Here is a 72,089-nt window from a genome sequence, read left to right as displayed (position 1 = left end):
TTATGGTGGTAATCTGGTATTTGGAACTCTGCCTAAAAAAGGCACTATAGGGGTGGAAAGAGCCTTAGCCAGTACCCAGAAACCCAGGGGTGACAGATGCAGGCCATCTCTGGAAAAGCACTGAGGCCTGTACAATCATGCAATCATGTCATCCCATGCAGACAGATACTGGATCCCCTTAGAATGACACCAGAAACTTAGCCAATTGTTGAAGTCAATAATTTGTTGTTTGTACTCCCGTATCATTCTGGGTGACAGTAAGATACTGCTCAGGGCTAATGTCATACCTGCCTGGGCCACATAATCCGATAGCTCCACCATGTCTCTTTTGATGTAGTCCAGGGAGGTGCATCTCAGTTCATTCACACCCACATGGACAACGACAGAGTCATACTTGTACTTGTTATGGAGGGACCTGAGTGCATGTGTTATGGTTCAGATTCTGGCACCTGATAGTTGCTTGTTACCTTCTCCTTATTCAACCTAGTGACCTGGACATCTGTGTGCCTCACTATTGAGTCACCTATGATTAGTGTATTGGGTGCGTCTGTATTGCATAATCAAACTTTTAGAAGTTTGAACGTCATATGGGCAACACCATATGATCTAACTTTTAAAAGTTCCAAAATGTAATGAAAAAAAAATAAACCAAAGAAAAAAACCTACCTGAACAATTTAAGCAGGGGGGCAAGCCCCTCTATACCCTCCACAAGGGGGGCTGTGCTCCCCACCCCTCCCCACTCTTTAAATATAACAACTCCAAAATCACAGTACAGGGCAGAAAAGGGAAATCTTCCCATTCCACACCATACGGAGATCTCCGTTGAAATGTTTGAACTTTTAAAAGTTCAATCATATGGTGTTGACCATATGATGTTCAAACTTTTAAGAGTAGACAACGTGATATAGATCTTATTGAGCAAGGTGTTTAGCCTTAGGGGCTTAGGTTGAGGGGAACACTATGGAGGTGAGCTATGTGTCCTGTGATTTGTGCTGTGTTGTGGTGGTCAAATGCATTTCTATCTTGCAGGTCTCTGCTGTTTGGGTAAATTTCTATTGAGTGCCTCCACAAAGGTGTGTGTGTGGTTTGTGTTTTTATGTGAGAGCTGTGATAGTAGGTGTTCTTGAGGGCTATGTGTTCCATGTGGTGTGGTGCAGGTGTTGTTAAATGTATCACTGTCACAAACATTTGTTATTAATCGTGGATTCGGTGTGATTAGTGCAATTAGTCTTTATACATCCGTGTTGGAAACTTTGGACTAAATGTCAAGTGGATACAGTATTTTTAGATCTAGCTCAGGCATTTGACTCTGTTCCACAGTTGACACTTTTCATTATGAATTCATGGACTGTTAATGCCTACATAATTAAATGGGTGTGATTATGGTTAGAATATTGGCAAAACTCTCTTCATATTGATTAAAACTATTCTGTTTCATTTCTAATTAAACAGATGCAACCTAGGGATTATTTTTAGGCCCTTTTGTTATTTATTATTTTTATGAAAGCACCCTGAGTGATAGGATTGTGTGGATGGATAAGTTTGCTGAAGTTACCAAGGCAACTGCTCTGCTTATGTTGGTGCATGACCAATTATTATTATAACAATATATTGATGAAATCTATATATAAACTGCTAAAACAGCATTTCTTTCAATATTGTTCAGAATCTCTAATCTGAGATACTTGCATGCTATAAATAATGAGTTTCTGCCAGTTTGTACTCAGAAGAAACTGTTTATAGACATTTACATTTTAGCATTAATATTAACAGTATAGTCATTCTCTATTATTGCAATTACTTTGAGGTCAATCAGACCTAGGTGTATTGATGTTCTAATGTCATTGTTCAAAACACTGAAAGGTCATCTGATGGAGTATTGTTCTTATTTTCTTTGTATTTCATTTCTTACTTAAGTCAATTTAAATATGTTCTGTGATATTTACTCTAAATTCATAACTTAAGGCACACAGAATAATAGTGAGTTTAGACAGCATTTGTCAGGGCAGAAAATGGTAGAAATAAAAAATAAGCTGAACATTGAGATATAAGGTAAATAGTGGAACAGGTTAATAGCTTTAGGTATTTGGAAGGGATGGTTGAGGAGAAGGGAAATCTGACTGAAAAGGACAAGGGTAAAATTAGAGGGGTTGCAGACAACTGGCATAGTGTATCAGTGATACTGTGTAAAAGAAGAATGCCAAAGAAGCTGAGAAGTAAAGAGTACAAAGCAGTGGTATGGCAGTAGTTCTATACTACCTCTCACTTCCAAACATATAGCTGTAACATTGTTAGTAGCCATTCCGCAGTATTAGGCTTTCAATTCTTTAAAAACTTGTCACACTACAGCTCTTCATGTCAGGCCTTCATCACTCGCACATTCATGCACTCATATGGAACAAAGGCAAAAAAGAATCACACATAGCCTAAGTCAAACTTGTTTTTTCATCTACTACTACTTAATCCTTGTGTGAAGAAAATGAAACACTGTCATCTCTCTTAGCATGTCTGGCAGGAGATTTCACTGTTTAAACAGAATGTTTAAAGAATCTGTCAGTGGTTTGATACCTTTCTAATTGCACATGTTTGTGATGGACATTCTAAAGTACTATGCAGAATCAGCTGAACAGTAGGTGATGTCATTAGAATTTTCCTGGTTGCTAGGTGATTATTTGAACAACTGATTGACAGAAAAAAGAACATTTTCAAATAACTGACTATTATTTAAAAATAAAAAAAGACTGTTAAGACTGTTAAGCTGTAGAGATAGTCAAGAAATGAACAGTTTGTGAAAAGCAGCTGTTAGTAAAGAGTTGCAGTCAGTGGACACCCATGAAAGAGAACTCACCAAAAACGGAAAGCCTGCCTTTGCCTTGCTGTTATGTCTTAGATTAGGTCTGGGACAGTATTCTCTTGTTAGATTAGGAAAGCTTAGTTATTAAGATAGAGTTTTTCGAGAATGATGGACTTCTATCCTACAGTTTAATTTTATATTTCTGGTGATTGAATTCTGTTGTTTATTGAAAGCTATTGATTTAATAATTTTACTTATTATTTAATGTTTTTCATTACTTTACATTGTGGCTGGAAATTAATGTGCTCTTTAGAGATTAGAGAGTGCTTATACCTGGTTGATACTTTCCAGGTCACCTCAAAGGCCTGGTCACTTCTGGCCATAGCTATTATTTATTTTGATGTTTAATTTTCATAATGGGACACCCCTTTAGAAGGACATGAAGACAATCTGATTGGTGGCAGCATTACTATATTATTATGTGAAATGGACACAGCTGGACATCTGTGTCAAGTTTTCCCAGAAATGTTTGGATGTGAAAGATTTAAATTTACTTTGAGTGTGAGTATATCAGAGGTTTTAAACTGGGACACATTGCTCTGAAGTGTGTAATAAGGAGTTACATTAATGTTGGACAGAAGTATACAGTCTAGTCCCAGATTATTGAAGGTGTTTCTGTTGTACTCTTAGGGGAAAATTGTGAAATATTACTGCTGTTTAAGTGACAGTCTTACATTGGAGTCAGCAGTGAGGATTAAAGCTCCTTAGTTACTGACCCAGGATAATAAGGGACGTCACATTTTTTGTTGACAGTTCGGGTGGGTATTGGCCAGATATCACATTTAATTGGAGGCAGTCTGGGAGGATATAGCTGGATGTCACACCTTGAAAGGTCATTTTACACATATTGTTCCATCACATCTGTGTTACCTTACCCTATTTTAGTTATAATTTTTCCACTGCTTTTAAAAAATTGTTCACCTTAGTGCTCATAGTATGTGTAGTAAGGACATAAAGAGCCATTCTTTAATCTAGCTTTATCACATTTACGTCTTGTATATCTCTGAAAACAGGTTAAAATTACAAAAAAAAGAACAGTGCTGATAACATTCCTGCTTACTTTCATTTTAAGCAAGGCAGATGCCTCAAGAAAACTGTGGCTGTGCCATTCTTACAAAGAACTACCCAAACCATTTATTGTGTTATAAACAATATCCCCTTGAACGAAGGGATAGCATTATTTTCAATGTCCATACAGGCCCCTTCAAATGTTATTATACAATCATGCACACATATATCTACCCCTCTCTCTCTCTCTCTATATATATATATATATATATATATATATATATATATATATATATATATATATTTCAATATCAGTATACCACAAATTCTCTGTGAAGATATCCTAGCCTAGCCCAGGTTGTTGAAGGAATCAGTGCAGAGGTAATTTATATCTTTCTTCATACAACTGTATGGTGTTATATAACTAATTATCATACCAACATACTAAAGAACACCAATAAGAACATCATTATAGAGTGAGACTTTTCATACATCCCCATCCCAAAAAAAAAAAAAATATGTAGGGCCACCTACCTCAAGATGTGCTTTGTTAGTGGTACTCATAACATCTTTACTATATATTCTCATCTAATGTTATCTGAGCTCTCAGGTATATCATAGCCAAAGGTTACAAAAAAAATAATCATTAAGTGAATCAATTATATTATGCACATATTTAATTAGTAAATCCTTAGCACTACTTCTGCACCCGAAGTTATCTTAACTTACTTTAGCAAAATTGGAAATGGTATCTGGGGTAGCTAAGTCCCCAAAGTCATGGGCGGTTAATCATTTCCCATAATCTTGGATAATACTCTCTTAAAAGCTTAGTCATTTTTTTCAGGAACAAAATCTGTGCAGCCTAAAAAAATACATTCCTGTTACATACATCAGCAATACTGAACTATAAAAAGCATCTGCTAAAAATACCAAACTCTTTACAGCCCAACAATATACTTTGATTCTAGAACCTTCCTAGCAGGGAATAAGCAATTAACCTTCTCCAAGAAGTAAACAATTACTCCCACTCCATGAGGTGAGCACCACCATCACTAAAAAAATTCCTAATAATTTTGAACCCACAGCTCCTTCCAAAACTACAGTCCTACAAGCTATCACAAAGACTTGCCAGTACGTTTGTATAAAACAAAAGTTAATCTACATAATATTAGTCTTACACTGACATTAAAATATCTTACAGTGGTAAAGGAGATGGGTTCTGAATGGTTTGTTCTCATGCCATTTGATTTTATAAGGCTTATATCCCACTCATTAGCAATGCTTCTAAAACTTCTAATAAATAAACCCCCAGAGAAGGAATAATACCCCATTTATGAAAATAATCTATACTTGTACTTCTGTATAAATCATACCTCTCAGCTGTACAGATTTTTGCAGAATGTCCAGATTTTTGCTTTATATTTCTGGTCTGTTTCTCATAAAATTGCAGTTTTCTGGCAAATCATTAAGGGTTAGAGTCATAAAATAATGGCAGACATTTGAAATTCAAACGTTATACCCTTCAGAAATGTGTGCTAATGCAAAGCCTGTTGTTCTATCAAATTTCTAAACTTGTAAGAGCAATATTTAAAAAGTATCCCTATTTTTTGGCCTTTGTACCTCCATTATATATAGTTTTGTCCAGATCTCTTGGTCTAAGAGGTTGAGAGGTAAGGTATAAATATATGCAGTCATTTAAAATTTCTAACTGCAGCTGCATAACTATTCTTAACACTCTGAATAAGATTTTTAAACTTGTGCATCTAGGACTCTCACAGTTTAGTGAATCTGACTACAAAAATGTCAAATGCAGCTTTTGAACAGGATTCTCTATAATACAATACCAATGTAATTCACACAATTCATTATGAAGACCTTGGCAATGATAAATTCATACCAACCATGTTCTTTGAGGTTTCCAAGCCCTTAAACACAATAGTCACAATTGCTTAATTAAACCTCTTAGTGCCCTGGACTTCTGTTCATACTTAAGTTTACAATTGTTAACAGATAAAGGAATCCTCCATTATTCTGTCTGGGATCAACTCCTGTTCAGTCTAGATTACATTTTATTCTCCTAAAATAGAGCTTCTGATTTGTTAATCCTCTGAACTGTTCATGTCATAAAATGAATGTTTGGACTAGTCCATCTATTGGCAAACAGTAACTAGATAGATAGATAGATAGATAGATAGATAGATAGATAGATAGATAGATAGATAGATAAGAACTATTGCATGGTTAAATGTCCTACTAATAAATGCAAATTATTATGCATAGCCCAGGCCAAGCTCTGGAAGGGGTTTTCAAAGTTCAGATATTGTTTAGTAGTTCCCATCTGATTCCTAAATCCTAATAAATTTAAATGAGTCTTATTCTGTAGCAACCACTTCTCTTACAACTCAGCTATCATAGTCAGTATAAGCTGTGGGTTTCCCTACAAAAATGTCAGTTTCATTAAATAAATGTGAGTAACATTGCACTACTGCCTACCTCTTGCACATTAAGCTGAATATTAAAAATCGTAACCAGATACTAGAATTCCTATTTCATTAAAAACTAATAAATAAATAAAACTCCCAGGCTTCTACAGAAAAATGTCATCACCGTGTTAGTATTTCCTAAGCATGTATATCTGATGGACACAGTCAAAGGTACCTGCTTTATGACAAAAAAGAGAGATAATGTCGCATAAGTGTTTGCCTCTCTCATCAACTTTTCACCACAGTTACCTCAGGAAGAAAAACTTTTAGTCATTCTAAAATAAATCGGACTCCTTTTGCACCACTTAATCAACCACACCCTCAAAAATTCCTAGCCTTTTCCCTTTCTTAAGATGGAAATGCATATTGTAAGATGTATTTTCTATTAAGGGAAATCTATTAAGAAAATTAACAGTCACAGCCACCACGAGATACTCTTTTCCCAAACTCCTTGAAGAAGTCGGTACAATCTTACTAAGGACATTCAAACAAAGAATTTGTTTTTCCAATTTCAAGAATAAAGTGCAAAGTTCTTTATTCAGTGAACACCAAATATATTTGTTTATGGGCTCTTCCTAAACAAAAACACTGTAATTGTAGTGCTGCACCAAAACTACTATAGCTTCAAATTTCTAATATTTGTCTTGCATCCATGTTTGGGCATAGTTGTTCCCTTACTGTGTCCCAGCGTTGCAGCTGGTGTGATATCACTGTTTAAAAATGTCACTGAAGAAACTGCAGTGTTACAATACTTGCCTTTCCTGAGCTGCGTTTTGTCCATAATGTAGTTTAATTTGACATTGATGTCAAAAGCTGTTTGTATTCCTTGGTTACATATACTGCAATTGCTGAAATTTGAGTGTTGGCAGGTTTTTAAACTTAAAAGGAATTGTATCTCATGGAATTTGTTGCACTCATTTTGCTTTCTAATTATAATGCTTGCATAAGGAATTTTTCTAACTATACATGCCATGGTTTGCTCTATCACAGCCATCCATCCATCCATCCATCCATCCACAACCCATTTTTTCCCATTTTTACATGTGGGGTCTGGATTCTATAATTGCATGTAGTGAATCCTTTGTCACTTCAAGAAGTATTAATAACTTTTATTTACTGAAAATGTGTCCGAACACAGTTAGACAACACAGTGAACAAAACATAAATTAAAAAATGAATAAATGAGAACACAATAAATAAATATTTCTGAGAAAAAGTATGAACAACATATACCAGATACAGCTAAAAAAGTAACCTTTATTGAATTTCTCTCCCTTACATTACAGTTATGAGAAACACAAATATATTTTGCATACATTTACTAAATTCACACATAAACAATGACATGTATGTGCAATAATAGAAAAGAAAGCAAATGAGCATAAAAATTGTTCTTTACTTTCAGGCATCATGCATGTTTTCTATATTTAAAAAGTATTACTCACGTCTACATTATGTTTTTTAAGTCCTACCTTCCCTTAACTTCCACTCATGCTCCTGAACACTATTCTGCATGTAAACAAAAAGAAAAGGATGCCAGAAGGCAACATGTTCCAGACAGTAACAGCAATGATAGATTAGAAATAGATTTAATGTTATTCTACTCGTAGTGTGGGTTTAAAGAAAATATTTTATGCTATTGAAAACGTAACCCACGCTGATGGGGGGGGGGGCACTGGGAAACAAAACTCGTGTCTATGAAATATTACTAGCAGATTAAACTGAATGCCATTCAGTCCCCAGTTCTCAGTGACAAGATTTAAGTTGTATTTTATGATTAGGGCTAAGAAATTTAATATGTTATTTTTGCTTGCTAATTTATTTAACCATTTTGGCCTTTTTTTTTTTTTTTTTTTACTTTTAGATGGAAAACATCTGTTTCTTAAACTGTTATTGCTGTGGAATAGTTATTTATGTCCTTAATGCCTTTGAAATTGTGTATTTTGATTATCCATGTGACTTGCTAATTTTCTCATGAGAATTTCAGTTGACATCATATAATTTAGATGTCTTTCTTGTTTTCCTTATTCTGATGGAATTTACATTTCATATAGGAGAACAAAAGCAATAAATATTTATTAACGATTATTGCCTGGAAAGTTTTGTAACCGGCATGCTTTTCTTTTTGTTTCACATTTTTATGCTAGTTATTTTTTTCCAATTATTCTGCATGTACTATTCACACAAATTTTGTTTATTTCTATGTAATTTGCTCTTCCCCCTTACTTTTTAAAGATCTCACCTTAGGTTTTTTATCTCCTTTACAATATCTAGTTCTTTAATTGTGGTTGCTTTAGATTTTGATTTCCATTTTCTAGTAATTGTTTTATAAGCAGCCATCTGCATAAAACTTAGTAAGGCATTACTGTCTCTAGGAAATTCATTTTGTATATCCTAACATAAAAATAATATTTTCCTTAAATACAGACAAGTGCTCCCTCTACATTTCTGACAAAGTATTCTGAAATGATATTTTTGAAATCAGCCAACTTGTTGCATTTGCAAAAAAGTTATCATTTACTTTTTTCTTTCCAATCACACCTCCTGCATTTTCTATCTACCCAAAAGAAAAAAAAAGATTCTCTGTCTTCGTGGGGTATATAATTATAAAAGCAAACGCTTCCATGCAAAAATTCTAAACTTTCTGGTTGTTGATGCATTCTTGGAAATCATACGAAAGTCATCACACTGTCCCTTTGTATATTGTCTTTCAATTCTCTCTTCTCAATCTTTTCTAACCTCTTCTGATTTATTAATATAGTTATCATGCATTACTTTATAAGTACAAATATGTATCCCTTTGTAGCATCTGCTTCTGTTCTAAACTCAACTAAAAACTCAGCTAGATGGTGTTTTATTTAGCACTCCCTATCCCTGTTTTTTTCCTATACTCTGTTATCAGTCCCTCATAGTGAAGACAATCTCTAACCGCAGTCCAGACTTCTGTTTTGCCTAATCCTACTCTCTTACCTTTCTCTTCCCAGTTATGTGCTCCCAGTTCATTGGTTCCTTTGCTAATTTTCTCCAATAAATTCCAGCTGCCTCTTGAGTATTTTCTATGCCCTACTTGAAGTGATCCTTTTTGGAAAAAATGTCCTTTGTCAATTCTTATTTTGGCTTAGTTCTTAGAATATTTAGAACCAATTTACAAATGTAATACACAATAAGTTTGCTGTAAGTCTCCTTTAAGGTCCTGCATCCAAAATCCTGCTATCTCCTTATTTCCTCTAACTTTTCCCCATTTCATCATAATTCCTTTCCACATTTATTTGTAACCATCTGCAAGACACAACAATATTTTAAGACATACCCATACCCCAAGTTTTGAATTCAGACTAAATTGTCTTTAACTTACACAAGTTCAGTGCTTCCCTGTGTGCATAGAAATCATATATTTTAAATGAAACTAATTTCTATATGTTAGATCTTTTACAGGTGAATGTATAATTATCCTACATGCTATTATCAAAAATGAAGTGCACCATTATAAACAGGCAGGAATGTGGGTTCCACACATGAGGATCCCAGTATGCTGCATGCTGATCCAAGTGTGACTGGATATATAGGACAAACTAGGCCAGATACCAAAGACTCTCAACAATATGATACACTTGTTAACAATTTGTCATTAATCAAACTTAACCATATACTCATTTCTCTGCATTTTTTTCTGCCTTGCATACTGTCATTTTAAATATGTATTCCACTTTTGTCTCTCATGGCCTATACACTATGTTTTTGCCACACACTGCATGGTACATTCATGGATTCCACTTAATATTTGCAAAAAAAAAATAGAAAAAAAATTAGGGAGAAACATAATGAACATGCATGTTACTGTATGGTGGAACTGGTACATGTTAAGTGAAATTTGTGCAAGTGCTATTTATAATCTTTAATTTTTCCTTATTAGGTGATGGAATATACTTTGCAAGTGAATTAGAATGTTAAAAGTTAAGCACAATAACATGAGTAGTTACAGGAAAGGTGGGAAACAAGAACAAACATGGGCTTTTAAACCTGAAAGTTGAAAGATTTGGAAAAACTGCCCAAATGGCCAATAAAGTACAATTTATGGGCCAAAAACCACTCCCGTTGTGGTAAACAGGCTACCTAGTGCTTACCACTCCCACTGATAAGCTAGAAGGCTTCCCTCTAACACAGAAAGGCTTGGGGGGCTCAGAAGCTTACAAACAGTCCTGGATACAGTAAATCTGTATCTGGACTAGACTAGTTACAGGAAAGGCAGGAAACATGAGCAAACATAGGCTTTTAAACCAGAAAGTTGAAAGAGATGTAAAAACTGCCCACACGGCCAATAAACTAACATTTCTGGGCCCAAAACCACTCCTCTTGTGGTAGGTAGGCTACCTAGTGCTTACCACTCCCAGTGATAAGTTAGAAGGCTTCCCTCCAGCACAGAAAGGCTTGGGGGGCTGAGAAGCTTACAAACAGTCCAGGATACAGCAAATCTGTATCTGGACTAGTCTAGTTACAGAAAAGGCAGGAAACAAGCTTAGATTTTTTTTTTTTTTTTTACAGAACAGCAGCTAAATCAGCACTAAAAACTATTCAAGTGCAGTGCAAGCTAGCACACTTGAGTGTGTAGCAATACTAAAGCAAATACAGTTTAAATAAATGCAATTTATTCAAACTATATTCTGAACTGAATTCAATTATTGTTTTATTCAACTCTGAACAGTTAAAAAGTGCCAAGAAGCACACTCAGTCAGAACACACAAGGAGATTCTAGCAAAGTTATTTTTTTTTCGCCTTTCCTGTAACTAGTCTAGTCCAGATACAGATGTGCTGTATCCAGGACTGCATGTCATGTAATAACAGCCATGGCAGGACTTTCCATCTGGCAGCATGAACACTGGCTCTAGATGATGGTCACCATTGATGTGACATCATCAACCTATATGCAAAAATTCAGGAAAAAGGGGTTGTGGATGATTTGGTGGATGGTAGAGGAGAAAAGTTTCACAAGGAACATTTGAGTTGAAAAAGAATATAGCAATGGCTGCAAGAGTAGTCTAATAACAAAAAAGATATACGAAGTTCAGCAGGGGAGGTGCTGACATAAAAGGGTGACCAACAAAGGGAGAAAGAGACAGACAGAGGACAACTGGTGAGAGTGACAATTGGACTACAAACTGGGGAGAGGAGTGAACTATAAGGAAAGGGAACACCATGATGAAGAATAGAGTGGGGTAAAAGCTGAATGCCAAGCTGCATAGTGCTGCACCCACCCTGAAATCAGTCAGCTAAATATGTTTCCTTGTGGCTTGACCCAGCCACTCTTGGCCTGATGTTTAGGGCAAGTCCAATGTTTGATTCTGTAAACTGCATGAGGACACATGCCAGCCTGCCAGTGTGGGTGCTCTGCTGCCAGTCCACCACAGTCATCACCAGGGCTTCAACTTCATGCCACTTATTCCAGTGGGATCCCCCCCCCCAGTGATGTTTACTGATGAGAGACAAAACAGTTACTGATAGCTACTGTACAACAGGCTCCCTATTCCTAATCGCTTCTCCCATTGTTGGAGAAGGACAGGGTGGAGCCTCTTTAGGTAGCTGTAATAATGCCAGCTCTGCTCACAAGACTCTGTGATACCCTTGATATCAATCACCACCACAGCAAAGCAGTGCCAAGCATCTACCTTTTATTGCAGGTCCTCATCAATGTTGCCTAGCAGGCACTCCTGATGGTGCCTGTGCCTCCCTCCTCCACCATGTTGGAGGCCTTTCAAATTCAGCCCATCCAAAAGTCAAGACCATGTCACGGGTTGATAAAAAAAAGAAAATGGCCGCAGGCTAGCATCAATACATATTGCAGAAATCAAGTGACATGAATCATCTAGAAACAGGGAAGTACAAAACAGATCAATGCCACAGCAGAGTCATGCAACAACAGATATGGACAAAGGGAAGACCAGGCATACTAACCACAATGTATTGAGTCTGTTCATTCCACTTTAATGTATATTAGCTTGTCAGCACAGTAACAATCACTGCATCACAATGATGTGGCACCCCTAGGGTTATGAAGCAGATTACTAGGAGCTTGCAGTCTTGTCAGGTTCAAAGACCTGCCCACACATCACTTTGCAGTCTGCATTGTGTGTCCACTGGGAGGCATGAGCCTCATAATGTAGCCTACTGCTGGTACATTTTCTAACAATTGTAGCATTTGGAGACATTCAATTTAAATTGTCTAATTAATATAATCACTGTGCTACATTTCCCAAAATAGCACAGCATAAGCATCTGCTGCCAGCATCATGTTCATCACACTAAGTTTTGTGCATTATACTGAGTAGAACCCTAATGAAAATAACAAGACTGGTCCACAGAACAAGGTAGTGTCATATATCTGCTGTGGTAAAAGTACACTAGACAGCAGTAGTTGGGAAGGATAAAAGATGTGTAACATTTTTAAAAGAGGTTGTTACTCCACATTGACTTACTGACATGAGAATGGAGACCAGGGAAAGAGCTGAAATGTGAAAGAGAGGTGCAGACATCAGTAGCCAAGGCTGAGGAGGCAGTTTGGTAGGCAGCACATAAAGAGAGGGATGTTTTGGAATGGGGTGCCAGGCTGATGTTTGAAGCACTAATGAGCAACACTCATTTGTGCAATGACTGTTGCATACCTGGATGGCTTTTCACAGGAAGAACAAATTGCTGGTATGCTGGTGATTTCTTCTTCTTCTGTGATGCTGCAACTTCAGATTTGGGATATATAAATACCATGACTGGGAGGGTGCAGCATCAGAGGTTGCAAAGGGCTTACCTCTCCTGCAAAAATGCTTTTTGGACAGTTCTTTTTTTCACTTTTGACTCCTGTTTTCATTCAGGAAATTTCAGTAATGTTTGATTACACTTAAGGTGATAATAAATGAGTAGCACCCTTGTCATGTAGCTGTTCGAAATTACAGAAGCTGAAACAGTGGTTCAGGTGTGATACAGAATGGGTTGGGGTGGGGGAGGCACACCTGCTAACAAATTGCAGCTGGGATGAGTATTTGGTTCTACAGATTGTATGTTCTTCAGTGGGCACAGGTAGTGTAGGGCAATAATGGGGTTTATGTGACAATGCATTCTGTGCCCATGCCCTAATGGACCACTATGTAGGTGAGGTTTATTATACTTGGATATGGCAGGTGCAGCAGCTTTTACAGACACTTCCACAGCATGGGTGCAGGACCAGAACAAATGATACTGCACTTATTTGCACTCAGTCACTAACAAAGGGTGTATTTCCACAGGTATAGCTAGATATATGGCACCAAAGGAGTGGTTTCCCATGCAGAGACTGATGTGCTACTGCAGAATCTTCATGAGCACAGATGACAGATTCTGAACACAGACAAGACTGACCAGGCCTTCCTGGAATGTATGGCATGAGCTAGTTATGGAGATTAATTCAGTTAGTGACCATAACAGATCAGGCCAACAGGTCTTTCACAAGGTCACTGGAATGAGTCTGTATTACTGCACTGCCAAATATCCCTGATAGGCATGTCTGGGATGCAGACACAAGGACATACAACAAAAAGTAGTTTTGCTTATGTTCTGTGCATTATTATCTGTCTCTGTTTACTGATGTTACATACATGGGGTCCTCCAATTCAGAATAGGACATGCCTGATATCAAGTGCTGTGTCAGAGGCTGATAAAGGTGTTGCTCTAGCCTTAGAACAGTACTATAGTCAGTAGTGGCAGCTGCCAAGGGAACACTACCACCCATGTCTACAGTGCTGATGGAAGTATATCTCATGCCTGGCACCTCACACAGGAAACAACATTGGCTCTTGTTCATATACCAGCAGTTGGCTGAGGCTGCACAATGGAGTATGGAGACTCTATCCTCTCACAGAGGTGATGATATATTAAATACAGTCAGATCTGTCATGGCACAGAAGATGAATATGTACACCATTATGCAAAATGGCTGCAAGAACGATCTTCTAACATTTACTGCTCAGCTAATGCAGATTGTACTCCTAGTATCTTAATGTTGCCTCTGTCTCCATCAGTGATTTCCAAGAAATGACAACTGCACATCTGCTGACAAATGTTGCTCATTGCCCAGTTTTTTATGAGGTAATTTGTATAAGACACTCACTATACTATCTTGACAGTTGCACAACAGCACTACCTGAGTTTCTGAACTGAGTTCCCTATGAATTGTCACACATCTCACAACTTCACCTAATTCATCATGCTAGTTGTTTCTGAATCCCATCTGATATACTTTTGCTTGAAATCAAAATCAGATAAGAGGTCATTTTTTATCTGCTCTCTAGACAGTACATATCCAAAGTGTCCAGGAGCTATCATAGACAATACATTGTTACATAAATAGGATAATCAAACTCCCTCATCCTTGAGATACTTAAAAAAGTATTTTGGTGATCTAGACTGAGATAACCAAGCTCCCTCGTCCTTTGCTCCCTTAAAAAAACACATTGTGGTGATACCAGTTATTTGTTCTATATGAGTAAGATCTATAAAAAACTTTTACCCAATTTGCAGATATGCATTTTATTTATTTATTTATTTATTTTGCAGTTGTTTACTGGGGTTGTCCAACTGGGCTTTTGGCCCATTTTCAGTGGAGGCCAGGGGAGAAAAGCTCCACAAGGATAATTAACAAAGTCATGTTTTAAGCAGTTTTAACAAACACAAAAATGTTTTTAGACAATTATAACAATGATAATGTTTTACAAGCTTATTTATACAGATAATTACAAGGAGAAGTTATCAGTGATGCACAGGAGGTACATCATATGTTGTTCTGGTTCTGAGAAGAAAAGTAGATAAATGACTTGAAAAGAAAGAGGGAGAAGAAAAGTAACAGCTTTGGCAGGTATTAAAAAGCAGAGATGTAAAGCATTGAAAGGTGGCAGCAATGTAGATGCAAAGGAAGATTTGAAGCAAAAGAAAGGGAGGGAGTTTTTGCCTGATTTAGTGCAGGAGCAGAGCCAGATATTGTTTAGGTGTTCTCTTAGCATTATCTTGAATTTGGATGAGTTGGATATGTTGCATATGTTTTGAGACCTAGCATCACAACATTTTGATATTTTCCAGGAGTATAAGGAGTCGCCATGGCTATTATTGGGTTTAGTTACCTTCATTAGGAGTTTTTGGGAGGAAGAGTCTGACAGTTGGTGTGGGGTATGATAAGGTCACTAAGGGCTGGACAGTTGTCTTGGTGGTGTAGGACAGAGTGTGATAGGTCTAGCTAGTTAAAAGTTGAGTAAATTAGGAGGTTCCAACCATTTTAGCTGGTGTAGTGCTGAGCAGTAATGTGATATGGCTGGGAGATTAGTAGCAAATCTGGCTATTTTTGTTATATCATGTTTCCAATGTATTTAGGTCTGCTTTTCATAGGTTAGTAAATACTGGTGATGCATATAAGAGTCTGGAGAGTAGATGTTTTCTAGAGATGGACTGCCTGGTGATGTTGGTCAGGAAAAGCTTGATTCTATATAGTGAACCTAATTTAAAGTGGACCTTTTGAGTGCCATGTGTTTGTCAAATTTAAGGTCATTGTCTATTGTGACACCAAGGAGCTTGGTGTGTTTAACTGGCTCTATGACTGTATTGTTTGATGAGTAGATTGTAAAGGGGTGGGTTATGGTCACTTTTTTATTACTGGTGAAGAGCATGAGCTTTGTTTTGTTGGGAGAGAGAATGAGTTAACAGCCAGTAATGTAGTGTTTGATATCTAGGAAGGATTACTGTGTTTTATGCATGAGTTCAGGGACAGAGGGAGCTGCTCATATGAGGAAGAAATTATCAGCATATTGGATTATGGTTGTATGCTGAGTGGCTTTACAGAGTTTTTTGTAAAAATGGAGAAAAGGAGTGGACCAAGGATTGAGTCTTGAGGTACACCCATGGAGACTGGTAGCAGAGTTGAAAGTTCATTTGCCACCTGACTGCCTGTTTACGGTCAGACACGTAGCTGAAAAAACAGGCTAGGGCAGATTGGGAAAGATTTAAGAAAGCTAGTTCATTAAAGAATTCTTGGTGGGAGACTGTATCGAAGGCTTTAGACATGTCAGGAAAGATGGATGATGCAAGTAGGTTATTTTTTTCTATGGTGGTAGATTGTGTTAGTTAAACTAACTAGAGCTGTTGTACTATGTTTTCGTCTGAAGCCATATTGAGATGTGGATAATAGGTTGTTTTTTTGAGGTTTTCTAGTAGTTGTGAATGTATGCATTTTTCAAGTATTTTTGCTATAGGTGAGAGAATAGCGATTGACCTGTAATTTGTAAATTTGGTGGAGGTAATTATGTAGGAGACTTAACAGAGTTTAGGGATATAGTTTTCTGTTATAGTCTGGTTGATTAAGACTGATATGGTGTAAGAGATGAAGAGTGCAGCTAATTTGAGGAAATCACCAGGGAGTTCGTCAGCGGTGAGGGGTGAAGGTTTAAGTTTAGATAGGTATTTTTTTTTCTTAAGGTTTGTATTGGATTTATGATTAAGGAGTTAAAATTAGTGTTGAGATCTGTGGGTATAGTTAGAGGGATATTGCTGCTGTTCTTAGTTAGGAATATAATAGAGTTACTAAAGTGTCTATTATATTGTGAGGCTATGTTGTCAGTGTGGTTTGTTGTGGATGGAGCTGGGGTGGTGGATTGGCTTGGATTTAGTAATTGGTTAATAGCTTCCCAGAATTTCTGAGGATTGTTTAGGTGTTTTTCTTGAATTGTTGTACAGTACTGTTTTTTGTCATGTTTTGTTTGTTTTTTGGCTTGGTTTTGTAATTGACAGTATTTTTGAAGGGATATCTATTTTTGGTCCTCTGGTATTGGTTCCATGCTCTGTCTCTTTGTTTGAGGATTGTTTTAGTTTCAGTAGTGAGACACTGTGTGGGTTTAGATTTTACTCACATCTTTCTGAGGGGAGGTAGATTGTTTAGGATAGAGAAAAAGTTCCATTGAAGTATTGAACTGCTAGGTCAAGGTAGAGGTGTTTTAATGGGTGCCAGTCACATAAATGTAACAGAGTTTTGAAGGAGTACAGGGAGAAGTTCTTTTTGTTATGAATATGTTTGTAGACGATGGCCTTTAGGAAGAACTGTGCTGTGTTTTAGTAGGTATATAGGCAAGTGATCACTTAGGCTATTGGGAAGGCAGCCTGATTGGTAATGGAGTGGGTTTGAATTGACTAGGGTCCAATTTAGGATTGATTGTTTATTGCTATGCTTGTCATATCTAGTGGCAGTTTGTATTAGATGACTAAAACTGTGAAAGTTTATAAAGTTTGAGGGATTATGAGAGAAGCATGTTGTCCAGTCTATATTGAAGTCTCCCATTATTATAATTGCTTGGCTTGGCTAAGAGTAGAACACCAGCAGAGGAAGCCCTTGATTATGGCTGGTTTGTTAACTGGTGGGATGTAACGACTAATATAAAAACACTTCTTAAATGTAACATTTTGCCATTGATGTTCAAATGTTTAAATTATCAGATGATAACTCCCAAAAAAAAAAAAATATTATTTGTACTATTTGTATAAATGTTTCTTTGTTTCTGTCCTTGTTATTGTTTCTGAGCTTTTCTCCTCGGGCCTCTACTGAAAATGGACATATATCCAGTTAGACTAGCCCGGTCAACAAATGTAAAATAAATAAATAAATAAAATGATACTATCTTGTCCAAGGAGGCCAGTTTGAGGTCAGAGGAGCAGAAAAATATTCACAAATAATTCACTGGACTGCCTTTAGCTGCTGAGCAATAAGGGGGTAGTCAATCCAGGGAAGACAGTGACATTGGTATGTAGCACTCCCAAAAAAATTAACCAAGGTTGACGAATTGAAAGGTCTTGGATCTGCTGAATAAATATTTCACCATGATCAACTGTACAAATAACCTGGAGTATGGTTAGACTCAATACTTCATTTAAACCATCATGTGGAAAACTGACACTGTAGTTTTGAGACAGCAGAGGCTATTTAATAGGCTTGCAAGTTTTCTTACAAACTAGTTCAGAAAGGCCACTGGATGACAATTCTTACGACAAAGATGGAATATGTAGTATGAGTCACTCTGCTCAGTCCAGCACAGAATAGTATAATTCTGCAATTTACAGTGCATGGGATATGCAAGTTTGTATACTTCTTCAAAGATCATGAACATTAATGAACTGTATGTCCATGTAAAAAGTGACATCTTAGGACATCCAGAGCCAGACTGATGCCTGATTAATATCTAAACTACTACATTTGAAGTGCCACCCCCCACTAGCTGTGTCATTAGTCCAGTTGCTAAGGAATAACACTATACTCTTATATCTCAAAAACCACAATCCCTAAAGTTGAAATAGTTAACATATGGGCTACTGCTGGAGAAGAAACTGTTCAGTCAAATTAATTTAGTTTCCTTTCATCAATTAAATCAATTTAGAAACAAATATGTGTTTTATGCATTCACAGCATAGCTCCTTAAGCACCTATAAAATTCAAAACATTCAAAGATTCAAAGAGAACATTATAGATTCATAGATAGGTACTAGGCTATCTGCCTGAAGGCATTTATAAGCCCAGCTGGAAAGTGTATGCTTTTGCCACCCCCTTCGATTAATTCCCTGTGTCTCTGTCCAGCAAAGCCATTGAAGTGATGCCTGGGGTATACTTTCTGTTACCCTTCCACTCGTCAAGGTTTCTCTTGAAGAGGGTTAGCAAGGAGCTCTGCCTAATATAGACTGGAATCCTGTTCCAGAGCATGGGAAGTTTCTGGAACAGGAATCTATCCCTCCAGCACATCCTATTTATTGTTGTGGTGAGGTTTAGATCCCTAGGGCATGTGTCTTGAGGGGATATGGTTTTCTTTAGGTGGAGCATGTCCATTAATTCTGAGTGGGACAAGGCCTTTTATGTCAGACAGAGATCACCTCTGAATAGGCGGTATGCAACAGAGTATAGCTGGAGTTTCTTCAGTCGAGCTGCATAGGGGATCTGTTTGAGGCCAGGTATCCTCTTGGTGAGGTACTTCTGTGGTCTTTCCAGCTGTTGGAGGTGTCTTGTAAGGTGCATCCCAAATGGGGCATTGTACTCTATGATGGGTCTGATGAGTGATGCCTAGAGGGGCAAAATGACCTCCACTGATCTGGATGCAAACCCTTTTGTGATTAGGTGGGCCACATAGAAGGATTTTCTCACCACTTTGGCAATGTGATTGTCAAAAGAGAGGTTACTATCTACTTGGGTCCCCAGATCCCTTATTACGTCTTCCGTATTTAGAAGGCTACTATCTATGTGGTAGTTTGTGAGTACTATGTTTTTTCCAAAGGGGATGACTATGCACTTTTTGGCACTTAGCTTGAGGCCATGGTTTTGACACCAGGTATCTGTATCATTGAGACCCTTTTGGAGGATGTCTGTGTCAGCCAGAGTCAATTATAGCCCCTAGTTTGCAGTTGTCTGTGAACTTGGTCAACCATAGTCCTCCTGTGCTTGCCTGTACTTGTGAGAAGTATATGACGAACAGGAGGGGTCCTAGAACTGAGCCCTGGGGAATGCCACTTGTAACCAGTTTAGAGTCAGATCTAGCTCCTACAACTCTTACTATGTGGGTTCTGTCCATGAGCCAGTTGGTAACTCATCTCATGACGTAGGGGTTTATGTTCAGGCTGGTGAGCTTGTCTATAATACCTGAATGGGGAAAGGTGTCGAAGGCCTTTGTGAGGTCTAGTTAGGCTATGTGGACCACCTCTCCCTTGTCTATAGCCTTGGCAACTGTCTCAAAAAAGTCCATCAGGTTTAGGAGGCATAATCTGCCCTTAACAAAGCCGAACTGGGTAGGGTCCAGTGTTTGGAGCATCCTAATGTCTTTGTTAATGAGATCCATGATGATGCACTTCATAGCCTTACAGACCAAGCTAGTCAAGTTTATAGGGTGATAGTTCCTGGGATCTGTTGTGGCTCCACCTTTGTGGAGTGGAATAACCATTGCTGTGTGCCACTCTATGGGCACGTAGCCTGTGGAGAGGCTGAGTCTGAACAGTGTGCAGCCTAGGACACCATCCAGTCCCATTGATGCTGTGTTTTTGGCTTTGGGGAGGGCTGTTTTAACCTGAGTTTCTGTGATTTCAAAGGCACTACATTCTTCTGGTATGGTTATGGGCCCTTTTGGGGCTGAGAGGGGGCTGAAGTTTTCACTGAACCTGTCTGCCAGGATGTTGGCGATATCAGTCAGTTCAGTGTATTTTGTGGCATTCTGCACTAACTCCAAGCAGATCTGAGAAATGCCACTTAGATTCTTGACAAAGCTAAAGAATACCTTGTGGTTATCTTTGGAGTCCATGGCAATTTTTTCTTTGGAAGCTAGTCTTGGAAGATTTTATGAGGGATCGTAGTTTCTTGCTGATACTGATCAGGGATGTCTTCCCTTCTTGGGATTTTACTGTTTTCTGTACTAGTTTCCTCCTTCTATTGTATAGCTTATTTATGGCAGGGGTCCACCAGACTGGTTTCCTTTTCTTGGAGGAGTGAGTCTTGGTTTTGTTTGGGATAGCATGATCCATGCATTCTTGTAAGTACCTGTAGAGTGCATTTGTAAAGGATTTTTCAGCTTGGACAGCATTATCCTTTAGCATGGGAGCTTTGAAACTTTCCACCTCGATCTTAAGTAACGTGACGTTTGCTTTTTAAAAGTTTTTCATGGTGGTTTCTTTGACCGGGGGTGGGGGAGGAATGTGGATATCTAGAGTGATTAGTTTATGGTCATATCTAAAAAATGAGGGGTTGACCTCCAGTGTGGAACATCAGTCGCCCATGTTGGTGATGACCAGGTCCAATATGTTGCACCTCTGGTGGGGGTGTTGTCTAATTGATCTAGGGCATTAGAGTTTATAAATTCTAGGAAATGTTGGACAAAGGATTTAGTACTTGAGTAGTTCTCCCAGTTAATGTTTGGGTAATTGAAATCACCCAATAGCAGGGTGTTTGGTAGGACCTTTATGTTTCCCAGTGTTTCCAGAAATGTGGAATGGGGGTCCTGGGACATGGTGGGTGATCTGTAGCAAGCTACAATTTGGATTGCAGTTTTTCCCATTGTTAGTTGCATGTGGATAATCTCTGAAGCATCGTGCTGTGCCACTAAGAGGTGTGGGTATCCTTGATGAATATGGATACACCCCCACCTTTTGTATTTTGGTCCGGGTTTTGTGGCCGAAATGTATGGTATGAGTTGTCGCCTGGTAGTGCTGGGGTGCTCTCTGGAGCCTTAAACCAGGTTTCTGTTACTGCACATATATTGATTTTCTCCATACTGAGGAGTTCCTCAAGTGTGTGCATTTTGAGGTTTAGACTTCTGGCATTGAGAAGCATTACCCTCAGTTTTTTGATACTTGTGCTATTTACAGTGGTGGGTTTGTCATTTGGGAAACACAAGTGCAACCTAAATGAAATTTTGGATATCAGCTCATAATCAGAGTACAGAGACAAATTAAGTACAAAAAGAATAAGACATGATGTATACACAATGTACTGCCATTTCACACTGAGCTAATTGGAGAAAGGGCACTGAGCATACTGATCTGTGATATATAACATTAAGTATCCTGTTTTTTGCTTATTTTTATGAGTTATATATAGCACTTTTATTGTTTGCTGCATACTTTTCTAGCTAGTTTCACTGTGTGTGAGGTATTAACTGGAAATTTTCTACATTCGTTAAGCATCTGTTTGGGTTTGTTTGTTCTGATTTCCTGCCAAGGAGTGTATCATATAACTTATTTGTTTGCAGTTAAAAGCATTCTCTAGAGTCTCTGGCTCCTTTATCTGTTTAAAACTTTCATTTAAAGGCTTACTGTTGCTTTTCTGCTGTGATAAACATTTCTGCAGTTTTTTCTACTTAAGTAGTGTGGGTAGTTGTAGTATTGTCCATATTCTGGCTTGTGTTTTGGGCCTAGATGTTTGTTTGTAGAGGCTGCGTGTCTGAGCACATGTTCCAGGCCATCTTAGTTTAGCCAAAGCCGTTCTTGCATTTCAGTGAGAGGGAAGTATTTATGGTCATTGGCTGATTGGGGTTACTAGGACTACGTTAACTTGTGAGTGTTTCTGCCATTTCACAGTGAGCTAATCGGAGGAAAGGCACTGAGCAAACTGATCTGTGATATATAACATTAAGTGTCCTGTTTTTTGCTTATTTTTATGAGTTATTTATAGCACTTTTATAATCTGGTGCATACTTTTCTAGCTAGTTTCACTGTGTGTGAGGTATTAACTGGAAATTTTCGACATTTGTTAAGCATCTGTTTGGGTTTGTTTGTTCTGATTTCTTACCAAGGAGTGTTTCATATTACTTATCTGTTTGCAGTTGAAAGCATTCTCTAGAGGCTCCTTTATCTGTTTAAAACTTTCATATAAAGGCTCACTGCTGCTTTTCTGCTGTGATAAACATTTCTGTATTTTTTTCTACCTACGTAGTGTGGGAAGTTGTAGCATTGTCCATATTCAGGCTGGTGTTTTGGGCCTAGTTGTTTGTTTGTAGAGGCTATGGGTCCGAGCACATGTTCCAGGTCATCTTAGCTTAGCCAAAGCCATTCTTTCATTTCAGTGAGAGGGAAGTGTTTATGGTCATTGGCTGATTGGGGTTACCTGGACTACGGCTTGAAGTAAGCACCTCATTGGTTATTCTGAGCTTTTTTAAAAGTTGTTTCAGGTTTCAACTTTCTGTTACTTAGGAAGTTAACTTGTTAGTGTTTCTGCCATTTTACACTGAGCTAAGCAGAGGAACGGCACTGAGCAAACTGATCTGTGATATATAAAATTAAGTATCCTTTTTTTTGCTTATTTTTATGAGTTGTTTATAGCACTTTTGTCTGCTGCATACTTTTCTAGCTAGTTTCACTGTGTGTGAGGTATTAACTGGACATTTTTTACATTTGTGAAGCATTTGTTTGGGTTTGTCTGTTCTGATTTTTGTTTCCCATTCTCCCTCCCTACTGGTATCCTGTTCTTATACCTGGTGGCTTTGCAGTTGCCACCCCTACTGTAAATTTGATCTGGGACACTCCTCCCAGTCTAGTGTCATTACCTCATTCTACCTAATACAGGGAGAACATTTGAGAAGGCCAACCCACTTAGTTCTTAACCTTGAATTATCTTCTGCTCCTACTTTCTCCCTTTCCACTTTACAAAAAAAAATGCAAGCTTGTTTCCTGCCTTTCCTGTAAGTAGTCTAGTCCAGATACAGATTTGCTGTATCTAGGACTGTTTGTAAGTTTCTGAGCCCCCAAGCCTTTCTGTGTTGGAGGGAAGCCTTCTAGCTTATCAGTGGGAGTGGTAAGCCCTAGACAGCTTATCTAAACAACAAAAAAAAAAAAAAAACATAAAACATGTTATACATCGCCACTTAGCTAGGGTTAAAATATTCCAGGTGCCTAAAAGTAGAATCTTCGAATTTTCCCTTAGAACTAGCCTGTTTTTTAGTTTTAGCAATCAAATCTGTTTCTTTGAGTTCCGCACTTGTTCTGAACTCATTGTAAGTATGAAATAAGCTACAAATTACTACAGCACTCAACTTTCCTCACTTGTCTAGAGGAAAACAGGTTTTAGTACTTAATAAATAAGCACCTATCCAGGCATATCTAAGGGTTAGTTCCTGGTGTTTTCTCCTGTCAACCTGATGGAGCTGGTCATCTTGGGGCAATGCAGCAATTGCCTCATGAACACAGACAACCCTCTCTTCCTACCACCCAACACTACAACGAGTGAGTGATGCACTTATATAGCCAAACTGGAAGCAAAGCTCTCTTCACCCAAGACTGGACTAGACAGTCAAGAGGAGAAGGTAAACACTTGCACCACACCACACTCATCACATAGTCCCTCAAAACCTACACCACCAAAACACACACATAGAAACACAAAACACACACCTACATTCACGGATGGTCTCAATAAAAATCTGCCCAAGCAACAAAGACCTGCAAAGCAGAAATGCAAGCAACCTCCACCCCCCAAAACAACCCAAATGACACATAGCCCACAAACTCAGTGTGCCACTCAACCACAGCCCATAAGGCATAACAACGTACCCAACACTCTAGTCATAGGTGACTCTATAGTCAGGCACACTGATGTTCCACTCACCTGGCTAAACAAGGAGAAAGTAACTGTCAGCTGCCTGTTGGGTGCCAGGATCTGCCACATAATGCACGCACTCAGGTCACTCCACAAGAAGTACAAATATGACTCTGTCATTGTCCATGTTGATGTGAATGACCTGAGATGTACCTCCCTGGACTACATGAAAAGAGACATGGAGGAGCTGTTTGATCTTGTAGCCCAGGCAGGTATGACCCTAGCCCTGAATAGCACCCTGCCATCACCCATAATGATACCACAGTACAAGGACAAAATGATTGACTTCAACAATTGGCTAAGCTTCTGGTGTCATTCTAATGGGATCCAGTATCTGTCTGCCTGGGATGCCAAATCGACAGACGATAATGCTTTTCCAGAGATAGCCTTCACCTGTCACCCTTGGGAATACGGGTACTGGCAAAGGCTCTTGCCACCCCTATAGTGCTTTTTTTAGGCAAGGTTCAAATGTCAAATTCACCACCATAACAGGTACAAGCAACAAAATCTGACGGCAACGTTACTCAGTGCTAGAATTTCAAACCTCAAAATGCACTCACTCAAGGCACTACTTAAAATGGAGAACATCGGCATCTGTACTGTGACACATACCTGGTTCAAGGCTGCAGAGAGCACCCCTGCATTACCAGGCTATAATTCATACCACATCTTTCGGCCACCTAACTTGGACTGAAACACTAAAGGTGGAGGCATGTCCATATTTATTAAGGATATCCACACCTCCACGCTAGTTGCTCAGCATAATGCATACGAGATTATCCAAGTGCAACTAACTCTGGGCAAGACCGTAATCCAACTTGTAGCTTGCTACAGATCCCCCACCATGCCCCAGGATTTCCATTTGTCATTTCTTGATACACTGGAAAATATTAGGGTACAACCTAACACCCTAATAATGGGTGATTTCAACTACCCCAGCATTAACTGGGAAAACTACTCATGTACCAACTCTTTTGTGCAATGTTTTCTGGAATTCATAAATTCTAGTGCCTTGAATCAACATATCCACACCCTCACCATGGGCAGCAATATCCTAGACCTGGTCATTACCAACATGGGCAACCAGTGTTCCACACCAGAGGTCAATTCCTCATTGGTCAGATCTGACCACAAGCTAATCATACTAGACAGCCACATTCCACCCCCACCCCCATTAGGGAAACCACCGTTAAAAATTTCTCCAAAGCCAACTTCACGCTTCTTAAGTTAGAAATGGCAAACTTCACGACACCCATGCAGATGAACAATAGATGTACGACTGCTGAATCCTACATAAATGCACTTTATAAGCACTTACATGAGTGCATGGATCCCTAACAGAACCAAGATGCTATCCTCCAAAAAAAGGAAGCCAATCGGGTGGTCCCCTGCCATAAACAAACTCTACAACAGAAGAAAGAAACTGATGCAAAAAAGAGTAAAATCCCATGATTGGAGGAACTCCCTGGTCAGCCTCAGTAAGAAGCTGAGATCCCTCATAAAATCCTCCAAAGCTTTTTATGAAAACAAAATCGCCACTGTTTATAAAGACAACCACAAAGCAGTCTTTAGCTATGTCAAGAATCTTAATGGCAACACTCAGATCTGCTCTGAGTTACAGCATAATGGCACTAAATATACAGAACCAACTGATATTGCCAACATCCTGGCAGATAGATTCAGTGCTAACTTTACCTCCCTCTCACCCCCTAAAGGGCCCATCTCTATACTGGAAGAATGCAAAGTTCCTCTAATCATGGCTGCACAGGTGAAAACCACACTCTCCAAAGCCAAGAACACAGCATCCATGGGACCTGACAACAGTCCAGGCTGTGTTCTACACAAACTACAGAATGGACTGGCACCCCACCTAAGTACCATGTTCAATCATAGCCTCACCTCAGGCTTTGTGCCCACTGAATGTTGTACAGCAGCAGTTATCCCACTCCACAAAGGGGGAACCTCCACAGACCCCAGGCGCTACCGCCCCATTAGCCTGACGAGCCTGGTCTGCAAGGCTATGGAATGTATCATCATGGAACTTATAAACAATGACATTGGTAATCTACAAACTCTGAACTCCACCCAGTTTGGGTTTGTAAAAGGCAGATCATGTCTCCTAAACCTGATAAACTTCTTTGAAGCAGTCACCGGAGCAGTAGATGAGGGCAAGGTGGTTCACACAGCCTATCTAGAACTCGCCAAGACTTTCGACACCATCCCCCACTCTAGAATTATAGACCAACTCACTAAACTAGGTATAAATCCCTATGTCACAAGATGGGTTGCCAACTGGCTCACTGACAGAACCCACACTGTGAAAGTAGCATACTCCAAATCCGACTTCAGACCAGTGACAAGTGGAGTACCACAGGGTTCAGTCCTGGGTCCTCTCCTGTCTGGTATCTACTTCTCTGAAGTACAGGCTAAGAGAGAAGGTCTTTGGCTAATGAAGTTCGCAGATGACTGCAAACTAGGAGCCATAATCGAAACTTCTAATGATGTGGAGATCCTACAAATGGGCCTCACTGAGACAGATACCTGGTGTCAAAGCCATGGCCTCAAGCTCAATGCCAAAAAGTGCATTGTCATCCCTTTAGGTAAAAACTCTACACACATGAACTACCACATAAGCAGTAGTCTAGCTAACACTGAAAGTGTGATAAGAGACCTTGGGACACAGGTGGACAGTAGTCTTTCCTTTGATAATCACATCACCACAGTAGTCAGGAAATCCTTCTACATGGCACACCTCATCACAAAAGGGTTCTCTTTCAGGAAAAAAAGAGGTCATTGTTCCCCTCTACTCATCACTCATTAGACCTATTATAGAATACAGCACACCTTTTGGTATGTACTTCACAAAACATCTACAACAACTGAAAAGACCACAGAAATACCTCACAAAGAGGATTACTGGCCTCAAACAGATGCCGTACGCAGACCGTCTCAAAAAACTCCAGCTTTACTCTCTCGTATATCACCTACTCAGAGGCGATCTCTGCCTAACATACAAAGCTATGTCAAACCCAGAGCTGTTGGACATGCTCCACTTAATGAAATCCCAATCCCTCTGAGCTACACACTCTAGGGACCTAAACCTTGTCACCACAATAAACAGAACATGCTGGAGGAATAGATTCCTGTCCCAGAGACTTCCCATATTCTGGAACAAACTACATATCTATATCAAACAAAGCTCATTAGCACTCTTCAAGAAAAATCTTGATGATTGGATGGGAGATAGGAAACTCGCGTCTGTATTATAACATCGAAGTCTTAAAACTTTGAATGTTATAATATCGAACCCTATGCACCGAACGCTGAAAATAGCGATGCTGCAGAATATCGAATACTTTCCTAGGGAAAGTATTCAGTGGGCTGTTTCTGCAGCTTTTCTATTTCCTCGAATGTGGAGTGAAGGTTACCGGCTGGGTTAAGGTAAGTGTGCGAACGAAGGTGAGTGTGCGATAGGGACCTTAGGGTTAGGGAGTGGGTAAGGTGAGTGTGCGATAGGGACTTTAGGGTTAGGGAACGGGTAAGGTGAGTGTGCGGTAGTTACGGACCTTAGGGTTAGGGTTGGGTGAAGGTAAGTGGATAGCTAGTAGTGTATGTATGGTTTAGTGTAGGGTTTTGTGAAGTGTATGTATGTGGATTATTTATTTTGGTGTGCTTGTGTTGTGTGTATGTGTGTCGGAACAGCAAATTTTTTCCCTGGGAAAAAATTCGTTATTATGAGTGTTCGCTGTTCTGGTGTTTTGATGGAAATGGTTCAATATTATAACATTCAAAGTTTTAAGACTTCAATGTTATAGTATAGACCCAGAAATTCACCTCGGGGATCTCTTCTGTGGCTCTGCTCAACAGGGGCATGGGAAAATAATTTTCTTGGGTGGCGAAAGCCAGGGTACCTTTTTGGCTAGGCTTATATAGGCCCTAGGGCCAATAGCCTAGTACCTACCTATGAACCTATGAACAACTATTCTAATGACTAATACACTTATAAAAAATACTCCTTATACCTATTTCTAGTCAGGTAAAACTACCCATACATATAAACCTAAACATAAGAATAAATAGTACTCTATACAGGAAAAAGAGAAGAAAAGGTAGTTTGTTAATATTGCATATGAGGAATTATTGCAATTGCATTTTTAAGAGAAAGATATTGCACTTCTGTATGAATATATTAACTATAGTAAATTAAATAATGTATCACTTTTCAGTGAAATATTACTACTGAGATCACATTTGGAGGTATAAGACATCTAAGTTAATGTCAGAGTTTATGAGCTTTATTACTGTTGGATATGTTCAAGAGTCTGGAGGTCCTACGGTGGTTGCTGCGGCACCTCTTGCCAGATGAAAGTCTAGCAAACCAGCCAAATGCTGGATGTGATATATCTCATAAGAAGTTTGTATGCCTTCTTTATGCTTCTTGTTGTAAAACGCTGTTGCATGGCTGGAAGATTTGTGCCCATTATCTTCTCCACAATCCACACCACTCTGAAGCTTCTTCCTCTCTGCCATAGTACGTTTCTGTACTACACAGCAAAGTTGCAGGTAAGAATACTTTCAATAGCTCCTTTGTAGAAAGTGGATAGAGCAGTGGTGCACAACCTTATTGTGGGGAGGGCCCTTCTTAATGTATCTGCAGGCCACCTCAAAACATAGTAAGTCATTATGAGTTAACAACAGGTACAGGTGACTGGCATTTTTACTTAAGACAGCAGTAATGAAATTGCCTGTTTTCTACATCAACTTTATGTTTAACTTTATTCTGGCTTGCAGCCATAAGCTCTTGCAAAAAGTTACTTCTGTTTACAGACTACAAGTTATAAACAACAAAGAATAGTTACTTCTGCAGCTAAAATTAGAGCTGTGTGCAACTGTAGTCAATTAGGTAAGTAAGCACGTGCTGGAAAGTTTGTGTGACTGGAGTAAGGCATAGTATTTTTTTCACTTTTTAAAAAAAATGTTGGTTATTCTCTGGGGTCTAGATGGTATTGCATCGAGGGCTGGATTTGGCCTCAGGGCCAGACTTTGCGCACCACTGGGATAGAGCATTCAGAGGAAGCTTTGCTCTTTTGAGCCTTCTCAGGAAATGCAGGCATTGGTGAGCTTTATTAATTATTTGTCCTGTGTTCACGGACCAAGAGAGGTCTTCTGAGATGTGTACCCCCATAAACTTTGTAGATTGTACTCTCTCTACCACCTCACCATTGATCTCAAGTGGCAAGTGAATAGCTGGCCATTATCTGAAGTCAATGATAATTTCTTTAGTTTTGTCCACATTCAGATCCAAGTTGTTATTTTTACATCATGTAATCAGAGAGCTGACTTCGTTTCTATATTCCCTCTCATCATCATCCCTTATAAGACCCACTACAGTGGTATCATCTGTGAATTTGATGATATGATTATTGTCAAATTTCACAGAGCAGTTGTGGGTAAGGATGATGAATAACAGAGGACTAAGTACACACCCTTGAGGCACACCAGCCTTGAGTGCAATGATACCTGTTTTGTTGTTACCAGCACGTCTTCTGTTCTGTGGTCTTCCAATAAAGAAGTCAAGGATCCATTTGCAGAGGCTCTTTTTGATGCCAAGGTTAATTAATTTGCCTATGAGATGCACTGGAACCACTGTGTTGAATGCTGAGCTAAAGTCAATGGACAACAGCTTGACATAGTTGTCCCTCTCTTCAGGATGTTCCAGAGAGAGGTGCAGGGCCACTGAAATGGCATCCGCAGTGGATCTGTGGCTGATACGCAAATTGTAGAGAGTCAAAGGTCAGTGGCAGAGCTGACAGATGCTTTTTTTTTACTATCTTTTTGAAGCATTTCATGACATTTGAGGTTAGTGCCACTTGTCTGTAGTCATTTAAGCAATTAGAATTGGCATTTATTGGGCAGTGGGATTATATTAATTACCTTGAAGCATGGTAGCACTATTTCAAGATTCAGGGAGGTATTGAAAATATCTGTAAGATTTAAATACAGTTATCAGGGCCTGCAGCTTTCCTAGGGTTCACTTTCTTAAGTTGGCTTCTCACTTGTCCAGGGTTAAGTTTGAGCACTGTCTCATTCTGACCAGTGAGTAGCTTTGTAGCCTCCAGGTTGTTCTTCTCCTCAAATCTGCCAAAGAATGAGCTCAGCATATCCAGAAATTCTGTGTTGTCATCATATTGAACTAACTTAGTCTTGTAGTCAGTTAGCTGCTGAATGCCTTGCTAGAGGCTCCTGGTATCCCTCATGTCCTCAAATCAACTTTGTACCTTTCTTCCATACTGCCTCTTGGCTTCTTTGATGCCCCTTTTTGAATAGCTCTTGCTTTACTAAGACCCACCTTGTCCTTGGCCCTGAATGCCTCATTCTTTGCCCTTAGAAGCTAATCCACATTCTGCTGGTTAGCCAAGGTTTTTGATTGGTTCTGATTGTAATCTTTTTTGTTGTGGATACATCCTCCATGCATTTTCAAATATATGCCATTGTAGTGTCTGTGTATTCATCTATATTCAAATGCTGATTGAAAGTGGCTGCTTCTCTGAAGACGTCCCAACAGGTATTATCAAAACAGTCCCTGAGACTTTCCATTGCCCCTTCATTCCAGACCCTGATCAGTTTCTCAGTGTCTTTTTCTCTGATCAGCAGTGGTTTGTAAGCAGGTATTAGTCTTATTGAAATATGATCAGAGCTACCCAAGTTTGGCTGCTCCACTTCCTTGTATGCTCCCTTTATGTTCGTGGTGTAAACCTTGTCAAGGGTATTTGCTCCCCTTGTAGGAAAGTTCATAAATTGATGGTAGTGGGGTAGCACCTCTCTGAGATCTGCTGTATTGAAGTCCCCAGCTATCATACATGCACAGTCAGGATATTTACTTTGCAGCTCACATATGCAATTGTGCACTATGCTAAGTGCCTTGGAGGTATTAGCACTAGGTGGTATATACACAGCTATTACAGACTCCATTAAACCCTCTGGGTACATAGAAAGGTCTGCATTTCACTGTCAAGAATTCTGCATTTTCAGAGCATTGTACTAGTATAATTCCACAGTTCATATACCAATTTTTATTTCCATAGATGCATAACCCACCTCCCTTAGCTCTTCCACATATAGCTTGACTTCTGTCAGCTCTAAACAAAGTGAAACCCTCTAAGTTCAAAGCACTGTCAGATTTTGTTATGCGGTCATCTTTCTGTAAATATTAGTAGACAGGTATTTCTTACCTTGTTTGTAGTGGAGATCTCAAGTCTAATTAAGTCCATCTTGTTGTCAGTTGAGCACACTTTGGCTAACAGAATTGAAGGTAATGCAGGCCTGTGAAGGTTTGTTTTCAGCTTGGCAGCAATTCCAGCTCTGCAGCCTATTTTTATAATTCTGTCACATCTCTTCCTTTTAGCCCTCATCCAGATTGATCCAGACCCTTCTGCTGCTTGATTCAGGTACTTTATAGCCTGTATGGATAAAATGCAAACCTCCAGTAGTTTTGTGAGTGAAATAGACCCCAGACATTCCACAGACAGCAGGGAATCAAACCAGCATGTCTGCACTGCAAAACATTTGATTTCCAGTAACCTTCTTCTGCTGTAAGTTATTGTATCCACTTTTAAAAGTCTGGAAAATGATTGTCTCTATTTTTTGTGAGTAAAAGAAGACAGATTGAGCATTCATCTGTGATGGGCTGACACAGCCGCAGCATCTCTGGGTGTCACCCTTTTTTTAATAATTAAAAAAATTTAAAATGAAATAATAATTATTATTATTATTATTATTGTTAAATAACTTTAACTTGTTTATAAATGTCAATGTTTTATGGAAATTAGATAATCATCTAATACTGAATTGCTGATTTGTCAGTCACATAAAAATGACTTTTTCCATGTTTACTTGTGGTTTCACTGAATTTTCTGAGCTTTAAAAACTTGATATTCTATTGCCTTTCAATATTTATTTGGCACTCTCCTGTATATAGTTTTGTTCTATAACTGTATTTTACTCTCTGCTTGATATTATTTGATTCCCACACTATATTCTGTTGCATAGATTTGATTGTAATATTTTGGTTGCTCGTGTTTCAGGTGTGTGACTAAGAATGCTACCATAAACCAGGTCCGCAAATGTGTGGTGCTGGTGTTCAATGTAAATCATATCCCAAGTCCCTCTGCATTTCAAAAAAAGGCTTGTACACAATGAATTAACTACACTCACTTCATCCTTCCTGAAGGAATCAGGCACACAACATGAATGCAAACAGATTTCCATCACTGAGTACTATAATGTGGATAAGAGACAGAAATCTGTGGGAGCACAATTGCAGGTAACCAGTGCATACAATAGCAGCCCTGTCTGTGTAGACCAAGAAAAGATGCAATATTTAGCATAATAGAGCTGAGCAACAACAACATGAACTTTAATTTGCATGACATACCATGAAACAGCTAAATTTGTAATAAATGGTACATCACACCACAATGCTATGCACAGTGTGTACAAACACACTGTCACAACCACACCAGGCCTGCACCCAAGAGAGAGAGTTATATAAATGCCTACTAACAGAAACATTACCATCACCAGATCCCTTTGTTCTGTAAAATGAAATAATCCCTATTCAGCTGTCATGGCAAAATAGACTAAAACGTAATAAATTGTTCCTTATGACAGTGGTATAAGGAGCATGCAAGCAGTGTCTCTGTCAGTTTACATAGTGCATAACTGTATACTTTGCAGATTAGTACACAATTCAAGATATGTTGGGGCCATTGTCACTAACATGATTCATGAATCATGCTACTGTCATAAGTGCACTATAAACTGCTACTGTGCACAGCTGCATGCTATGTTTGTGAATCCCATGGTAAGTGTGATTCTAATCTTTACGTATATGTCATTTATGTTTTTTGTACTTAAGGCAAATGGCATGACTAAAATGGTCTTCACTCCAGCTTACCTACCAAGATAAAAATAAGGAAAGTATAAATAAATTACTTCTGACTCCCAGCTGCTCTATACCTTATTTTCATATCTGTTATTATCTATGACATTGCTACAGCTAATTACCATTAGCTACTACACTTGACTCCTTTTCTGTTTTCTCCAGAGCTATTACAATCTATGTATTTCATATTTTTTCATTTATTATTTATCCTCATCTATATTATCTAACTTTATTGAAAGTCCTACAAAACTTCACCTATAGCCTTCTTATGCATGCATCTTTTTCTTTGTTCTTTAATATTATATATTCACGAGACATGTTACTGCTTTCTTTTTCTGCCATTTCCCAATTACACTGCTGACTACATACTTGAAAAAAAAAACTTTCCCCTACTTTTGCAACCACTACAGAAGCAAACTCTGTGTATAATGTGCACATTTTACAAGTTTTAAATCTGCCATTCATTGATACCTACAGAACCATTTATTTTACTTTCTATGTTCCAATTACCCTGACAGTGGTGGGTACCTATTGATGAAAATGAAAACCATCCCATAAACTCATTAAAGCTTTACCATCTCAGCACAATAACCAGCATTGCTAATCAAAACTCCAGGTCATTGCCAGCTATAAGACCCCCTTCATGAATCAGGACATCCTCACAGCCTACTTGGATCTATTTGAGTCAATCAAGATACAACCAAATACCCTGGTTTTGGGTGACTTTAATTACCCATCCATTGACTGGGTAAATTATACATGTTCTAACTCACTTACCCAAAGGTTCCTACACTTTGTTAACTCTAATGCCCTTGACCAGCTGGTTAACACACCTGCAAGGCTCTCAAACATCCTGGATCTGGTGCTCACCAACATGGAAGACCGCTGCACCATCCCCAGTGTGTGGCCATCCCTGGTGAGATATGACCACAAATCAGTCTCACTAGAAGTAACTATAGCACAAGACTCCCCTTAGCAACAACTAGACTAAAAAAACTTCTCCAAGGTCAATTAGAATCTCTTACATGAAGGGATAAACAGCTTCATAGCTCCTCCCCCCACTGATGGAACATACACTTATGCTGAGTTATACATCAATGCTTTATATGGCCACCTGTACAATTGTACTGATGGTGCCATACTTGATAGAACCAAAACAAGATCTTCAAGAAAAAACAAACCTGCCTCGTGGACAACTGCCATTAATAGGCTATACAATAGAAGAAAGAAATTGCTGTCTAAGAGTAGGAAGGAATGGTCTCAAAACTGGAAACACTCCCTCCTCAACTTAAAGAAATAACTAAGACTCTTAGTGAAGTCTTCTAAAGCTAACTACAAATCCAAATTAGCTTCCCTAACTAAGGATAACTACAAAGCATTCTTTAGTTACATCCATAACCTCAAAAGTAAGGCCCAGATTTGCCCTGAATTTGCAGTTAATGGTACTACATATACAGAGCATGTGGGTATAGCAAGCCTACTGGCTGACAGGTTAATTGAAAACTTCACTCCCCTTTCCCCACCACATATACCCCAAAGCATCCCTAACATCTGTCCCCCACCTAGTATCTCCTAGGAGCAGGTCTTAAATGCCCTCTCCAAGACCAAAAACATAGCCTCTACAGGACCAGACAACATTTCAGGTTGTGTTCTACATGGGTTAAAGCAGGAATTAGCATCATTATTGGGCATGCTTTTCAATCACAACCTAAGCATTGGCTTCATCCTAGTGGAATAGAAGACAGCTACTACCATCCCTTTGCAATCATTGACCCCAGGAACTATAGACCCATTAACCTGACCAGGCTTATCTGCAAGGCCATGGAATGAATCATCATGGACCTTATTAACAAAGATATAGGAAATTTTCAAACACTTGACCCCACCCAATTTGGCTTTGTCAAGGGGAGATCACGCCTGTTAAACTTGGTGGACTTCTTCAAGACAGTCACCAAAGCCCTAGATGATGGCAAATCTGTGCATACTGCCTACCTAGACTTAGCCAAGCATTTTACGCAGTCCCCCACTCAGGCATCATGGATACACCCACTCAGCTGGGTATCAACTCATATATTTTCAGATAGGTTGCAAACTGGCTCACTGATAGAAAACATATGGTCAAAATAGGGAACTCCACCTACACTAGCAGGTTTGTAACCAGTGGTGTTCCACAGGGATTGCTTCTGGGACCCTCTACTGTTTGAAATGTACTTCTCCGAAGTACAGGTTAAAACTTAAGGACTGTGGCTGACAAAGTTTGATGACGACTGCAAACTGAAAGTGATTATTTAAACCTCTAGTGATGTCAACATCCTGCAAGATATGCAGACGAATTACTGGAACCAAATTCATGGTCTTAAACTTAATGCAAAAAATGCATTATCATCCCCTTCAGCAAGGGTGGTGCTCCTGCAAACTAACACATCAATAGCAATACTCTATGCACACAGGTTAACAGCAACCTTAATTTGAATCACCATGTCTCTACAGTGGTAATAAGGACATTTTATATTGCTCATCTCATAGGTAAGGACATTCCCTCCAGAAAAAAAGAGGTTATAACCCCCCTGTACTCTTCCCTCATTAGGGCAATAATAGAGTGCAATGTTCCCTTTGGTATGTTCCTTTCCAAACAACTGTAGCAACTGGAGAGACCACAAAGGTTCCTTACAAAGAAAATTCAGAGTGTTCAAGATCTGTCTTATTCAGACAGACTGAAATCATTGCCACTTAAAGGTGACCTGTGCCTTGTACATAGAGCAATATCTGAACCAGATTTAATAGAAATGCTGCACATTCACAAGTCAAATGGCACATGGGTCACTCACTCAGAGGAGCTTAACCTGGTATGTGACAGCAACAGAACTTGCTGGAGAGACAGATTTTTCTCACAGAGGTTGCCCCACCTTTGGAACAAGCTTCCTAATTCATGTTAAACAAAGCCCTCGTTAGCCCTATTTAAGCATAATTTGGACGACTGGGTGGGCAACCAAAGATTCACTCCAGGGGTTCCAACTATGTCCTTCTTGGACATGGGCAATATGTACTGATTTTAATGTCTGCTTGAACCGGACACCCTTGGGAACAGAGGTTGAACCTAGTTAGGCTTGTAAGGGTCCTGTGGCAGGTAGCCTAGTAGCGTCCTATGATCCTATAATCCTATGAACACACTCTTTCACAGCATGGGTTTTGTGAGCATGGATCCTTAACACATCATTGACTTAATATTAGTACTAATGAGGCACAATTCAAACTCTTAATCTCAACACCTGTGGTGCTCAGGCATGTGCATGGCATGATTTAGACTTTAACAAGATGTTTACCTATTAAAATTTAACAAGATGTTTACCTAATTTCTTTACTACACAGACACATTGATTTAAAAAATATAATGACTTAAGGATTAATTAGCATATTCCATATGCCCAGATGGGGTTATCTACATATTACAAACATGATGTGAGTTACTGATCATCCATAAGGTTAAGGTAGAGGACATTCTTCCTCTTAAGCTGCAGAACAAAAGATTTAACTATTGCTCCAGGACTCAGAAGTATTTTATAAATATTTAGAGGAATGTCATATGTTTCTACTACTACATCCTTGTACAATTTAGATATATATTTCTTTGTACTGACTAACTGCCTTGTTTAACAATACTTTTCATCAAAGTCTATAGAAATGTGTTTGATGGTTGCACTTTATCTGGGTGTATTGTAGACATATATTGTTGATACATATTTCCTTTGTGTTGTCTACCTGCATTATTTAACAATACTTTTGGTCAAAGTCTATAGAAATGTGTTTGATGGCTACAGTGCAATGCACACACGCACACACACACACGCACACACACACACACACACACACACACACACACACACACACACACACACACACACACACACACACCTACAACCTTTAGTATCCTGCCATCATACCAGTTTAGAAAGTGTTTGTAGGAGGAATACCTATTGATATGTGCCAATACAATGGTGGGCAAATGTGGGTACACTTGTGAATGTGCATTTTACCTATAGTGTGCTTTCTATTTTATATTATTGTTATGCCTGCTCAGTAGATTATCCTGCATATTAATTAATTAAGTAATAATCCATGACAGTGTGTGAGTATATCAGGTTTTACCCAAGGTTGGCGTGGTTTGATCATGAAAGTGAAGCCATGTGGCTGAGCCCTTTGAGGAGGATGCTGACTGGGTTTATTTCTGTTTGCTTCATATTATAAGCTCGATACTTTTCAATAAACTTATAATCATATGTGAATATCATGAACATAAAGTATGAAACTCAGTGGTTTAGGAGAGACCATTTAAGACTTAAAATGCTACTATTAAGCTTGATACATAGACATGACATTGTAAATGATAGACTATGAAACAGCAGGCAACAATAACCTTATGTCACAAACTACTACAAGATGTATAATTATTTCTTTCTCTCATGGAGAAAAATGGCATGTTGAATATTTCCCCATATACACAAGTGAAAACAGAGTCCTTCAATTTAGAAACAAATGCCTTATTTACAAATTATAGCACATTTTATCATAAGTAGACCCTGTGGTACAGCAACTTAAATGCAGAGCCAAGATAGTATTCAGTTCCCATGTTGTTATATACGACACAGTAAGGAATTTACCAATTATCATAGTGATCATATAATGAGTTGACTTTCTTTCTGGGAGCATCTGTCTAGCTTAGCATTTCATACAATATCCTTTTAAATTAAAAACGTACATAATTACTAACTCTGACTTGGGAGATAACAAAAATATCTTGGCAGCGCGAAACAGATTGTAAATATCAAGTAATACATTCGAGAACTGTTGGAAATAATGTTAAAATGCAATTAAGTTTTACATGTTGCCATTTTGTCACTTAGAAAGCCTGAAATAAACAGATCTCTGTAAATAAAATGTGCCTCATATACCATTTTGTACAATACAAAATGTTAAATAAACAGTTAAGCAAACAGATGAATTTAATTATTCCTGTATTCAACACATTGAATGCTACATTTTGCTTATGTAAGTTTATTTCAGATTGCTTAACTACATTTTTTAAATGTAGCATAATTATAAACATTCAGAGTGATATACATCCATAGAAAACTTATAATAGCTGCAATTTAACTAATGTTTTATGATAAAATCAGAAAAGAATGAGGTGCTTATATTGTCTTTTCCAAAAAATAAAAGATGTTGATTCTCTAGTACATCACAGACAGAATTTAACTAAGTAAAACACACACTGAATATGTACAATGCATTAATCTATATGGAAGGCTGTGATGAGCTGAAAGGAGCTAACAGGAAAAAAAAATCTAATGGTTACGTAAAAGTTACAGCAGCTAAACTAATACTGTTTATGTGACAATATTTAGTTCAGTATTGCTCTTTCATTCTTTTCTTTATTTACCAGACTGTTCATAGGTTCATTGGTGTGTACTAGGCTAATGGCCCTGTAGCCTTTACAAGCCTACCCCTTAGGATTACCCTGGCATCATGCCACCCAACCTTTTTCCCAGTGTCTCTGTCAAGTAGAGCCACTGGAGTGATCCCAGGGGTGAATTTTCTATTTCCCACCCACTCATCAAAATTTCTCTTGAAGAGGGCCAGTGAAGCTCTCCACTTGACGTGTATGGGAAGTCTATTCCATAGCATGGGCAGTCTCTTGGTTATGAACCCGTCCCTCCAGCTTGTTCTGCTGATCGTGATAATGAGGTTGAGGTCTCTAGAGTGTGTAGTGTGGAGGGATTGGGATTTCTTTAGATGTAGCACTTCTAACAGAGCTGGGTCAGACATGGCTTTGTAAGTCAAGCAGAGATCGCCTGGGAGAATAGTTGGAGTTTCTTGAGTCTATCCATATAGGACAAGTGTTTAAGGCCTAAGATACTCTTTGTGAGGTATTTTTGCAGCCTCTCCAGTTGTTGTAGGTGTCTAGTGAGGTACATGCCAAATGAGGCATTGTACTCATTGATTGGACTAATGAGGGAAGAGTAGAGGGAGACAATGACCTCTTTCTTCCTGGATACTAAACCCTTAGTAATGAGATGTGCCACATAGAAGGACTTTCTGTCCACAGTGGCAATGTGGTGGTCAAATGAGAGGTTGCTGTTAACCTGTTTTCCCAGATCTCTTATGAAACCTTCTTGTTCAGTGGACTACCATCAATGTGGTAATTCATGGGAACTTGGTTTTTCCCAGTGGGGATGATGACACATTTTTTGGCATTGAGCTTAAGGCCATGGTTCTGACACCAGTCATTGGTCTCAGTGAGGCCTTTCTGTAGGATGTCAGCATCACTTGGGGAGTTAATTATGGCTCCCAACTTGCAATCGTCTGCAAACTTTGTCAGACAGAGTCCCTTCATGTTGGCCTGGACTTCAGAGAAGTATATACCAAACAGGAGAGGACCGAGACTGAACCCTGTAGGATTCAACTCATGATTGGTCAGCAGACTGACTTGGAGTCAGCTACTTTCACACTGTTGGTTTAACCTGTGAGCCAGTTTGCAACACACCTAGTGATATAGGGGGTTGATGCCTAGCTTAGTGAGTTTTTCCATGATTACTGAGTGGGGAATGGTATCAAAGGCCTTGGCTAGATCAAGGTAGGCTGTATGAGCCACCTTGCCTTCATCCACAGCTCTGGTGACTGACTCAAAGAAGCCAAGTTGAGCAGGCATGATCTACCCTTCAAAAAACCAAACTGTGTGGGATCCAGTGTTTGGAGATTCCCTATATTCTTGTTTATTAGGTCCATAATGATGCATTCCATAGCTTTGCATATCAGACTCATCAGGCTAATGAGGCAATACTTCCCAGGGTCTGTAGTCACTCCTCTTTTGTGGAGATGGATGACTGTAGAAGTGCATCATTCTGTGAGGTGCTAGTACACTCTGTAGTTCATGTAGAACACAGCCAGTGATATTGTTAGGTCCCATAGAAGCTGCATTCTAGGCCTTGTACAGTGCTGTTTTAACATATGCAGCAATAATACCAGGTGCCTGGCTATATACTGGTATTGTGACTGGTCCCTTTGGGAGGGGAAGGGTAAAACTGGCACTGAATCTGGCAGCCAGTATATTGGCAATATCTGTTTCTACAGCTGCTTTCAAATTAATTTCAAACATAAATTTGTTGGAATTAATGCTGCCCTTTTTCTTTTCAGCTATGCAAGGTAGTCTCCTCTGGTTTTAATTCCCAACTTAAGTATTAACAAAAAGCGGGTATTATTGAACACAATACTTCTTTTTCAGACAAAGACAAAGAATCAGTCTGTTGTACTATATTATTTATTTCTGCTACAGGCTGGATTGTAAGGCATAAGGTCAGCATCGTAGACAGCCAGCAGTGAAGGTGAATCTTTACATCACAATGCAATGTTTAATGTGACTGCATAACAGATATCTGCAGTTTCAAAATATACATTAGTGAAGGAAACATCATAACTCAGAAAGCATTCTAACTCTTCAAATTCAATTATGCAGTGAAGGGGCTGTTATCCACTGCACCTTCAACATCAGGGTCTATGCCCTGATATCCTTGATGAATAGGTTCAAATGTTGTTGCAAGGATGCCATACAACAACCCATGAGGAGCCCTAAATAATGTTGCAATTTTCTCAGAGCACTGTCTGGTTAACTGACTTGCTCAGAGTCATACAATAGGGAAATGGAAGCTGTGGAAATCAAAACCTGGACTACAGGAAGCAGTTCATCAAGAGTTTATAGCCTTTATTCTCTGTCAACAACCAAACATTAACTTATATAAATACACATACACACAGACACACATAAATATCTATAGCTATGTCTATATATTAGTACACACACACACACACACACACACACACACACACACACACACACACACACACACACACACACACACACACACACACACACACATAAATATCTATATCTATGTCTATATATTAGTACACACACACACACACACACACACACACACACACACACACACACACACACACACACAGACATAAATATCTATACCTATGTCTATATATTAGTACAAACACACACACAGACACACATACACACACACACACACACACACACACACACACACACACACACACATAAATATCTATACCTATGTCTATATATTAGTACACACACAGACACACATACACACACACACACACACACACACGCACACACACACACACACACACACACACACACACACACACACACACACACACACACACACACACATATCCACCACACACACACACACACACACATATCCACCAAACCATCCTTAACCTCTTTACCCATTTTGCACATGGGGTTGGGTTGTCAATTCAGCAGTGACAATCAACTCGAGCCATCTCTCACATTATGGGCAATTTAGTGCGCAATCCACCTATTGGCTGTCTTTGGAATGTGGGAGGAAACCGGAGCACCCAGAGGAAACCCATGTGACCTAAGGGAGGACATGCAGAATATAAACTGAGCCATGATACAGAATCAGAATTGCCTAGACATAGTAAGGCCTTGCTGAGTCTAATTATGGTGGCTGATAAGAAAGCAATTACTAGAAAATGGAACTTAAGTCTAAACCATCTGCACTAGAAGTAGTGACTATAGTAAAAGAGATAAAATAACTGGAGTTGGGATCTTTAGAAAAGGATAATCAAACAGGAAAAGGCTCCAAAATAGACTAAAAACGTGTAATCAAACGAGTAACCAAATAAGAGACGAAGTAGATGGACACAGTTTATTCACACGATTTTCACAAAAATGGTTCCCACCAGGAGCACAGGGAAGGAGGTGTATCAACAGAAAAGGTTTCCACTCTATAAATTGTCAGGTTGTCTGTAATGCCCAAGGAATCAACTACAATGTCTGTGGAGGTAACTCGGCCAGTTTCCATGGCTCACACATATGGCACACCTGTCAACTGAACACCAGGCTTGCTAGGGGTGACATTCCTCAAGGGCATCTAGTGGGGGGTCAGGTTATGCACTGGTACCCTGACTTATGACACACATGAGAAACTCACACAACTTCACTGAGCAGGGATACAATGAAGCCCATGCTCAAACTAGGAATATCACAGAATGTGTGTTTGAATTGCTGAAATTAAGGTTCCAATATGTAGACACATCAAGAGGTGCAGTGCAGTATGACCCAGGCATCTCTGCCAATATACTTACAGTCCATACCATGTTACATAATATAATTCTCAGGATATAACTTCAGCAAGAACAGGAAGTGTCAGAACCCCAGTTCTGTGCACCACAGGCAGGGCCAGCAGTAGCAGCAGGTATAAACTAAGAGCCTGAGGGAGAATCCCCAGCTACAGATGGTGCTAGCAGGTGGAGATGAGCACAGTATGCCATGGCTCTGGCTAAGAGGCAAAGGATAGTGCATACACACACTACCTATGTCAAAGTTTAAGATACCACCCACATACAAATAGGAAAAATGATGTCTATCAAACTGCACAACCATTACTTAACCATATAATTGCTTTGTTCTGATAGTATTAGACAGGGGCAACCCACAAGGACATAATTTATACCTGCAGTAATAACAAGGTAAGTGCAGAACCTTTAAAGAAAAAAAAAGTTAAATAAATGATCAGTCTTATATGGAAATATGTATATTCCCCTAAAAAGCATTCATCTGAGGTGTACAGTTATGTCAGTAATATCCCCTCTGTCAGATTTCTGCAATATACAGTTATGTATTAGAACCAGTAGTGTGCATCAAGCATTTCAATTGACTACCATCTATAAAGCATGGAACAGGTCAGTTATACTGTCATTTGCACAACAATACCAAGAAGGAAGACTAAAGCACCTAATGCTTCCACTGCTTTAATGACAATACTAACTTAATTACAATGAGGTTCAACAATCATAGAAACAATTATTCACAAATAAGTAGGAACAAGAAATCAGCAATGTTTCTTCTGTAATAAGTATTGATAAATGCAAGCTTGTGAATAAGCAATCATTAGTTATCCACCATGTGCAACAAACACATATGTAACCCTAAGTCCCAAAGACATGTGCAAAGTGCAGGGTACAATCATCATCAGAAGGGTAAGGCTGACACCAAAGAAGTGAAGATGTGCAAGTAAGAAATAGATGTATCTATTAGAGTATCAGGGCCAGTAACAACAGATGTTTAACACTCAGCAGTACTGTTTAGATGGTTTGCATGTGTTAAGTGGTATGGGCAAGTGATTTTTTTTTCAATGTGTGTGTGTGTGTGCTTGTGTATGTGCGTGTGTGTGTGCACGCACGCATGTGTGTATGTGTGTGTGTGTGTCTGCATTAACACAATCAAGCACTCTGATAGCACTACTTCCTGGCATTTTGGATAGGTGTGAGCCCTGGCTGGTAGAGTAGCCAGTTCAGTGTCATCACCCACGACTATTAGAATCAACTCTACAAGGAGTTGTATTGCTACTTCAATGGAACAGGTTAGAAGTTGGGGTACTACTTGAACATGAATGATGTCCGCTGGATGAGATCTCCTCATAACTACTTCCAGAACCACAACCCTGTGGCCTATCACATCTTGGTGTAGCTACCAAAAATGACTGATGGAGCAGTGGATGTAGTGTCACTATGGAAGAGGGATCTTGTACAGCCACATTACTAACACCAGAAGATGTAGTGGTTTTCAGGCCACATGGATGTCTGCCCTCACCCAACATTCACTCTGTCAGAGACACTGCCTGATCCAGTGTGTCATTCATCCTGTCCAAAGAGTTGTCCACAATGTTCAGGGAGTCACTCAGGTCAGTATGCCCAACATTTCGTAGTTACACTATCTCTTCCGAGGCCATGGTGGAACATGCATGTGCCTCCACTATGGCCTTACACATACATCTGGTGGCATCTAATGACACACTAGCATCAGCTGGACAGCAGGCATTGTCTGAGAACCCTTACCAACCCTCCTGTGTGTCACCATGCCCTCATGATAGCTACTTGGATATCAGAGGTCACGACAGACCAAGTAAAGTAAAAGCTGGACCAAACCAAAAGAACGGAAACCTTCCAGTCACTCTCCGGTAGATAAAAAAGTCAATAAGATGTCATAAATACTCAAGGAACGTAAATTACACTCCATACTTTATTTTTCTTTTTTAAGCTTAAAATTTCCAGCTTTTCATCGGTTGATAAAAACCAACTTCCACAGAATGGAAAACATGTCGTACACACTCAAAAACCTTACTTATAGATTTAATTCTCCTCACGTAATTTATATAACAAAAAATATATATTAACACAATTCTAAGAAAACATCAGATACATTCAAGGTATAATATCTTGAACAAATGAAATGAAAACTGTAAAAGCTGTAAGCTGGCAACATTTAAAACAATCAGTATGCTAAAATATTAGAAATGCTTAAAATGTATAAAATGTATATATATATATATATATATATATATATATATATATATATATATATAGTTGTATATATATAGTTTATATATATATATATATATATATATATATATATATATATATATTTATATATATATAGTTATATATATATATATATATATATATATATATATATATATATATATATATATATATGGACACTGCAACCTCCAACAGCTGAATGCTTCATAAAAAAGACTTGCTAAATCGCTACTCAGCGATGAATTAATACTGATAAATATGGAGATAAAATTGAAAATGAAAATACAAAATACTTAATATTGAACAACCTACATGGTCATTCAGTGGTTATCAATAAATGTCTAAGTATTGTTCTACATATATCTAAATCGCAATACAATTGAAAATGAAAATACAAAATACTTAATATTGAACAACCTACATGGTCGTTCAGTGGTTATCAATAAATGTCTAAGTATTGTTCTACATATATCTAAATCGCAATACAAAATTACAAAATAACTTTGTGACAAAATAAAAAAAGCGGATTCTATTACCTTAACATTCCAATGCACTACTATATGCACTCTGATTATTGGCCCATAGGTTGTAGCATATAGGGCTAACCAAAAGACATGTATATATGTATATAAGTATAATCTTATACTCTATTCTTTATATTTTCTATTAGTCATATTATAAAAAATTAAATATGACTATCTCATACTACATTGTTCATATAGAAACACTGGAGGTTTAAATACAATGAATAAATTAATATAAATAATGATATTATTTGAAAAATATTATTCAAAAAATATTATTCATAATATATATATATATATATATATATATATATATATATATATATATATATATATAAACCCTCCTATTCTCGTGGTCAGGGCTCTACATAAGGTAGGAAAAAATCTAAACAGTAAGCTGAAAGTCGCCTATTCTGTCATGCCAACATATACATTAACTATAAATATACATAAAAACAACTGACGAAAAGCTGGAAATTTTAAGCTTGAAAAAGAAAAATAAAGTGTGGAGTGTAATTTACATTCCTCGAGTATTTATGACATCTTATTGACTTTTTTATCTACCGGAGAGAGACTGGAAGGTTTCTGTTCTTTTGGTTTGGTCCTATATCAGAGGTCTCCATCTCATGGATATACATAGGTATACTGATTATTTCAGAAATATGGTCTGGCGATGTAGCATCCTCAACCTCAGTGTCAGACTGACCCTCTGATCCCATACTATGACTGTTCATTGCCACCATCATCATCAGAGGCTATCAATACATCAGGCAGTGGGAGTTCCACATTACCACTCTCAGAATCACCTATGATAACAAGCAATAAACACAAAAAAAAACAGAAAAAGAGAGAATAAAATTAATTACATATTTTCATTATGCAAAAAGATATGTTAAACTCTGACAGATGCTAAAACAACACATATTTTACTTTCATATAGACCTAAAACTATACTATATACAGTAACAGCAATAACCTAATGTATGCTTACCATGTGCAGTTGGGCTTGCAGCCTGAAATACAGAAGTGCGTCTTTGTGAGGAAGAGAAAGGAAAGAAGGCAGGTAAGTGTTACAGTGAAAATGAAACAAGAAAAGGAGAACATCCCCTTCAAAAGTGCAGATTAAAAATGTTCTCATACAAAAATGCATTGATCAATTGAATCCCGCCCCCAAAAATTCTCTCCTCAATTTCTCTATGACTCTCATCAGACTCACATTTATCACTAGATATCCATATATCAGACATTTAAGATATACGCATATGAGGATATAACAATGAAACTTGCATTTTGCATACCTAAAAGGCCTGCTTGTGACACACTGGATCTGTCATCCACATCTGCACAAATGTAGAGGATTCTGTAGAAACTCTCTGATATATATTTGGATCTCTGCCAGAGGACATGACCTCCTCTGTTTCTGTTAGTGGTGGTTTGGAAGTAAGACCACTTCACACAGCCACCTGTTCCCTGGCAAATGCAACCACTCTGTGTTGGGCAGAGTTTATTTTGTCACTTGCTTGGTCTTACATCTGGGAGTAAGTTCTCTGATACCCTCCAACACCACTGATGTTGTTGATCAACTGTTGCCATGTCCTGTCTCAGGCAAATTGATCACCTCTACCTATCCCTAACAGAAAAGCTCCATGGTGATGGAAGGTCTTTATAATGACTCCATTTACTGCATCACTGTATGGTGACTTGTGGGGCACAGATCTCTTCTTTGGTTCCATGTCTGTGTATGAGATGAAACAGAAAACAACACATAATTAAATATATAATACAATGACAAATGGCTACAGACTATGTATGTATCCATTATGCACATAAGAATGTAATAGTTAATGCACCCTATGACTACATAAATATTAGGACAACTCCTGAAAAATATTTCTAAATTAAATATCAACAGCAATAAATAACAGTTTTGTAATGTAGACGACACAGATTTAACCATGTAATGCAATGCAACATTAACAATAAAAATGCAAAATGTAGCATAAGAAATGACAGACAACTATTGTAAGTGCCATCTCCACTGCTGTGGAGGGCACACAGGTAGAAATTCACAATCGAAATACATTTTTCTTTCTGCTAACACAGGTAAAAATGACATACTTTCCTACAAATGTATAATACATTAATCCTTACAGACTTTGCAAAACACATTTAAATATAATCTAAAAAGTATAGGTCATGTAGCATTATGTAGCATACATTTTGTAATGCAGACATGACTATCCCAAGAAAAAAAAAGGTTAAAAAAAACATTAAAATAAAAACAATGCTTTTGAGAAACCAGTGCAATTCACTTGTTAATGTTGCACTGAAAGCATTATGTCAAAAAACCAACCTACCTTGACAATACAGCAGTGTAAAAAGTAGATAATTCTCCAAACATTGTGTTTATTTAGCACATCAAGCTTTCTGAATGAAAGTCTCTCCAGTATAATAAAAGGCCACTAGTTACATGATTACATTTATATAGTGCAAAGCCAGCCCTGTGAGCACTGTCCACATGCAAATGAAGATAATTAGTTTTCCTGAATACCACAATCTGCACTAAGGGTAGGGAATGTAAACATGGTGTAAGGAGCTACATGATTACATGCATAGAGCCTAGCACTGCAAGAACGAGAACTGAGAAGTGTTAACTGATGATGTTTGCAGTTGTCTATGATTACTTTGACTGCAGGAAAAAAACAGGGTTTTACAACCTCCCCTTTGATGTAATCCTACTGAGGATGGGTCAAGGAGAAGAGACTTACCAAAAAGTCTGAAGTACAGTGATTGACTCAGGAGATGAACATTCCTAACATTCATACACTGGCTTTATGGCCCACAGTTACTGCCTCTTATTAAGAAATGGTGCTCATATTCCAGGGAGAATTATAAGCTTTGACATATACATTAAAACAGATAGAACTGTTATGAAGAAAGCATATATTAAGGAAATAGGTCTCATAAAGAAAGAGAGGAATACACATGCAGTATTGGCAGTCTTTGTTTAATATTGTGTGAGTACATGGGTATCCTAGCTGTTGGCAATGTCACAATCATCCAGACATTTACTGTTAAATGAGAAATGACAATGTACATAAATTGCTTCTGTTATCCGTTCAATCTGACTTGACACAATGGCACATTATTAGTATATCAATACACTTTTCCTCCTTGCAAATATATGTCTGCTGTAAATATGAGAAATACTCTTCAATGATTCCTCTTACTTTAGATCATAGTGTGTGTTGTGCTTTTAAAAGCCATTCCATTCTGTGGGCACGTGCATATAAGTACTGAGCACATGCAAGCAAGCGTGCCATTTTAAGTGAGCAGCCAGAGTGAAAGCATGTATGTGTGTGTAGAAGCCAGTCAGTTAGTTAAAGTTTAATGCTCCAGTCATCCATCCTGATGTGTTTGTGTGCAATAAACCGCTTAAATGAACACCCAAGCCCCATCATCTTATGTGAATACACAAGATGAGTGACATGGTACCAGAATGGGATTCAAACTATAACTTATTTAAGACCATGAGGTGTGCAGCTATAATTGGATGAATATACAGAAGTAAATTGTCTGAAGCTCAAATGACTCACAAACAGGTCAGAAACATAAATCCAGGTACTAAAACTCATTTAAATGATTTTTTTACCGAATGAATATAAAATGAAGCACTCAAAACCATTAAAACAGAGTTTCTAATGAAACAAAATGTTCAAAACTATGATATATTGATAAAAGGTACTTGAAATGCTTATGAAAATGCTTGAAATAACTTCTAAATTGCATAAAATGTATAAAAAAGGGAAAACAACAGTATTTCTTGCTATGTGCTTCTTTTTCATATTAACTAAAGCTATTTGAAATATTCGAGGTATGCAAAGTGTTGGCAAATGTAGTATCATAGTACAGCTATTTTGCAGAATACAGTCATTTCAAAGAGATTGTTGTGTAGTTGAATATTTTTTGAGTACGTGGTGTGCATTTGAATATAATTACAAAAGCATTTTGTTGGCATAGCAGAGGGATTTCACAGACCTGCTCCATTTGCATTTGATAATAATGTTGCTGAAAACTGAAGAATGTTTGAGCAAAAGTATGATATTTTCATACAGGCTGCTATTTCTGATAAACATGCACATACAAAGACATTTATTCTGTTTAATATAGCTGATTCAGAAGCCATTGAATGGGTGTGTTTATTTGTGCATGTCCCAGCTGTGTATGCAGGGGAGGGGGATGACCACCATATTGTGGTACCAGCTGAGATGCGGGAAGACCCTGTGTGCTTAAAACATACATTTAGAGAAATGTGTGACCCCCCAAACAAATATTATAATGGAAAGGCACATATTTTACTCAAGAGATCAAAAGCCTGGTGAAACCTTTGCAGCATATGTAACGGACTTCAGAAACAAGGCAAAAACATGAAGATTTGGTGATTTAAGAGATGAGTTGATAAAAGACAGACTTGTGTGTGATATTAAAGATGATGCAGTGAGAAGGATTTTGCTTTGAGATAGTGATTTAACTTTGAATAAGGCCATAGAGATTTGTCAGATATATGAGCTCACAGAAAAGCACACATGTATTCTTACAAATGAGAAAAGCATGCTTAAAGTGCCTTCCAGTGCTAGTGCTGATAGTATGAAGCACGAGGTTGAAAGATAAAGACCTAAGGGCATGTTTGTTTCAGCAAAACCCAGAGCAGCTACAGTGAAACCCAGGGCACACTCAGTAAAGCAGAGGGGTGAGTCGATAAATCTTGTGACAGGCCTCATAATCATCTGTCATAATTGTGGGGGAGATCATGAGCCCACACGAGAGAAGTGCTTAGCTTTTGGTCAGCAGTGCTACACATGTAAAACAGTGGTATAATTTTAAAAGGTTCTGTAAATCAAAAATAGCTCATTCTTTTATTAAAAGAGAGCATTCAAAGAGGCAAGTTGATCAACTAGAAAGCTGCGACCCTACATTTTGTGTTGATGGTGTGCCTGCGCTTGATGAAATAGTCAATTCAGTAAACTTGATGGCAAACAATGAAGTATTTTGCACTGTTCTGATTAATGGGAGACCTGTAGAGCTCAAAGTTGATACTGTTTGAAAGTGCAATGTTATGTCAGCAGAAATGTTTACCAAGGTAAAAGCTGGTGAGCAGCATTATCTGGAAAAGTGTGCAAAGCTTGTTGCTTATGGTGGTGAAGAAATTCAAACTAAAGGCACAGCAATGCTTTTATATTATTCTGCTGGGAGCAGCCATGACTTGCAATTTTAGATGGTCAAGAGACATGTGTAGTTATTGTTAGGCCTAAAAGACTGTTTGAAAATGGACTCTTTTCATTTAATGCAGAAGTCCACCATGTAAGCATGTGTAACAACAAAAATTTTGCACATACTACTTTTTTCTGACTATGCTGATCTTTTTGAAGACAAGTTAGGCAAACTCCCAGTTGTGTACTCCATGAAGTTAGACCACGAGGTAAGCCCAGTTATCACACCACCATGGAAAGTTTCAGTAGCCATGCAAGGCAGAGTCAAAACTGAGATAGACAGAATGGTGAATCTTGGAGTAATTCTTCCAGTAGAAGAACCAACTGAATGAATATCCTCCATGGTGGTAGCTCATAAGAAAAGCTTAAATGATATTAGAATATGTATTGATCCAAGAGATTTGAATAAAGCACTTAAACAATCTCATCATCCTATGTGTCCAGTTGAGGAAATCGCTGCTGTTACACCAAATGCCACTTTTTTCTGTCTTAGATGCAAAAAGTTCATTTTGGCAAATTTTGCTTAACCAAAAATCTTCATTGCTAACCACTTTCAGTACACCATTTGGAAGGTACAGATTTTTGAGAATTCCATTTGGTATAAATTCTGCCAGTGATGTCTTTCAACATGCAATGGAGCAAATTTGTCTGGCTACCCGTGTGGTATTATAGTAGATTATATTCTTCTGGGAGGCAATGGTGAAGATGAACATGATAGAAACCTCAGGAAAGTTCTGGAATGTGCTCATGAAGTGAATCTTAAGCTAAATCCTCAAAAATGCAAGTTCAGACTGCAAGAAGTCACATATGTGGGTCATTTGTTTGCCAGTTCAGGCATATAACCAGAACCTTCCAAGCAAACTGCAATTCTTATCCCAGCTCCAGACAATGTCACCTCCTTACAATGTTTTCTTGGCATGGTCAACTATTTGGACAAGATTATTCAAGATTTGAGTGACCTTTCAGCACTGCTAAGAGAGTCAAAATGCAAAGATGTAACTTGGTCCTGGTTAGAACAACACCAAAGCGCATCTGATGTCTTGAAATAGAGAATTGCCAGTCCACCCACCTTAAAATATTATGATGTTCACACACCCGTAACTCTTTCTTGTAATGCTTCAAAGTTTGATCTTGGTGCAGTCATTCTTAAAGAGGACAGGTCAGTAGCCTGTGCATTCAGAACTCTAACCCAAACCAAGATGCAATATGCTCAAATAGAGAAAGCGCTCTTGGCAATTGTGTTTGCATGTTCAAAGTTCCATGATTATATTTATGGCCATCCTATTCAAATTTAGACTGACCACCAACCTTTGGTTGCTATTTTGAAAAAGCCAATGCACACAGCTCCTGTGAGATTGCAACACATAATACTGAAATTGCAAAAGTACAATTTTCACTTGGTTTACACAAAAGGCAATCTTCTTTATCTTGCTGATACTTTATTCAGATTGCCTGGAAAAGCTACTGAACAGCATGAAAATGAGAAACCTGATTTTTGAAGTCATGGAAATGAGAAATTTTTCTTCCACATGTCTTGATGAGAACTCACACAGCTTCAGATTTAATTCTCCAGAAGCTCAACCACTTTATCAATCAAGGATGGCTGTCAAAGCAATCTTGTTTACCACTAGATGTACAGCAGTATTTTCCTTATAGAGACAAGATTTTGATGGAAGATGGTACCATCATGAAAGGTCCAAAACTGATTGTTCCAAAATCCTTGCAACAAGAGTATATTAAAATCTTGCATTGCCACCACCCAGGAACTGATTGTACCAGAAGAAGGGTGAGAGGACTAGCATTGTGTCCTTTTATGTCAAAAGATATTGAGAAAGAACTTTCAGCTTGTTCTGTTTGTAATAGTACTAAATTGCATTAACAGAAAGAACCACTTCAGCTAAGGCAGATTCTTGAACTACCTTGGTCAACAGTAGGTTAAGATATTTTCGAATGAAATGGACAACATTACTTGGTGTTAGTAGACTCCTATTCTTATTGGTTCAGGACTGACCTACTTCCTAATCTCATTTCCAGCACTGTCATTATGAAGTTGAACAGGCCTTTTTCTGTCCATGGTAGTTTGCACACAGTCATTTCTGACAATGGTGTACAGTTTACAAGTCAGAAGTTTAAAAGATTTGCTGAAATGTGAGACTTTGCTCATGTTACTAGTAGTCCTGAATACCCACAATTGAATGGCCTGACTGAACATGTAGTTCAAAGTACAAAACAGCTGTTGGAGAAGTTTAAATGTGACAGTACTGATGTTTTTCTTAATCTCAGAAACATTCCTCATGACAGTTTACTTCATTCACCTGCCCAGAGATTAATGTTGAGACAAACCAGAGCCACACTACCAATCAGTAACAATTTGTTAACTCTGAGTACTAAAAACAACAGAGTAGTAATAGCTCAACTGCTAAAGAAGCATCTGTCCCAAAAATCCTACTATGATAAAACCAGCAAGCCTCTGAATCCATTAAAAGAAGGATAGATAGTAAAGATGCAAACAATGAAAGCATTTGACCGAATAGGAATTGTGAAACATTTCTATTAAGAACCGAGATTGTACATCATTGAGTCGCAAGGGATGGAATTCAGGTGGAATGAAAAACATTTACTACCTGTGTCTAAGACAGTGTTACAGCATCTTGCCTCTAATAGAAACTCTATTTTTCAGAGTGATTTGTCCAATGTTCCTGTTCCAGAGAGCATTTCATTGTCTGTTCCTGTTCCTGAAAGTATCCCTGAAAATCCTGAAGAAGAACATTCCCCAGTGACTGTCCCTGTTGCTAAACCCAGTTCTAATTATTACATGATGAGGTAAGGTCGTATCTCAAGACCTAATCCCAAATATATGGCAACCTGGACAAGATTGTTAGTGTTTGTGTGTATATATATATATATATATATATATATATATATATATATATATATATATATATATATATATATATATCTATAGATGTATATATATATATATATCTATATCTATATATATATATATATATATATATATATATATATATATATATATATATATATGTATATCTGTATAATTTGCATGCTTATCCAATTGTCATTTTCATTGCAAGACAGAATAGTCAAAGAGGGAGGATGTAGATCAGTGTGTGTGTTGTACCTTTAAGAGACATTCCAGTCCATGGGCATGTGCATATAAGTACTGAGCACGTGCAAGCAAAATGGTCATTTTGAGTGAGCAGCTGGAGTGAAAGCATGTATGTGTGTAGCAGTCAGTTAGTTGGTTTGTTTAAGTTTAATGTTCCAGTTATCCATCCTGATGTATTTGTGTGTAATAAATTACTTAAATGAACACCCAAGCCTCATCGTCTTACTTGAATAAACAAGGCGAGCGACACTACCCTTGTTTGAATGTATAAATCCATACAGGTTCATGTTGCTAGATAACAAGGTTGCCTAAACATCTGAAATGTACATTTAAAGTATTTGATTCCTATTTCTTTTTTCATTTCTTTTCTTTATCATTTGCATACCATTTAGCAGTGTGCTCCACTGCCTGGCATTTGTCAGTAGCATTGGACAGCATTTCACTGCCAAAGGACTGCTATAAAGGGCACAATGTGAATTGACATTTTTATATTTTCCACAGCAGTCTAGACAGTCATGAGTGAAGAAAATCAAGTCACAAGCCTATCTCTGTGGCATAATATGTACATGCATTTCACTTAGAGAAACAATGCCAGTAATGCAGGGATCAAAGCCTGTTCACAAGTCATTTTACTTTGGGAGGTCATACTTAAATTGTGCCACTCATTTTGGTTATGAATTGTGTTAATGTGGGTGTGATGACCCTCCACTGGACCAGTAATCAAGGAGCCTCAGTCCTCACCAATAGCAACAGTTGGGGATGCTCACTGGGAGTATGACAAGTACACACACAGTATTTCCAGATGCAGCTCTCTGCATCAAGTGCAATTTCCTTTAAGAGCACACAGAGACCACAGTTAGTCCAATGCTGTTTTCTCCCTCTTCTCCACATCCCCAATATGACTTCCCACTGGCACAGCTATAAAATTGAGATCTCAGCTGAGTGACCAAGACAAGACCCCAAGCACCCTGTCTGTCCAACCAGTGTTTCGTGTCCATGTCCAAGTAGCAGACACTCTTTGAGATTTGATTTATGCACAGACAACTGGAAAAAGCTGACACAGTTTTACTAGCTAGGCACTCTTCTTCCCAGACTGTAAGGTAGTTTCCACTCCCACAAGCCACTCCTTATCAGCTACTTTAGGGCCCTTAAAAAAGGGTGTCCAATCTCATGGTGTAACATTAATACAAATGGTAGTTTGACCAAGACCAAGGCTATTAGGAGTGGCCCACACAATGTCACAAATAAATATGTAAGTACTCTCAAGACTTAAATAACTCTACACAGATCAGCCACAATGTAAGGCTTAAATATATTTAATAATAAATAATAGAAAAACAAGACAATACTAAATATATATTCACAGTGACAGATTTCAAAACCACAGGAATATTTAAAATAACATTGCAGTAGAGGCTCACAAAAATAAAGAAAAAGATCTAAACTAAGCTTTATTGTATTCCTGACTGTATCTAAGAGAATTATACTATTCCCTATAAACTTACTTCATTAGAGCAAAGCAGATGTGGTGAATGTTTTTTCTTGTTGTTGTCAGGTCCATGACAAAATGCAGAATGCTCTGTCTCACTAAGAGACTTCTCAAATTAATATCTATAATATTACTGCTGGGATAACTTGCAGAATTATGTCATTTCTGGTCATCTAACTTTTAGTTCCCAGGCCAGAACCCCCATTGCTAGAAGCTGCCAGCATTTAGCATCTACCTGTAAAAATATATGGCAAGGGCTTTTCCTCAGATCTTTAGTAGATCTTGGAAGTCATAAAAGAATTGCATTCCTCCGTGCTTCAAAAGTAGTAATTTGTTTACTCCAAGGAAAATAAAGAGAGCTTCCGAGTACAGACCTTGTGTCTCTAGCTACACTGAAAACTTGAGAGATAACCTCTTTATGGTGGAGCCTATAAAGTGATTTAATTTCAAATATTTTTCTAAAGTTTACTGGCTTGAGGTTAACCTCCTGTATTCCAGTTTCCACTGTTAAAATATATACATTTAAACAGTTACAATAGTGCATCTACATTTCTGTTTACTTCTAGTAGGGCACACTGTAGTTACATTTCAAACCAACAACTTTGCAAATACCTTTTCAACACACATCTGTACAAGCAGTTTCATATACACATGACATCAGTTTTAATACATTTGTAACACAAGCAACTTGTATAAATCACTTTGATATTCAATGATGACATATAATTATTTACAAAATTCCAGCTAGCTGTGCTGGCAGTATCTCCTTTCATCACATTTCTTCCCCCTTTAAAGACTCAAGTTAGTTTTTCAAGTGACACTTGAGAAATGTTGCTTGAGAGGAATGAGCGTATCTGGGTATACATTACCCCATTCCCTGTCTTGAGATTCCAGCTATCCTGGCATTGCTGACCCCAGTACAGCGCTGCACTGTCATATCATATGCCTACACCCTAGGCTGCACCATAGTAACTTAAGATTTTTCTGGCTGGCTCCCTGTAGCCACAAATCCCCCCTCAGATTCCTCTTGTCTTCTACTGCAAATACTTAGCACCAGGGCCTCCTTATCATGGTAAAGTTGTATAATGTTAACATAGTAGAGTTTGTGCCCCTGCATCCTGTCTGGCAGGTCTATCATGTAGTTAACATCACTGACCTTCCTTACCAATGTGAAGGATCTCTCACAAGCTGCCTGTGGTTTGTTGTGTCTGACAAGAATGAGAACCATAACCTACTTCCCCACAGCATACTCTCGAGCTAGAGAATTCCTGTCATACCAGACCTTTTTCTGCTGTTGGGCTTCGGCCAGGTTCTCCTGGGCCAAGTCCATAAGTTCTCTGTGGCTTGTCCTGAAGTTTAGGACATATGCCACAACAGACTCCTTGTGGGATTCACACTCACCCTCCAACTTATTGCGAATCAGATCTAGAGGTGCCCTCACCCTATGCCCATACAGCAACTCAAAAGGCGATAAACCTGTGGATTCCTGGGGCACCTGTCTGTAAGCAAACAACAGATGGGGAAAATATCTGTCCCACTCCATCTTAAACTGGTCTACAAATGCCCGTAGCATCATCGTTCATGTAGAGTTTAACCTCTACACAAACCATTAGTCTGGGAATGATAGGGGTTGGTCTTTTGATGCTTCACCCCACAGCACTCCCACAGACAAGCCAGCAGGTCTGACATGAAATCGGCACCTCTTGTCAGTCAGTATTTCTTTTGGGAAACCTACCCTGCTGAAAATCTCTATCAAAGCATTTGTCACCTTTTCTGCCTTGATGGAGGACAGGTTCACTGCTTCAGGGTATCTTGTAGTATAATCTATAACCACTGGGGTATACTTCTCCCCTGTGGAACTTGGGGTACTCAGAGGACCCACAATATCCATAGCTACCCTCTGAAATGGCTCCTCAATTACAGGCAAATGCATCAAAGGAGCTTTGACCTTGTCTCCTGCCTTGCCTACCTATTGGCACTCCTCAGAGGTCCTGCAGTACCATGTTATATCCCTGGAAATCCCAGGCCAATAAAAGTTTTGCATAATATGTTTCTTTGTACTCTTTATGCCCATATGACCTGCAAAAGGAATGTCATGGGCTATGGCTAGAAGTGACAGACAGTAGGCTCTGGGCACTACCAACTGCTGTATTCTCTCATCCTCTAGCATTCCTTAGGGATCTACCCTCTATACAGTAGTCCTTTGTCCCACTATACAGATTCTCCCTTTCCTTGAGAATCAAACACCTCATTGCTATCTCCCTTAAGCCTTGTAATGTAGGGTCTGAGAGCTGAGACTGTCTCAACTCTCTCTTTGTAACCCTTCCTTGCTCCCTTTCCACAGGAAGTCTGGTAGCCTCTAACAGCAGTGCCTCACTGCCACCCTGGGCACTGCTACTCACCCCTGTCCTTGCAATCACACTGTTCAAGGGAACATCAGTACCCAAAAGCAGCTGTGGCTTACCTTCAGTCTCATTGCTACAGGGTACCTCCCTCCTTGAAGTAGCCACCTCACCAGTCCTGGCTTCAAGTGTGTGGTCTGTCTTGGTCCCCAAAGGCTACCAGACCCACATGCTTTTCCCCAAGACAGACTGCTTGTCAGTGCATGCACACAAAGCACTGCATTATCAAAATCATTCCCTATCAGGACAGCTAGAGGGTTATCCTCAAATACACCTACTTGCTTGCTTCCTTTCCCACCCTCTCAGTCAAGGTGAACCCTAGCCAAAGGTATTTCAAATGCAGTCCCTATGAAAGCTCTGATTGGAGTAGACTGCCAAAGCAAATAGTTCTCTTTAACCATTGCAGGCTTCACAATGGTTAGGTCAGAGAATGTGTCTCTCTTAGCAGTGGCCAGTTTCCCATCTGCTAAGACAGGATATAAGCTCTTGTGGTTTTTTGGAACCCTTGTTATCTTCAGATAACTTACCACTGGCATTCTGTTATTCATTTGATCCCCTTGGATCCCGAGAACTACTGCCCCATAGTCTGACAAGCCTGATCTGCAATGCCATGGAATGTTTTATCATAGAACTTATAAACAAAGACATTAGCAACCTTAAAACACCGGATCCCACCCAGTTAGGGATCATGAAGGGCCGAGCTTGTCTCCTGAACCTTACTGACTTCTTTGAATCTGTCTCCAGAGCCGTGGATGAGGGTAAGGCAGTCCACACAGCCTATCTGGACCTTGCCAAGGTCTTTGACACCATCCCCCACTCTGGAATCATAGATAAACTTACTAAGCTGGGCATTAATCCCTACATCACTCGATGAGTTGTCAACTGGCTTACTGACAGAACCCACACTGTAAAAGTAGCTGACTCCAAATCCAGTTCCAGACAAGTGACAAGTGGAGTACCTCAGGGTTCAGTCCTGGGACCTCTCTTGTTTGGCATCTACTTCTCTGAAGTACAGGCAAACACTAAGGGACTCTGGCTAACAAAGTTCGCAGATGACTGCAAACTGTGAGCCATTATTGAATCCCCAAATGATGTGGATACTCTACAAAAGGGCCTTACAGAAACAGATGCTTGGTGCCAGAGCCATGGGCTCAAGCTCAATGCCAAGAAATGTATAGTTATCCCCTTTGGGAAAAAAACATGTACCCGTGAATTATCACATAGGTGACAGGACACTAAACACCGAAAGTGTGATAAGAGACTTAGGGACACAGGTGGACAGTGGTCTCACCTTCAATAACCACATCGCCACAACAGTCAGGAAATCCTTCTATGTAGTACACCTCATCACTAAGGACTTTTCATCCAGAAAAAAGGAGGTCATTGTCCCACTGTACACATCCCTCATTAGACCCATTATAGAATACAATGCCCCATTTGGTATGTACTTCTAAGACATCTGCAACAACTGGAAAGGCCACAGAAATACCTCACTAAAAGAATCACGGGCCTAAAGCAGATGCCCTATGCTGACAGCCTTAAAAAACTCCAGCTATACTCTGTCGCATATCGTCTGGTCTGAGGCGATCTCTGCTTAACATACAAGGCCATGTCAAACCCAAAGCTGTTAGACATGCTACACTTAAAGAAATCCCAATCCCTCAGAGCCACCCGCTCCAGGGATCTAAATCTTGTCATCACAATAAACAAAACATGCTGGAGGGATAGGTTCCTGACCCAGAGACTCCCTAAAATCTGGAATAGACTGCCCATACATGTCAAGCAGAATGCCTCTTTGGCCCTCTTCTAAAGGAACCTTGATGATTGGATGGGAGAAAGGAAATTCACCCTGTGGATCACGTCAGTCACCCTGCTAGACAAGGGTTCAGGGAAGTAAATAGTGTGGGAAGAAGTAGCCAGGGAATTGTTATGGCTAGGCTTGTATAGGCCCTAGGGCCGATAGCCTAGTACCAACCTATGAACCTATGAACCCACTTACTGGTTCCCCCACCTATTGTTCACCACCTTTCCTCTGTGAAAATGTATATGCTACATAGCCTCATTGGTTACATTTAAAACATTCAACCTTTGATCCTGGCTGTGTACCTGAACTAGTGTCTTCACCTGTTACTTCCGGACTCTCATGGGACGGTTTAGGCTGCCCACCATGGGTTCCCTTAGACCCATGTGCAGCACTGGGTATCCCTTTCCTGTGCAGGGATACCCTGCTTGCTAGTTATAGGTCTCCCTTTTTCGCCAGCACATCTGCGGTGTTGCATTCTCTATCTTCCAACCAGATTCTCATGTCCTCAGGCAAAGTGCTTAGGGTTTGTTCCCTCCCCAAAAGGTCTGCCAGCCCTTCAAATGTGGTGACCTGACACCCACTCACACACCTATGAAAATAAGTGCTTAACTCAGCAACATAATCACACACGCACTTTCATCTGCCTTGCAGCTATGCTCATATTTGTTTTCTATAAGCTTCAGGTGTTAACTTAAAACACACTAATAAACAAGTTTTAACTGTGTTATAATTTAAGCAACCAGTATCGGACAATTTAAAAACAGCAGTTACAGCCTTACCATGGATTAAGGGGGTCAGGAACCGTACCCAGAGACCTTGGTCAACATTATACTGTTTACAAACCCTTTCAAACATATGAATAAGACTATTAAAATTATCACCCACTGTAAATTTTGGAAGACGTTTACTGACCTTTATTGCTTCTGGGGTTCGGTTATTCCCTTCCCCATAACCTCCATGACCCTGGCAATGAGTCAGCATCTCCTTTTCATGTTGCCTCTGCCTCTCATTTTCTTCAGCTTCCAAACATCTCAGTTGTTCATTTTCTTCAGCCTCCAAATGCTGCAGTCTCTCTGCCAATTCCATTTCCAAATGTTTGGCCCCCAGTTCAAGTCTCTTTAACTCCAGATGGATTTTTAAGTCCCCTGACTGCCAAGTTGAACCACCCATTTTCTGAGAGTTGTACATCCCCAAGGCCTGCCTGGTTTTCCTCCTTGTTGCTGGTCTGTGATGCAGCTGTGGTTAAAGATGCAATCATTTCTCCTTTTGCAGGTTGGCATGCCCCAGTCCTCTGGTTTAGCACATCTCAGCCAACTGGTCCCTTGTCAGCTTGCCATAACCCTCTGGTGACATCCTTGCCTGCTCTCCCTGACTAACGAAGCTAAAAAAAAGAAAATAAATAAATAAGACTATTGTGATATGAAACTCTGAATGTCTACCATGTGATTGCTTGAGAGTACAAACACCTTCTTTAGTGACTACTGTTTACAGGCTACAGGAGTTCAATATCCAAACCACTGAATCCCAGTATGTGATGTGGTGATCTCACCACTGCCAACCAAATGTGATGTGGATATTCCACCACAGCCACCAAACCTGATGACTCCCCACTGGACCAGCAATTAAGGAGCCTCATTTCCTCACCACTGGCAAAAGTTGGGGATGTTCACTGGGAGAATGACAAGTACACACACAGTATTTCCAGATGCAGCTCTCTGCATCAAGTGCAATTTCCCTTAAGAGCACAAAGAGACCACAGTCAGTCTGGGCCTGGTTTCTCCTTCTTCCTCCAGATCTGCAGTAAGACTCCCCACTGGCACAGCTATAGAAGTGAGATCTCAGCTGAGTGACCAAGCCAAGACCACCAGCAGCCTTTCTGTCCAACCAGTGCTTTGTGTCCCTGTCCAAGTAGCTGGCAAACACACTCTTTGAGGTTTGATTTAAACACACTCACACACCTGGGAAAAGCTGGCACAGGTTTTCTAGCTATGGCCCCTTCTGCCCAGAATATAAGATAGTTTCTGTTGCCACCAGCCACCACTTATCAGCTACTTTAGGGCCCTTAAAAATGGTGTCCAATCTCACTGTGTAATATTAATATTAATACAAATGTTAGTTTTACCAAGAGCAAGGCTATTAGGAGTAGCACACACAGTGTCACCAAATAAATATGCAAGTACTCTCAAAACTTAAATAACTCTACACAGGTCAGCCATGATGTATTATTCACAGTGACATCAGAGTTCAAACCACAGAAAATATTTAAAATAACATTGCAGTACAGGCTCACATAAATAAAAAAAAAAAACAACTAAACTAAGCTTTACTATATTACTGACTGTGTCTAACAGAATTATACAGTTCCCTAGAAACTTACTTCATGAGAGCAAGGCATATGTTGTGAATGTTTTTTCTTGTTGTTGTTGTTGGGTCCAAGACAGAATGCAGAACGTTATGTCTCACTAAGAGACTTCTCAAATAAATATCTAAAATGTTACTGTTGTGATGGCTTGCAGAATGACATAATTTCTGGTCATCTGACTTCTAATTCCCATTCTAATTCTTCATCTGCTTTCTCTCTCTCTGTTCACCCCTTCTGCTTCAGTAAGTTGCCACTGTGATTCAATTCTGTTATTCAAATTTTGTGAAATAGTAGCCCTTTGTGCCCTGATGAGATAATGCTCACGTGTATATATACAGTTTTTGACTACTTTCAACTGTTGTAATCCATCCATTAGCTAAGTGTTACTGACTGTTTTTTGTTCAATGTTTGATGTCTACATGTTATCTAAATGTACTTACATTTATCCTTATTTGCATTTGTTGTCTGGCATTGTGTAAATGCAGATGTATCTTCTCCCTTCTGTATCATTATTTTTCCACCTCTGCATTTGCACAATGTCAGGCAACAAATGCAAATAAGGGTAAATGTAAGTACACATCTTATGGCAACAGCTTGTGATTGAACTGTCTTTGGCTGCATTACTCTGTGCACTTTACACTGCTGTGCTTAGCTAAGTATATTAAGTTAAATGTACTTTTCAACAAGCTGAACAGTCAGCTGTACAGATGATAGTGTTGACTGCATACTGAAGATGGACTTCCAAGATGGCCACACACTGAGTAACAGCATAATTTCAGATCTCCTAGTATGAAAGCAGAAACCTAGAACAGAGAGCAGGTGAATTTGTCTTTTCTGGGTACATTTCAGCTGGCTAGTAAGTGTATTGCCTGGGTGCCAACAAAGAAGATATTCAGAGAACCTGAAAAAAAATAAACCATAAAAGGTGAGGAAAAACACTGTCTGGGAAGAATCCTGCAGCTGTTCATCAAAAATTGGATTAAGGTCCAGCTTTGGTACAAGACATGACTTCCAGTAATGTAGAAGAAAAATCAAGTGTGCTCAGATCTAGTTAAAATAAATGAAACACTGAAGGAGTTTATCAACCCAAATAAAAAGGATTGAAAACTGGAAGAAGCCTTAAACCGATGTTCAGATGAGCTGATAAAACTGCAAAAATCAGAGGTTGAAATGAAAAGGATGGCTGAGTATGAAATTGCTCAAGAAGAGATGTTTCAAAAATGGCAGAAATAGAGTAAAGGGCATGTAAGGAAACCTGAGTTTTCCTGATGTACCTGACAAACTGGAAGGAACAAACTGTATTAGTTTTATGAAAGCACAAATAAACAACTGGACTGGTATTCCAGTGCAGGAGCTGTTAGTAAAAAGTGTACATTGTGTGTATGCTCCAAACCTGACCATGAGAAAATAGTCAAGACCATTAATAGTAAAGAAGCAATCCTACCAGTAGAAACAAATTATTCTGACAAAACTGTGGTAGAAGGACAAAGTACATAAAGTTGGAGACAGTAGAGTATTTTTTGAAAATGATTCCTCACAGTACACCATCCAAAAGAGAAGCAAATTTATTCCAACAATCAAGGAATGTCAAGACCCTGGTGTGAGACTGAAGTTGCTGTATCCAGCAATTTTCAGAATATTATTTCCTCGAGGGTCAAAGTCATTTTTGATGCAGAACATGTTAAGTAGGGAACAGAAAAGTTTGTCCAACAAATACTGAGCTATCAAACAAGAGGAGGTTCTGTTTCTTATTCTCCTGATGATAAGGCTCATTGTGAGGCCATGCCAATGACACCTTTTCCAATGCTCCAATAGAAAAATGCTTGAGAGACAGGGAGAAGCACAGGAGTTAACTAGAAGAAACAGGAGTACATTAAAAATAAACCAGAGAATGTAGTTGGAATATGGAGATCAACAGGAAGAAAACCAGAAACTCAGAAATTAATGAATAACCATGGGATTACAAAGCATCTGTCTCATTTGTGAAATATGGTTGAACAATCTGGAAGTTTTGGATTTATTTGACTTTTTAAACTTGCAGCAAACTCAAAAGCATATGCCCTGCTTAATGTCATTAATGTCTGAAAGAACATTAAGGAGAGGAGAAGATGAAGAAAGTAGGTAACTATAAATAAACAATTATTGCTCTTAACAGTATTTTTATAAAACATGAGATATACTGCATGTTATGCAGAAAAGCATTTTCATTTAACTGTATGTATAGCAGGGATACTAAAGTAAACAGGTGCATTTTTTCTTCTTCTTTCCTTCTTTCTTTCTTCTTCTTTACTTTTAAGAAATGTAGATGCTGCAATATAAAAAGAGAAGAAAGCCTGGACAAAAGCATGTTTAAGATAATAGGCTGTAATCTTAGGTTGTTGAGATGAGGAATTGGTTGTAAAAGTATACAGAGCATGATATAAGTAAAACTGATATGCTTGTTTCTTACTTTCAAACAGAGGAATGTCTATATTAAGGCCCATGCCTTGATCTAACAATAAGTTTTATGTGGAAGTAAGCAAATAAAAGAACAGTATTTTTTTCCTTTAACAAGTAAATATTCACAGTGCAATTTGAGAAGCTTTTAGCTGAAGTCAATTGTGTATCTGGTTCTAATTTTTATATGGAGACAACCTGATAAGAGGGCACTAAAGAAAGACTACCTTTTTTCTTTCAATGGCTAAAAGATAAGGCTATCTGAAAGCATTCAAGTTGTTTTCTACATCTGGGTGAGGAATAACATTAAGACAAAGGCAGCACTTGCTGTTAATAGAAGCACAGGTTATACCATGCATCTTAGCATAGATAACCTGCATTATTGGTCAATTAAAGCCTTTGCATGTAACTGTCAATTTGCTACAATTGTTTCTATCAGGAGAATTAAACTTCATCATTTGAAGATGTACAATATTTTGTGTGTTTGTATTAAGCGAACAGGTTCTGTAGTGTTTTTTTTTTTGAGGGGCGGTTCATTAAAACAGTCTTGTAAGATGTGACATAGCTTCAAATGGATATGACAAGAAACAATTGTATGAAAGATCAACCAACCAAACATTAGTTTATACATCTAACACAAAAGATGAAACTAGACATTTAAAAAAGCTCTTATACATAACAGGTGGGAATAATAACTTCTTATCATAATGACAGCACTTTCCATATCATCTTTAAATATGAATGCTCTCACATGTATATACAAAAAAAAAAGAAAGAGTAATGAACGATATTGAAAAATGCAGAGTTCAAATAGTCACACTATAGGAGCCACATGTGTAAACAACTGAGTATGTGAATTTGCTAAATAAAGGATTTCAGAATGGTTATTTAGGGGAATATCTAGGACAAAGAAAAAAGGTAAATGCATATTAATTGCTAGAGGAGCTTTAGTAGTGATAGAAGAGGGGAAAAGATAATAATAGTAGACTTATAGTAGTAAGGGGCTAGTGGCAAGGTAGGAAGATTACACTGGCATGTATTACTATTCCACCTAAAACTCCTACAATGGAGCTTAAGAACATTGTGGAAGAAATAATCAGCTTTCAGCAGAGAATATTACCTACAGGCGAGGACCAGGATTTGATTTGCAAAAGTGAGAATGTATCTGAGGGACCTAGAAGTGAAAATATAAAAAAATAGGATAGATTTTTGAAGATATTTATGAAAATGTTTGGTATGTAAAATGTGAATTCAGTAGCAGGAGCTCAGAGATAATTTACATATTCTTCCCCCAGGTACAAGAACTGTGCTAGGTTAGACAGAAATTATATTTCACTGGAATGTGTGCCTTTAATTGAAAGTTTTGATTTGCATCCTATAACTGTTTCAAATCATCTACCAATAATAACTATAGTAAAATTGACAACAAACCCCTTAGAGTTGACCCAGTAGTCAGGGATTTAGGGACACACATAGATAGTAATCTATCCTTTGATCATCATGTGTCTACAGTGGTGAGGAAATCATTCCGTGTTGCGCAACTTATAAACAAAGGTATGGCATCTAAGTCCAAGGAAGTCATTGTCCCACTGTATTCGGCATTCATCAGACCTATCATTGAGTACAATTACCCCTTTGGTATATACCTAACCAGGCATATTCAACAACTGGAACGTCCACAGGCGTTCCTCACTAAAAGAATACAGGGCATAAGTAATATGTCCTACGCAGACTGCCTCAAGGTGCTATCCCTGTATTCTGTCTCCTACAGGCTTTTGAGGGAAGATCTATGCCTTGGATACAGGGCATTGTCAGACCCCACTCTGATGGACATCCTGCATATCCACAAAACAAACAGTACCAAAAGTACCCGTTCTAAAGACTTAAACCTTGCCTGTGATATAGATAGGACCTGCTGGAGAAAAAGGTATGTATCACAGAGACTACCCCATCTATGGAACAGGCTCCCCATCAATGTGAAGCAGAGTTCCTCCCTAATCCAATTCAAGTGCAACTTGGACAATTGGATGGGAAAACAGAAATTCATCCCTGGTTTAGCACCTATGTCTCTGATGCAAACAGGTAACCTATAAATGGTTTTATCTCCCAGGCCCATGTTTACACTTATCAAGGGTATCAGAACTTGTCAGAGATTTGGGATGCATGGCTAGGCGTAAAATGGCCCCTGTGGTCATTAGCCTAGTAAACACCTATGAACCTATGGTAAAATACAGGGGAAATTAAATAAAAATGAGACACTATCACTCCCCCACATATCTATTAAACAGAAAGGAATTTAATGAATGGGTAGCCAAAATTATTTGAGAGTTATTAGGGAAGATAGACATTTCTTCAGAAAATATACCCAAGGAGTGGGATAAAATGAAAGTGGAGATTAAAACTAGGGTATAAATAAAAGAAAAATAGATATGGCTAAGAAGAAACAAGAATTATTTAGAGGGACTTACACAGCCTAAAATATTGCAGAAAATAGGAATTTCAAAGAACAAGAAGAGGCACAACTGCAAAGTTTTAAATAGAAAGTAGGGGACTACCTAAATAATATGCATGAGTTTAGAAATATTGCTGTTAAGAAACTGTTTTTAATAATAACTCCACAGCACAAAAGCTTTTAACGCAACAGCTCAGGCAACAGAAAGTAGAAAGGGTTATTGCCAAGCTTAAGAACCCTATAACAACTAAAATAACCAAAGATCCCCTAGAGGTATTAAACATATTTAAGATATTTTATGAATATCTTTGTAATGCAGAGAAATATGGAAATCAATAAAAAGTAAAAATAGAAATGCTTATGGAAGAATTAAATATGCCAAGGTTAGAGGTAAATGCATCTCAGTTATTAATTGGATAGGAGGAAACTAGTTAAAAATGGTGATGTATAACCAATCTACAGGAAAGTCTCCAGGAATAGATAGCATTCCTGTGGAAGTTTGCAAGGTATTAGGGAAGAAAGTGATAAAAATCTGGAAGGTTTTATTTAATAGTGTTTTAAAAGGAGGAAAAGCAGCAACATCCTGGAAGAAAGCTGCGGTAGCTGTAACACCTAAAGATGGTAAAGACCCATTAGATTCAGCTTCATATAGGCCTGATTCAATACTAAACCATGCTTATAAATATTTTTGTTGATAATGGCTAAAATAATGGCAAATGTAATGCCAAAATTGATACATATGGATCAGTGCAGTTTTGTGGAGGGGAGGCAAACACTTGACATCATTAATAGAATTATGACGATTCAGAGGGAAGTAGAATGTAAGAAAATACCACTACTGCTGGTGGGTCCTGATGCAGAGAAAGCATTCGACAGAGTAATCTGGGATTTTATGAGTAGGGAAATCGAAGCGTTTGAATTACCTGCCACAATAATAAGGAGGATATATGAGGGAATAGAAGAGAAAATAAAAGTGTGGGGTTTCTTGTCTTAAAAGTTCTGTTTGAACAGAGGAATAAGGCAGAGCATCCTCTGTCCCATTTTTTACTTGAGTTATATATAGAACCATTCACAAAGAAAATAGGGGGCTCAGAAATTCAGGGATATGGGAGCGTGGCTAGCATGGTCATGGTGTAGCAGCAGATTTCACAAGCTCCACTAAGGAAAATATATCTTCACTGGAAATTTGTTTCATATCAAGAAAAAGTGGATTTATTTTTGCAGAATTTGATGGTATTCAACATTCTCTTCAGGAATATCTACTTATAAATCGAAATTGGTTATAATTTCCAGTCAAAACATTCATCTGAACAAATACTTCACTTCTGGGAGATTTTCAACATGAGTTATACTAAGGCAAACAAACAGGATTCCAGTATAAAAAAGGAACTACAGACTTTGATAACAACTATTCAAGACCACACAACAAAGACTGATAAAATTGACTATAAAATAGACAACTTTAAAGAAAAAAACTACCAAACAGATGGATATGCTTCATGAGGATTTAAAACAGCAAAAAATTCAAATTACTAATATCGAGGAATCATTAACATACTTTGATGGAAGATTGCTAGAAAATGAAAACAACATAGAATTTTTGCTTAAACAAAATACTTCATTACAACATAAACTGCATGATCTAGAGAATATATCAAGTCGGAATAATATAAGGATTTTTGGTCTTCAGGAAAATATAGAAGGAAACAATATGTCAAGTTTCCTTAACTCATGGCTGCAAAAATTTCTAGAGTTACCAGAGGCTTTATCTTTTGGTATAGAGAGAGCACATCGGTCTCTCACATCAGGAAACAGTACCAACAGGAAACAACCTAGATCTGTCATAGTAAAATTTTTTTATTTTTATTTTATTTATTTATCATTTGTTGACCGGGAAAGTCCGACTAGGTTCCACAGAGCCTGTTTTCAGCGGAGGCCCGGGGAGAAATGCTTTCCTATCATCTTCAGATAAAGCCTTAATTCTAAAAACAGCCTGGTCAAAATCACCTTTAAAATACAATGACTCTATCACTCGCTTCAATAATGACTATTAAACAATGGTAATTACTAAAAGAAAGGTTTTTTTACCTCTAATTAAAGAACTTAAAAAGGTACAGATGACTCACCTCTTGTTTCCAGCAAGGCTGAAGATTTTTCGTCCTGATGGACCTTCATTATTTGAAGATATAGATTCTGCTGTGACACATGTTAAAAACCACAAATTACTGCAAAAAATAGAAGAAATGGAGTGGGCTAAAAAGAATGGCTCCTAAAACTACATGGAAATCTACTGAAAAACAAAAGAGACTAAAGAATAAATGAGAAATGCAGACTATTTGTAAAACAAACTATTATTGTGGACTATGCTTTTATTAACAAGTCTGTTGTGATATGTTATAAATGCAAGTTTTGCAGTTTCGAGTATAGGTAACAGATATATGCTGATTCACATGTATAAAAATTATTTTTACTGAAACTCGGCTGTTTCCCGCCGAAAATATAAGGGAGACAACTTTGAACATTCTCTTTACCTCGTGCAGTTCTCTCACAAGCTAATTATTCATTTGGAAAACTTTCTACAGTTTGTGGAATCATCTCTTCTCTCTCTGAACTCCCTCGTTGATGTGAAGCAGCTGGATGACGTCATCACCGTGCGACAAACAATTCCAGGAAGTGCAGAAATGTATTTTGACTGTAGCTTGGTTTAACAGTCTTTTTTTTGTTTTAAATCAATTATTTACTTAAAATGATCATTTATATGGTCGATGACAAGATTACATATTACAATAACATAATATCTTCATCTTTTGTGACTTGAAGAAAGGATTACAGAACAGATAAAGGAAGAAAATATAGAAAGAAAAGAGATAAGAGAGGAGATGGTTATGAGAGAACTGTGTGAGTACTGAAATATAAATATCTATGTGCTTTATTCTTAGGCCCTACAAGTGTAAATACTGATGGCAACATTCATTTTTTGCATGTATGTGTGTGTGTGTGTGTGTGTGTGTGTGTGTGTGTGTGTGTGTGTGTGTGTGTGTGTATATATATATATATATATATATATATATATATATATATATATATATATATATGTATATGTATAAAATATATATATATTTTTTCCCTCATCTTTTTTTTTTTTTTAATTATCACTGCATACTATGATTATGGTTACCATACACAAAGTTAATATCTACACAAATTTGTGCAATCTTTATATTTAAGTGTCATAAGTAAGGTTATGCATATCATTTCAGAATGTTTGTTTGCATAGCAAAGAATTGAATAACAAAAGTGGTATACTAAAAAGAACTTTGCAAATACATATCTTATTCTGCCACTAGTGAAAGCGGTTGTATATGCACATGTTTATAGTGAATACATCCCATTTGGGGGTGATACAATGTTTATTTAAATGATATACTGTTTATAATTACATCTACATCTTCTAAATAGTCATTCTAAATATAACTATTCACACGGGATCCTAAGTACATGTTAGCCTTGTTTTACTTTTTTTTTTTTTCTCTTTCTCTCTCTCTCTCTTTTCTCTCTCTCTTCCCTCTCATGTTAATGTATATAAGTTAAATAAAGGGAAGAGATATAATGAGAGTTACAAACATGTTAATACAAAATAGAATTACATCTAAACAAACCATGGTTTGAACAATAACATTGTGTCCTGGATAACGTATTATATCTGATAACCTAATAGAAATGTTGTTTATTCACACAACCTCTGTTATCTAAGTTAATAGTAAGGCAGTGGGCTAAATTATTTAGTCCTTTTAAACAATCTGTTAGACATTTGCCTTATTTTGGAATGTAAATCATATCTTGAATCTATTAGGTTAAATAGGTTTCTTATTAGATATGGTTTCTGTGAATGTATAAACCTTCCAAATAACACTATATTAGGACAATTAATGATTTCATTAGAAGTTGGTTATCTTAATGTTTCTAACTTAAAGTATATAAAATATGTTATTAGTGGAGTTTGTACTCTGTTGTTGCAGTTTAGGGGTTGATCTCAGTGACAGATGTCATTGGGATTAGGAGGTTATAACTCCAGGCGGGGAGCATTGGGGTGTTTGTTTTTATCTAGTGTATGCAATAATTTTTTTTAAAGTTTTTTTTAAAGAGTTTTTTGACATCCAGAGTAGCTTATTTACAGAAAATATAGAGAATAAAGCTCAAGGAATACATTTTTTCCCTAAATACATGAGATTTAATATTTATACTAGGAACAAATTCACTTTTTTGTGGAAATTTCCACATTATACATATGATATTGATATGTTACTAACACATCTTCCAGGTACAATTACATAATATAACTATGTTGAAAGGTATGTCACTTAACATAAATGGTTTGAACAACCCATATAAAAGAAGTGATTTGTTTAAATATCTAGCTTTTCATAAACCTAATGTAGTATTCTTACAAGAAACCCATTTAACAAAAGATACTATTAAATTTCTAGATACAAATAAATACACAAATATAGTAAGCTCAGAATATAGGGGAAAAAAGAGGTGTAGAAATATTGTGGAACAAAACATTACCATTACCCAGAATAATCAAAACATACCAAGACAATAAAGGTTTGCTTTGCTTGGCTGTAATTGAGATGGGTAAGAAACTATATACATTAATAAACAACTATTGGTTACCTGGTATTGGTACTAATACTATTAGACACATATTGAATCAAATAGTTTCACTATCTGAGGGAAATATCATTATGGCAGGTGACTACAACTGTATCTTAGACCCTAAAAATACAACCACTTCAGGAAAAAGAAAAATTACAGCACAAGCTAAACAACTTATAAATTTCCTAGACTTATACCTACTTAAAGACATACATCATTTTGTGGATCATAACTCATTACAATACACGTTCTGTTCTAATAGATACAAAACATATTCTAGAATTGATAGAATATTTCTTTCTACACATATAGTGAATAACCTGACCAATAGCAAAATAATATCCTGCCCAATCTCGGACCATAATACTATCATATTTGAACTTAATATTAATAACACTCATAGTGTCCAAGGATTCCAGCATATCTCGCACAACTTAAGGAGTTTCAATTATTCATAACAGAAGAGACACAAAACTTCATTAATATAAACTCAGCCTCAGACACACACGACATATTTATTTGGGATGCCCTAAAAGCATATTTGTATGGACAAATAAACAAATCATTTCATAATAAGATGAAAAATTGGGATAAAGATATAAGAATAATACAGGATAAACTGGACTCATGATACACAAATAATAAAGACAACTTGTCTTCAAAGAATATAAGGGATGAGATATACAAACTAAATGAGGAATATAGATCTATCCTACATCA

This window comes from Protopterus annectens, chromosome 7.part0 (genome assembly GCF_019279795.1).
Source record: "Protopterus annectens isolate FY-2018-M chromosome 7.part0, PAN1.0, whole genome shotgun sequence".
Classification (NCBI taxonomy): domain Eukaryota; kingdom Metazoa; phylum Chordata; order Ceratodontiformes; family Protopteridae; genus Protopterus; species Protopterus annectens.
The sequence above is the reverse complement of the archived record's forward strand: the minus strand, read 5'-3'. Positions refer to the sequence as shown.